Consider the following 72,089-nt stretch of genomic DNA (forward strand, 5'->3'; position numbering starts at 1 on the left):
ATGAGATGATGAATGGAGGCGTAATAAAAGTTAAGTGGATGACATTGGCGTAATAAGGGTATACGTGGCACATAAACCTTCCTAGAAACGCTTTGTAATAGATTAGTATAAGCTTCATTTAAAATTTTGTCATTCTTATCCTAGTACTATCATTTTTTTTTAAGTGATAAAGTTTTTTTTTCTTTTTTAATTAATAGTTTTTTTATAGCAACCAATAAGACATTGGCATCATTTCTATAAGTCGTTTAAATAATATTTTTTCTTAATTTTTCAATCAATCATTTGTACAATGATGAAATAGAAGAATATATTCATTGGTAAGAGTACTTTCATATATATATATATATATATATATATATATATATATATATAGAAATGGGATCATGTGAGAACCCATGGCTTAGGTGAGAACCAATCTAAGACCATTCATTTTTATTAGATGAATGGTTCAGATTTATTGGTAACTATAGTGGGAATTCACGTGGGCCAACTTGAAAAGGTAATGATTGTTTGTAATTTTTTTTTTTTTTTGTGCATTGGAAGACGTTGTATTCCATTGGAATACATTCCGGGTATGTCATTGGAAGACGTTATCTCAGCTATTGGAATACATTCAGCCATTGGAATACATTATCAAAGGTTAGAGCTCAAATTTTTTTTTTTTTCTGTAGTTATATTAAGCATGGATTTGTCTGTTGAATGTGGTACGTCTAATGTTCTTCATGCTTGTACCCCTGGTGGAACGAAGATATGGATTCCATGTTGTGATAGTGAAATTAGACCAACTATAGGTATGAAATTTTCAAAACTTGATGAAGGTTTGCGTTTTTATGAGTCCTACGCAGCTGTTGTAGGATTTATTACTAGAAAGTCGACGGTCAAAAAAAGAAAAAATGGTATTATTTCTTTTCAAATTATTGTATGTAATAAAGCTGGGTTTAAAGAAAAACGAAATAATGTGGTGACAGAGAAAGTTGATAGTATCGGGGAAGAAGATGATAATTTTGTAGATGATATGAATGTTGAAGAAGTGGTTGTTGGTCAAGATAAAGAAGACTATGATTGTCAATAAGCGAATACTCCTATGGTTAAAAGAAGATTGTCTACTCGAGTTGGTTGTAAGGAAAAGATGATTTTAAAGTATTGCGAAGATAGAGGTTACATTGTTTCTAATTTTGTAGAAGGGCATACTCATCATATGTATTCATCCGAGAACTCTCATTTTCAGAAGTCCAAAAGAAAGCTGACAATGTTTCATAAGAAAATGATAATTGATAATTCAAAGGTATTTGAATATGGTTTTGTTTAAAATGATTAAATTTTAAATGTGAAGTAACAATTGTGTACATATATGAAACATTAGTACTGTAATATGAAATATATATTGTTTTGGATGGAACAATCGTATTTGAATATGGTTTTGTTTAAATTATTAAATTTTAAATGTGAAGTAACAATTGTGTACATATATGAAACATTAGTACTGTAATATGAAATATATATTGTTTTTGATGGAACAATTGTTTGTAATGTATGTACTCAAGTAGGTGTAAGTACAATTGTATGGAACAATGGTTTTGATAAATGGAACAATATAACGTATAATTGAAACATAGTTGGAGCAATTGGTTGTAAAGGTTTAATATTAACAGTTATTATAACAAATGTAACAATAGGGTAATGCGGAGGAACATTAGGTCAGATATATGGAACAATAAAGTGCATTTTTGTTTCATATAATATTTCATCATCGAATTTCGCACTATCCATCAAGAATAACGTGTACCGTTATTTGTAATTAAATGTGTGCCTTTTTGTTTTTTGTTCACATCTATATTTAGAATCTTTGAAATCTTTTTTGCCTTTTTTTCATAAAATTAAATATGCACTGTTAGATCTGTTTCCATATATAGCATGGTCCTCAAACAGTCTAGTCTTTTTACATTCTGTCTCCACAGGTGAATATTGGTCCTGTCAAGACATACAGAATGGTGAAGGAATATGTTGGTGGGTATGAGAATATAGGTGCTAGTAGGAATGACTTCAAAAATTTTCATAGAGATTTGAAGGCGTATATTGAAGGATCGGACGCCCAGATGTTTGTTGATAATTTTAAGAGGAAAAAGTTGATGTGGTCGGCTTATTTTTTTTATTACGAAATGGATGAAGACGACTGTCTATGTAGAGCTTTATGGGCAGATCCTATTTGCCGGAGAAATTATGCCGTATTTGGTGATATGCTCTCGTTTGATACAACCTACCAAAGCAACATGTATCATAGTGTTATTTTTAAAGTTTTTTGAATTTTTTTTTTTTGGTGTTACAATTTGATGTAACATTTGTTTTAATTTTCGGAACATTGGAATAATATTACGAAACAGTAGACATAAATATCGGAATCGTAATTTCAGCGTATGTTTCATGTTTTCCAGATATAATATGGTGTTTGGTCCATTCACGGGAGTCGATCACCACAAGAAATGTGTCACTTTTGTTGCTGGTTTTATTGCAAAGGAAGATGTTGCTTCATTCCAATGACTATTTAGAACATTTGTTAAGGCAATGGGCGGTAGGGAGCCCAATTGTTTAATTACGGATCAAGATCCAGCTATGAAAATTGCTGTAAATTCTGTTTTCCAGCAATGTGAGCACATATATTTATTTTATTGTACTGTAACTAGAATGATTCATTTGTGAATACTATTGTTTCAAAATATGTGTTTGATGTTTCATATTAGTTTATTGATGTTTCCAGCTGTTGTTATGATGTTAAATATTATTATTCTGAATTTGAAAAAAAAAAAAAAAATTCTTGTTCCTAAATAGTGTTTTATTGTTTCAAATTTATGTTATGATGTTCCATTAGGTTAATCAATTGTTACGAGAATTTGCCTAATTATTCCAATTATTTATTTTATTATTTCAAATCTTCAAGATAATGTTCCGGAATTTTACTACAATGTTACAGTATTAAAAGCTAATGTTCCTAAATAGTGGTCTAATGTCCCATAATTAATGTCCTTCAGATTTTGTAAGTGGCACATAATGATTCATTTGTGAATACTATTGTTTCAAAATACGTGTCTGATGTTTCATATTAGTTGATTGATGTTTCCAGCTGTTGTGATGATGTTAAATATTATTATTCTGAATTTTTTTTTTTAAAAAAACATTGTTCCTATATAGTGTATTATTGTTTCAAATTTATGTTTTGACGTTCCATTAGGTTAATCAATTGTTACGAGAATTCGCCTAGTTATTCCAATTATTTATTTTATTATTTCAAATCTTCAAGATGATGTTCCGGAATTTTACTATAATGTTACAGTTTTAAAAGCTAATGTTTCTAAATAGTTGTCTAATGTCCCATAATTAATGTCCTTCAGATTTTGTATGTGGCACATAATGAAAAAGCTGCCTGATAAAGTTGGAAGGAATATCATTCAGGATACTGAATTTTTGAAGGAACTCAGTAAGTGTGTTTGGAATTTAGAAATTGAGGCACCTGAATTTGAAGAGAAATGGAACAATGTTCTTGTTGAGTTTAAATTACAAGACCATGATTGGTTGAATTTGATGTTTGAGATGAGATCTATGTGGATTCCAGCGTATTTTAGAGATGTCTTTATGGGTGGTATTATGAGAACTACCTCAAGGTCAGAGAGTGAGAATAATTTTTTTACATCCGTTGTAAATCCTCACGTGTCTCTTGTGGAGTTTTTCATGAGGTATGAAACTGCGTTGGATGCACAGAGACATTGTCAGGCAGAGAATGACAATGAATCACAGGAGAAATTCCCTCAATGTAAGACAGAATTGTTGATTGAGAGGCATGGTTCTGAGGTGTACACCGTTTCTGTATTTTATGAATTTCAAGATGAAGTTCATAGTTCTTTTTATTGTTGTGGTGTAGATGAATTGAGGAAGGAAGATGGTATTGATGTAGAAATTGTTACTGAGGCAAATAGGAGAAGGAAATTTAAAGTTTTGTTTGAGTGCTTTAGTCATGACACTACCTGCTCTTGTAAGAAGTTTTATAGGATAGGAATCCCATGCAGACATATGATATGGATGTGGAAGGCAAAGAATTTAAAAAGCATTCCAAAGCAATATATCTTAGATCGTTGGACAATAATTTCTACTCAGAAACCAATGTTAGATATAAGTTGTTTAGACACCGAAGATGATAGGCGGGTGGTTATAAATGAAATGTGGTCGGAGATATTTTCTTGTGTGAGTTGGGTTAAAGGTCATGAGGAGGACTTTATTAAGAATATTCGAGAGTTCAAGAATAAAATTGAAGCGACAAAAAATGTTACTTTGGAAGATACTCAAAATGTAAGATCTAGTGAACATGATATTGAGATGTTAATAGGATGTAGCATTCCTGATGAAATACTTGTTCAACCTCCTAAAGTGTCAAAGAATAAAGGTACAGGTGTTCACGATGGCTCTAGAACTAGTGGGTCTAAAAGATTAAAGGGTGCCAAAGAAATAGCGGTTGAACAATCTAAAAAGAAAACGAAGAGGAAATGCAGTGGCTGTGGCGAGCTAGCATATCATGATATTCGGAATTGTCCTCACAAAGCATGATGATTTGTGCAGCTGTTGTTCCTTCTTATGGGAATGTTTTACTCATTTTTATGTTTGTTGTAATGGAACAATTAGTTACATTTGAGAAACATCAGTTTTAATATATGTTATATCAGTTTTGAGAAGCATCAGTGCTAAGAAACACTAGTTCTAATATATGTAACAATTGTTTCATTTATGGGAACAGTAGGAACATTACCTGAAACATTAAGATTCATTTTAGCATGTTTTTATAATATTTTTCAGAAAGTGTGCAAATTCATTTTATGTGGCAGCGTGTATTGATTTGACTAGTCATCTTTTTTTAAAAGTACTGGTGTGGTATTGTTGCTTTGGGAACATATTTATTGTAAAGTTTAAAAGCAACCTTACACTTGTCAGTTTCATGTGGAAACGTGTTCAGTTGTAACAGTGCATGGTTTAAATTTATTTCTTACCGTTGACAATGCATGTTGTGACATTGTTTCATATTGTTTCATATTACCTTACCGTTTTTTCATTTTATCTATTTATAGTTTCATTTAATAATTCTAATTATGGGAAAATGATCCAGAACATGTTTAGCTAAACCTATAATGACATTGTTTCATATTACCTAACTGTTGTTTCATTTTATATATTTAAAGTTTCATTTAATACTTCTAATGTTTCATATTAATAGTTCACAATTGACAATAATGTATGCACATCTTTACATACGAAGAAGGAAATGTTCAGATATTAATAGAAAATCATCAGACGAAACATAAAAAGATGTTTAGCTAAATTATCCAGAACATGCATAAAAATTATGTATCTTACAACTAATGTGGAAACATTCATAAACATTGTTTACTGATTAACATGACGAAGCTGCTCTAATGCCCAGGTCTTTGATTTGGCTATAACTTCATCTTGTAGTACGTTTGCAGGGCTTGTCAATATTTTCCCACAATACTCAATCCTCAGCTTCTTCATTATATCAGGCTGAAATATATTAACAATTCAAAATAAATACCGGAACAATGAACCATAAATTATGTATAAATTAATATAAGAATTACACAAAAACTTACATCTTTTGGGTCGAATCCAATATCCCAACATTCATCTAGCTTCCCCATGTAAGTTTCCATGCGGTTGAGAGCGTATACACCGCAGTCATTATAATTGTCATTATTCTTCCATCTCATTTCCTTCATAGTGGTATTGAATCTAGACACTCCCCGTCCATTTCTAACTTTCTTTTCATTTAGAAATTTAGCAAATGCCTTGATCTGTGTAATATGAAACAATTAGATGTACCAAGGAACAATGGCACAACAAATATATACAATGAAACAATTGATATATAATATGAAACAGACTAAATGAAACATCAGATGTATGAATATGAAATAACATATTATATGTACAATGAAACATATCAAATGTATTATTTGAAACCATATATACATATATTGAAACAAATTCTATATAATAAGAAACAACAAATATATACAATGAAACAATTGATATATAATATGAAACAGCGTAAATGAAAAATGAAACATCAGATGTATGAATATGAAATAACATATTCTATGTACAATGAAACCTATTTAATTTAATATGAATCAGCAGTAATGAAAAAATGGAACGTCAAATGTATTATTTGAAACCATACATATATATATATATATATATATATATATATATATATATATATATATATATATTGAAACAAATTCTATATAATCAGAAACATCAGAAATCAACAATGAAACACCAGATATACTAATTAAAACATCAAAAAATAAAAAATGGAATACCAGTGATGTTTAGTGAAACAGTGTTATATTTTTACCATGGTAGTTGGGAAATTGTCGTACTTTGCATCCATTTCAACACCTTCTTCTAGAAATCTGTTGTCTATAATTTGCAGTTGCTTGCGTGAAAAATTGAAACAGAACAGATAATAGTGTTCAAATGCAGGGACGAGAAAGAAAACCTATAATGAAACAATAAGTAAGTTATATGTAACATTAAGTATGTCTTTTTAAGCAAATATATATGCTAAGAATCAGTACTAGTTTAGTATCTAACCAAATCTACTTTGTCAAAAGAAGTTATTTTAGAATGATTCATCTCGTCCACCATCCTGCTCTTGAAACAATTGTACCTCTCTGCAAACTTGGTATTTGGCGTAAAGTACTTGTTACCGCACAGCATATTCTGTTTGTTTCCAAGTAATTAATCATTGTTAAAGTTGTTAGTGTATCAGAAATATTATAATGTATCAATATTATAAACTGAAGTATTTTATACGGAGCATAATATATTAAAAATGAAACATTGGCACTATATAGCGGAACATTGGCACTATATAGTGAAACATTGGCACTATATACAATGAAACAATTGATATATAATATGAAACAGCGTAAATGAAAAATGAAACATCAAATGTATGAAACATTGGCACTATATAGTCAAACATTGGCACTGCATACAATGAAACAATTGATATATAATATGAAACAGCGTAAATGAAAAATGAAACATCAGATGTATGAAACATTGGCACTATATAGTGAAACATTGGCACTGTATACAATGAAACATATTGTATGTACAATGAAACATATTTTATTTAATATGAAACATAAGTAATGAAAAAATGGAACAATATGTTAATGAAACAAATTATATGATAAATGAAATATTAGAGCTTAAAAGTGAAACTGTAAAATAATTTTAGACATAATTACCCAACATTCAGAGGAGCAGAAAAAACGGTTGATAGCGCCTGGTTGCCTTCTTTTGTTTGCCATGTTAAGGATGTGGCCCCAGGAGTCTATTATATTGTTGACCACATAGTTGTCACCTTGTAGTCCTAAAATGTCTTCCCTACTGATGAAGTTAAGCCCGTCATTGTACAGCTGCTCACTGAAATTGATGGGACAGCAAAACAATTTAATGAAACAATATATATATATATAATATGAAACAATATAATATTGTATATACTATGAAACAATATGTATATAATATGATACAAAGCATTCCAGAAAATTCTCACGATTTTGGGCCTACATAAAAGGCATATTCGGTGGCTGTTCTTTGTAGGGCATCAATTTTTGCTGAAATTTTTTCATTCTGCACCATGAATGGGGATCGAAGGTGCACAGGAAGATTTTGTGTGATTCTTTTTTCTCTTTGCATACCAGTCACTGGCTCCTCACAATGTTCCATTGTTATCTTATGAACGATGAATTCAGTGAGTGACTCCAAGTGCTGCTCCGTTGGAGATTTTTCCTGCTCTGGTGACTTTCCTTTTGCTGAGGGTGTTGGAGGCAACGCCTGTGAACCTACAAACAGATTATAGTTTGACTGGAATTCAGATAATGGAACAATGTCATGAACGGATTCATTGTGGGGTGTAGCTTGTGGGGGTACAACATTATCGGGGGGGGGGGGGTTCATCTTGTTGTTCATTTAGTGGGGCCTGAAAATTTGCCCATGCTTTGTTCATCACATCACTGAGCTCAGATAAAAACGCTGGCTCATGAAATAAGTTCTCATCTTGAGATAGAAAACCCGGGGTCTTGATTCCTTGGGAACTCATGGTGGGTTGTACTGATGTGTACTTGCCCCATACATTTCTTATGAGCTCCTTCATCTCATCTGGGATCTCCACCTCCTCAATCAATTTGTATGCCTTGTCAATCAGTGCATACATTGACTACATTGACTGGACATGGCCAGCAAGTTCCTTGGAAATGTTGTTGAATTCATCAAGTATAAATCCCTATAACAAACCAACAACGTTTCAAATTCCAGTATTATAAACAATTAAACAATAGCATGTGGCCAATATGAAACATCAGATTTATTATATGAAACAGCGTAGACAAAACATTAAACACCCAAAATGTATGAAGCAATAGGTATATAAAATGAAACGATAGGCATATAAAATGAACCAACATACATCTAAATCATATACATTATTTTGAACCAACAATAATATGTAATGAAACAAATAATATTTGATATGAAACAATGAAACATTAGGTATATTAATTGTTATGTTTTTCTGTTTTTTTTTTTACCTTAACATCTTCGGGAGCAGAGGACGACGAAGGCCCTTGATTTTCTTCACCAGAATTCTTGTTTATAGCAGTTAACCTGTCGAGGACTTTACCTTGTCCAAATCCTCTCTTCATCTCGACCTTCATTCGTTCTTGTATCATCTGCTTGTTCCAAACGGATATTAGGGGTATTGTCCTTCGTGGTTGAGCTGTGCCACGCTTCAGACTATCAAAGTACATAACCTGTTTGAGCCAGTATGGAAAACTGTTGGTTTAAATTTTGAAACAACAGGCATATAAAATGAAACAACATACATCTTAAATATATTGTGAAACAGAACATACATTTGATATCACATATTTTGAATATATGTTGTTACATATTTAACAGATGGTGTTTCATTTTATAATAAATGTGATTTCAAATGTATGTTCTGTTTCACAATAAAATGAAACACCATCTGTTAAATATGTAACAACATATATTCAAAATGAAACAACAATTAATGAGATAAAAGATTTATTACATGAAATAGCAGGCGTCCAATATGAAACATCAGATTTACTATACAGCATGCATATAAAATGAAACAACGTACATGTGATATCAAATGTTTTGTTCGTATTATTATTTGGATAATGGACTATAAATTATATATAATGTACTATATGAAACAACAGTAATATGTAATGAAACAAATGACATATAATGTGAAACAGCATAAATAACAATGAAACATCAGGTATATATATGTTGTTCCATTTTATATGCCAATTGTTTCATATTTTAAACCAACATTTTTCCATATTTTAAACAGGTTATGTACTTTGACAGAAGATATCAAAGTACAAATACTACCAGTTCGTTTAACATATGTAACAACAAATAAACAATATGAAACAGTTGATTTTAAATATGAATATGTAACAATAGACGTTTATTATGAAACTGCTTATTTATTATATGAAACATTATATATTTATCATGAAACAACTTACATAAAATATGAAACAGCTAATACTAAAGCAAGTACTCAAATTAACAGTGTAACAGTAAGGATTATTTTAAAAACATTGTAATTATTCAGTGAAACAGTTTATTTAGATTTTAAAACAATATCTGAATTCCAGATCTGAATTCCAGCATTTGAACAACTTACATAAGCAACTTACATTGTGTTGCTAATACTGAAACATTATATATTTAACATGAAACACTTACATAAAATATGAAACAGCTAATACTAAAGCAAGTACTCAAATTAACAGTGTAACAGTAAGGATTATTTTAGTAACATTGTAATTATTCAGTGAAACAGTTTATTAAGATTCTGAAACAATATATTTACCATCAAGAATGGCAGAGGTCCTGTGAAGTATGCAGCTCCTTCCTTCCATTCTGCTACGGAGTTTATCAGATTCTCAAATGTGTATGTACACCAGTCGTAAGTCTTAATTTGTGAGACATTCTCACAGCAATACAAAAATTTAAAATTTAATGTTGAACGCGATGTAGATCGTACACAACAATTTATGGCAGCCACAATGAAATTCCAGATGAATTCATTGGTTGCATCTTCATCTTTTTGGGTCTCAATCAGCTGTATTAATGAGGTATTGGTTGGACTTCCATCATCAAATTGATCTCTCCATTTTTGCAGGAAAACCTGCGATTCTTCATCCTCTTCAATCCACTTATTGTCTTTAATTTCTCTCCCTCCAATTGGAAGACCAAATACAGCATGGACGTCTTCCGGGAGGACTTCTATCTCCTCTCTATTTGGCAATTGAATAGAGTCTCTGTCGGGGTTGAAGCTTGCCACAAGCTCGTGACAAAAACTGTTTTTGTTAGAATCCAGGTCCAATAGTAGGAAGGACCCAAAGCCTACATCCCTTACAGCTTGCTTGTGAGCTTCCGGAAGTCCTACAATAACCTGTTTCATGAATTTGGCTGGTGGAATACGTTGTCTAAATGCCACTTGTTCCTCCTCATCGCTGTCTACTTGCACATGTCTGATTTTTTCCCCCTTCGCAGACTGTACATTTGCTGGAGGTTCCTTCCTTTTTTTTGGCACGGGTACCACTTTTTCCTTATCAGCGACCCTAATATAAAATATGAAACAAAATAGATTTAATGCATGAAACAATATAATTAGTATATGAAACAATACATGTATTTTATGGAACATAATTAGTATAAAATGAAACAGAATTGTTATTATTCCGGAAAATGGAAAACTGAAATAATTTATATATTATATGAAATATTTATATGAAAAACTGAAACAATTTACATATTTTATGAATCATCATTAAAAAACAATTCAACTACATTTTAACATAACGTTGACAACACAATTCCAAAAACAGTTTTCCAACCACAGATATGACTATGTAACATTAGATTTTTTAATTGAATCAGTGACAAGTCTTTTTGTAACAATAACAACACCTTATGGTACAAGTCAAAATTATTGTTATCATACAATAAAATTTGAAACATTACTTTGTAGATTTTGTTTCTGTTGTTGGAGGTTGTATGTTTTCCGTCGCTTGTTTGGCTACGGCGGGAACGGCGGCCTTATCAACAGGGTTTTCCGCCACTTCTTCCTCCAAATCTCTTTGCACTTTTTCGCTGTTCAAAAGAAAAAGTATTTAAAATTTCCAACAAATATTATGGTTTATATGATAACATTGAAACATCTACCAAACAAAACGGAACCATAGATAAGACTATGTGACAATAAATATGAGAAATGAAATAGTATATGATTAGTATATGAAACAATGCACATATTATATGGAAAATAAATATAATAATATGAAAAATAAGGTATGTTTTTGTGAAACATAATGATAAGATATCACTACACCTAGTTCATAAAGAACCCAACTATATGAAACAAGTAATATAATATATGAAACATTAATATAAAAAATCGAAACACCGTACAAACAAAACGAAACCACAGTTGTGACTATGAAAAAAAACATTGACATATCTAACAAACCAAACGAAACCACAATTATGACTATGTAACAATAACTATGAGAAATGAAACAGCAGTCATTGATATAAGGTATGTAAGAAATGAAATAGTATACCATTAGTATATGAAACAATGCACATATTGTTTGGAACATATATATAAATAAATGAAACATAGGGTGTGATTTTTTGAAACATAATGTATAACATATCACTACACCTAGTTCATAGGGAACCCAACTATATGAAACAAGCAATATAATATATGAAACATTAATATAAAAAATCGAAACACCGTACAAACAAAACGAAACCACAGTTATGACTATGAAAAAAAACTATGATATAAATAATGGATTTAATTTCTTAATATTGAATTAGATGCATTCTTAAATTTATGAATGCATACGTCACGTGCCGTCTCTAAAAGATTGTATAATCCAGCAAAGTATGTGAGGGATATACAAAGAAATCAGATGAAATTCATCTTCTTGGATACAAAGAATCATTAGGCCGTCTCTCTGAAAGATTTCTATATTCCAGCGAAATGTGCGAGGGATAAACCACATTGCAAGATCCATTAAATAATCGTGACTTCAATGAAGAAAACTTTTATTTGATGTATTTTTATGTAGTTGAAAATTTAAGATTTCATTTAATTTGTAGATTCGTATGGCTTTTTATTAATTTTTTTAAAAAAATAGCTTCTAACGACTAACGTTTATTTTGCAAATGTAATATTCCATTTGTTCTTTTTTTTTTTTTCACCGGCAAACCGCACCAATGATCATAAAAATAATTTCTCTACAAAATGAGCCTACCATTCTCTTTTTTCTCCTCAATCACTGATTTATCCAAAGTAATATATTCTTACTTATACACAAAAATGTTTTTCCAATTTCCATTCATTTTCAATTAGCCTTCAATATGAACAATTATAATCAAATTATTTAAATAACATGAATTTTGAGAGTGAGGGATAGCTCAAGTGATTAGAGCTCTCCTCTCAGTTCCAAGAAATCTTGGAATCGATTATTATAATCTGCCTATGTGGCTTACTAAACACCGAAAAAAAAAATAGTATGAATTTTTAAAATAATCCAATTTTTTAATATAATCCAAATACCCCCCTTCAAACTGCTTTACAATGATACGCAATCAACCAAAAGCAATAAATCTCAATTATATGCTCCCAGTTCATCAATTCATTATTTAAAATAGCTCATCATTTCCCTATGCTCCCAGTTCATCAATTCATTATTTAAAATAGCTCATCATTTCCCTTCACAAGATATCCCATTATTTTTCATGTCTTGCATAGTTTATCAATGTAGTGATTGCCTATTTTTCAAATGACTACCTTCATAACCCAACAGTGGAAGACCCCTAGCATATGCCTAAAGAAGGAGAGGGTAGAGGTTTCCTTGGCATGTTGGGAAACATCAATTCTATGTATTAGGTATGAAAAAATTGTCCAGTTCAATGGAAAGGTCAGAATGGGTCATGAAATATCTAAATGGCTACTATCATATTAGAAGCAGTTGTTTCTAGAGATTTGTGGAGTTGTATGCATTATTTTAGGACACTAGGATCTTACAACTACATTTATACACTTCAATGTTCTCCGGTCTTTGGCGATATAATAAAAAACTATGCTCCATAAGTTTAGATTTCAAAGAATGGAAATGCTTATAACAAGGGGTACTATATATCTCACAAATGGGAGTTCTCCAAAATGTTCTACATTTATCGATGCCATCATAGCTCCACAACCTTGTAAATAAAAATTGTTTGCTGAAAGCCCAGAGAGTGCTAGAAAAGATGTTGAGCATGAATTTGATGTGCTACTAGCTCGGTTTACAATAATTAGGAAACCGATATAAAGTGTAGACATGTCGTGGAAAATCATGTGTATCATTATCCACAACATGATACATATCTGGATTATAAAGATTCACGTGAAGAACCGAAAAAGCTACAACAATTATTCACCATTACACCTCGGTCATTATGATCCAAAAAAATTTAGTGAATTTATGGCTACAAGCCTACTACAAGTCTACAACCCTTATCGTTACACATCAAATTGGTCCCTTTTGGATCAAAATGACCCCTCAAACCTTAATTGAGCAATTTTTTCGACTTATAAATAATGGCATGTAAATCGAAGCACAACTTAGCAAGTAAAACAAGACATTTATAATAATTTTGTACCAATTTTGACCTCAAATTGAATCCTCAAGAGTCAAAATGATCCCCCAAAACCTTAACTGTTTAAAACATTATTTTTCGCAATTGACTTCAAAGGTTCTTATTCACAAAGTCTGCCACTTAAAAAGTCGTGTTTGACAAATTATCCTTTATCAAAAGATTTTCTTTGATGTTGCGAAAGGAAAGATGATGAATACATTGGAAAGTGAAGAGTAAAAAGAATGTACATAATATGTCAAATTGGTAAAAGGAGATAAAAATAAAGGGACGATATGTAATGTCCTCATTTTTTTATTTTTATTTTTTTTATTTTTATTTTATTTTTATTTTATTTTTTGGAAATGTCCTCATTGTTGTTCATGCTCAGCTCCTTTAAATCCAAACTTAGGCCCTAGTGAAAAGTGAGGTGGAGAAAAGAGAAAATGAGGCGAATGAACAAGACAAGAAGAGAGAGAAAGAATGGGTGTAATCTCCCGTATTTTTAAATATTTTATAAATGAAATTTTATTTTATTTATAATATTTATTTGTATTTTTTCATAATTTAATTTTTAAATTATTAATTTGGGTCAAAAATTATTTTAGGCTAAATTATTTTATGTACTTATATCCTACAATCCATTACTATAAAAACAAAGCCTAACCCAGTTGTTTTTTAATTGGCCCATTATTTTCATGAGGCCCAATTCTATGCTACAATTCTCTCCTATAAATACCCTATGAATCCCCAAATTTTCCCCCACACAAAAAGGAGAGGGCTTTGTAGAAGGCGATTTTTAGTTCCGTAAGTGGCCAACCAACTCGTGTACTCAAGGTACGTACAAGGATACGAAAACCTTGACTTTAGAAGCATGTTTAAGGACTTGGAAAACCTTAGAATCATGTTAGGAAACTTGTAGATTAGTTGGAATTGTATGGTAGTAAGTTTGATTGGTGATTAATGTAGTGATTGGCATTGTTTCATGTATGAGAATTGTGTATTAATTTATCTTGTAAGTATTATTTATGCATTAACATGCAAGATGAGCTTAGAGGCAAAGGTACGTGAATATGTGGAATGAATTATTGTATTACTCGTTCATGATTAATGAAATGGAATGAGTAAAGGGAGATTTAAAGTCTTATAAGACGAGGTTGAGGATTGAGGTGCCTTATGCACTTAAGGTGTTTATACACCGAGCTAGTTGAAGGATTCAATACTAAATATTGTTTGTCACTAATAAATCAAGAATTGAATTGGAAATTTGAATTGTTTGAATGATGGATGTATGATTGGTTGTATTGTTTTGCATTTGAGTCATCACCAAGTTTAAACTGGTAAATCACGTAAAGTGCAAGATGGATGAGCAATAAAACTCTGGATTTGTGCACATCTGGAGTATTGACAAACAGGGGTTGGGGTACACGGGGTATTAGCCGTGTACTTTTCAGAGGCCGTCTGATCTACAAGTCTCTTGTTTTCAAATACTTTTAAAATTATAATGAGTTAGATGAGATCTCATACTAGCTATGGCCACAGAGTCGCGCCCGTCTGCCATTGGATGTTTATTAATGTTTCCGAAAGGAGGCATAGGGTTTTCTTTTATTAATGTTCCGAAATGGAGCATAGGTGGACAACCTGGTCTATTGCTTAATCCAATCAATGAATGAAATGGATTATTTATTATTAATTAGTGAAGTCTTAGTAATGTTAACCATTGAGTCATGTGTTCGAGTCAATGATTATATTGTGTGTGTGCAGATTGATTTTTAGTAACATGCTAGGGCTCTTTGCTATATTTCGTAGCTTGTATATACTCAGCGTTACTGATTGCGTGCTTTTGTGTGTCGTTTCTTGGTCATGGCCTTCGCCTTTTAATGACCCTGTAATGATCCAATTTTTACACTTGTAATATTGGGGAGCAGACTAATAACAGGTCTTACCTAATCAGAACTTGCATCAAGGTGATGGGATTTTGAGTGGAGTGTTGGTTAATCTCACGGTTTATTACGTTTCATAAGTTTGGATTTAATTAAACTTTGGTTTGATTTATTTACTATTTTTAACGGGTTTTGAATAAGGGCCATAATGGTTCCAGCTTGTAAGACTAAATTTGGTTTTGATTATTGGTTTTGAAACTTATTTATAACTGAGTTAGTTTTTCCGCTGCTAATTTCTGAACTAGCCGTAACGTTTGAACACGTGGCGGTAGCACGTCAGTAATTCTCTTGCAAATTGTTAAAGGTATTTACAGGTTTTTAAAGAAAGAATTATTGGGGTGTTACAATAGGCATTCCAATTATTGACCATGCTCTAATTGCAATCGTACTTTTAATTGAGGGATTATCTGCCTCTAATAATTTGAGTCCTGAATGGCTCTAATAACACAGGCGTTGGTATTACATTGTGTTTAGATGATATCATCTAAATACCATCAAGGAATAATATCGATACCAACAAAACATTTTTGCATTCATTGCTACCATTGAATAAGTATTTTGGTATCATAATAATACCATCTATAGTATAAATTAATACCAACGCATGTTATTAGAGTCATTCATGACTAAAATTATTCCTCTGATTGAGGAAGATTCATGAGCTAATTAACGAATCTTCAACCCAGACTAGGGTAGACGTGAAATGACACAACAAAAGATTAAACGAGAGAAGTGGCGAAGTGCACACCACCAAATAAGGATTATAAATTAACTAAAGACATTGAAAAAACAAAATTTTGAGCATGATCATCGTGAAGTAGTGCACAAAGGTAAGCATGAACAGGTTAATTACAATCAAAGAAGAAAACCCCATTCACTCAAATATGCACCAACAAAATCAGCCTTAGTTAAGATTAGGACTATGAATGTAACTATAATGCAGATAAAGTGGTATTCCTCTGAGATGAATGCAGCATCCGTTTCGGCCATTTGACAAACCTGCTTCACAGAAACTGATGTCATAATTGTTTTGTTATCACAACTTGCAAAGTCCGACAAAACTATACGTCAAAGCTTGAAAAAGAAAATGGAGATGTAGATATTTGGGAGGGAACTGAAGAGAAATGTAAACTGATGAAGAGACCTCTAATTATTCAATATGCTGCAATGCGCCCTCTGCTGCTCAATCAAGATTATGGGAAAGAACAAATGCACGCTATACATCACGCTTTTGCCACTTCTTGAATATGTTGTAAATGACTTTTACCAGGTGGAATAAATATAAGATCATCCCAGCCAGAATTCTTCTCACTTATCTGTATCCAATATCCAAAAAAAAAACTAAGGTCAACTGAATAAAGATGAATAAATTGACAGGTTGAATTTCCCCATCGTTAAAATGTTAGGAAAATTTTTGGGCATGAATTCTACATATACATTAAGCACTACATTAATAAAATGAAAATTTCATCTAATTTGATGATAGAGAGAGAACGGTCAGAATTCTAATAAAACTAATTTAAATCAGAAAAGAAGAACTATGCAAAAAAATATAGTAGTAGTAGAATAAGAAAAGCCATATAATGATAAAGCACAATACTTACTATTGAAATAATAAATAGGGATATAAGAGAGGGGAAAGAATAATTTAAACTTGTATTTGTATCCGATTTATTGAAAAAGAAATACATAGCAGCATATATATACAGTGCAAAACTAAGCTTAAAATAAGGGACACGAACCCATGATCTTCAATCTATCATGCCTAACATTAACCCAATAAACCCACTACTATAACGAATCCACTTACACAAACTAATTAGTAAGGGTTGACTAACCACTAACAATTTGAAGCAAATATTCCAAAACTTACCTCCATTTTCTTCAAAACATCTTCTAAACTGCCCACCTGTTGACACCCACAGCAACACAAAAAAAAAAAAAAAAAAAAAAAAAAAAAAAAAAAAAAAAGAAGTCTTTGAGCATATAATAACACAGATGATTACAATACTAAAGATAGAGCTATAAGTATTACATATTAAGGAATGAAACACATGGATTATGACTTATTCAACAAAAGGAATACACAAAAAAAGAGATGGAGTAAATAGAACACTAGAATTTCAAAAAACCAGAAGAATCTATTGTTTATTCAGCATTATTGAGAAATCATGTTTCAAAAGTACTTTTAGAAAATATGGAATTTAACTAACAGCATCAGCAGACAATGAACACACAACTGTTGTTTCATCCTCCTGTGAATTATGCATCAATTCTTAAGTTTGGAAATTCATTGATTTTTTAATTAAGGCAATTGATATAATTTCTCATGGTAGATGGAGGTTTGCATCAAAATTATTGGTGGTATGCTTGAAGATCCCATCTTCTGTAAGCAACTTCGTGAATGACCTTATGAGTTTTGCCAAAAATGAAATGCCGATCATGTAGAGCCCAAATGTCGGTTTCAAAACCAAAAGAAGCAAGGCTCCTTTCTTAGAGCATCTCCAGTGGCAAGCTACAAGCCCTCGTAGCTTGCTTTGCCACGTCAACTTTTAGAGCTACAACCTTTTTTTAGCTACACAATACTCCATTGGCAAAACGAGATTGGAGTACCTCAAATGCTCGCTCAACATCTTTCCTTGCACTCTCTTGTTTTTTCTTAAACAAAAGCCTCTTCTAAGGATGCAAAAAGATTTTAACAAATGCATCCCACTCAGGATATATACCATCAACAAGATAACTTAGTTTTAAAAAGCCCGCCTCACAGTGAGGCTCGAGAGTTGGCGCCTTAGCTCTTCGAGGCTCAAAGACCTACAAAAGGCGCGCGCCTTTGCACTTTTTTCTAGGCTGCAACTTGTGCCTTTGCGCTTTATGTTTTAAAGCATCAATAGCTATTGCGTAAGTTTATTTTTCCTAAAGTATACCATGAGACTTTGTTATGTTCAGGTTTTCTTCAATTCTAGTGGAGAAGGAAATCCCATATCCTATAATTCGATTTGAAGAACTCTTGTTATTGAGCACATGGCCCTTTCACCTTTTTTCATAATTTCATTTTAAAACTTATTTAATAGAAATTATTATTTCTTTTCTATATGAATAAAGTGCGCCTCACCTACAAAAGGCGTGCGCCTGTGCCTTGCGCCTAGGCTTCAAGGACTTTTTGCGCCTTGGTGCGCCTTGCGCCCTTTAATACTCAGTGCCATTAATAAACCTCCAGTGCTCGTCCTTGCAATTTCTCTTGATACAAATTTGATCTGCTTACCACATTAAGGTCGCTGTTTGATCCAGCTACACCGAAATATGCGTGCTAAATCCATAGATCTATTGACACAAGCATCATTGTTAGATATCCATAAATCACCTCGAGTGCATTGTCCTTAGCTGGGAAATTTTTCCATGTCCAATGCATACAATCCTGGTATTCCTCATGCATTTTAAGCAATCTTTGGACATCATTAGCATTGGGACTTCTCATGTACACCTCTCTAAATATTTCAATAACACCACGACAAAATTTAAATACACTCCATAACCTTGCTTTCACCAATCTTGATTATCTCGTCATCAGCATTAGCTGGAGTTCCATAAGCTAATATGCAAATAGCATCCGTGCATTTTTTAAGAGGGGACAAAGCCGTTCTTTTTGCAGCATCAATCCTTTGTTGATAACATTCGGAATGATTTTTTAAGGCTTCTACTATTCGATTGAAGAGCTCTCTCATATGAAACCGCCTTCCAAAAAAAATATACAGAAAAATAATCTTTGTATAGGCGTTCTGCACCACCTTCACGATCATGAGGAACAACCTCTCTCGAGGAGGTTTCATATTATGAGATTATTTATCGCCTAATTTCTTCATGTGATTCATCAAATAATTGCTCTTCCCAAAATGTATCCCAATCAAAGTTATTACTTGTAGAATTTGGACTTCTAGACATTTTAAATTAATAATATATGTTAGTGGAGTAATAAAGGATAAATTGAAGGTTTACATGATAAAATTATATGCAAGAAAATATAAAGGTGATCACACGTTAATACAATTATATATATTATACTACTTACTATTGTTTACATACATTTCATTTTAGTTGATTCCCTTCAAAAGTTAGTACTAATTTAACTCTCAAGATCCAGAAGATAAAAGGGTAACGAGGAATTAGTACTATTCTTTAAATGTAAATTCCTTCTCTAAATATACTCTTACTCTTGTATGCCCCGATAGTTAGTTTTCTTTTGCATAACTAACACGTGAAATGTATACTTCTAAAAAAAAATTACAAAATAATTAAAGACCATGTATTCTACTTTGTATTGGATAAGCTAGCATAGTTAAGTACCTTCTCCGTTCTTTTTTACTTTGCTTTATCATGACTATAAATTACAAAAGTTAGTCAAAGTAATTAAAGTTGTTGTATACATATACACTCTCGTGAAAACATAAACGTGTCAACCAAAAAAAATGTCAGTGTATACATATAGCATACCCTCGTAAAAATATAAATAATGTCAAAAATATAAACGCGTCGACTATAAAACGGAAAAAGTTTATAATACTCTTAACCATACATAAGAAAAATTCTATATATATGAGTTAGTTACTTAATCGATCAAAGTTATTGTATACATATAACAAACTTCGATAAAATGGATAAGTTAAAGTTAGTTCTATATTCTCTCCCATCACATTTTTAGCTTAAGCCGAGTTTTTTACTTAACTCTTCAAATGATTTGATGAAAAATGCAACTTCTTTCTCCAAATATTGTGTTTTTCATTGTTAGCCGTGAGTGTTTTTGAGTTTATGGGCAATATAACAAAGAGAAGTAGCAAATTAAAAACAAAGCTATAACTATTAATGGTAGAAAAATAACAAAGAGAGCAATGATGCTACGAACCTTAATACATAACATTAATAATACTTTAAATGTTACAAAAAAAAAAAAAAAAAAAAAAAAAAAAAAAAAAAAAAGAGGAAAAATTTAATAACTTGCTTGTTGAGTTTAACATAAAAGCACCTAAATTATTCCCCTCTAATAAAAACCACTTAAAATACTTTACTCATTAGTCATCATATTTATTTGATTTGTGATCATGACATTCCATACTTGGCCTTAATGATTTCGCATACTTGCTCATGAACTTTTCTAGCTTATTCATCCATATTAAGCGTGTCCTTGCAAGATATCACGAAATCTTGTTGTCGAATATGTTCTTCACACAATGTAAGTCTTTTTTAATGTATATCTTGATAATTACCCCATTTCTCGTAACTTTGCTTTCATTCCTCGCAACCAGTGTATTAAAAAGCGCGCCTAGGCACCAAGGCACAAGGCGATAAGGGGTATGCGCTTAACTTGTCCAGACGAGGTTTTTTTGGTTAGGCGCACTTGAATCAAACTTTAGCCAAATTTTTTTTAATTGGCCATAGCGCACTAAGGCGCTGAGACCTTTTTTATACAATACCCGCAACTGCTTTAGCCGCTTTTTATCCCGTTGGTCGTTTATCTCCCATTTCCACGTTATCAATTTCACTACTATCAGGATTAGAGGAAGAGGTAGTGTAATCTTCGGGAATAGAAATCTTTGTTCTTTTTCAAGAACTACTTTGTGAAGAAACATAATCCTTCCACTTCGGGGCATTTCGAAGAATTTTCCAAGAATGAAGATATGGAAATTTTCTTGTTACGAATTTTGCTGATAAAAAGTTTTTAGGCATTACTAATTATTTGGTCATCGTCATTGCCACCTAGATGAGCACTTTTAACCTGTATATAACACCCGTTAAACTTGCTAACCTTTTATACCGATGATTTGAAGCTTACTCAATGGATATTGGAGGGCCTTCTTTTTTCCACTCGTTATAATACTCTAACGGTATTTATCCAATAATCCACCTTACTTTGATTGGTGCCTTTGATTGAATCAGTTGTGAAATCTTACCAAACCATGCATAAAACTTCGTCCATGTATTTGGTCCATAAAAACTTATGTGTAACTTACAAGTAGCTTGTGCATTTACCTCTTGTAGGTTATCACTTAGAGGAGTGTCATACTCCATTTGAGAATTTTGAAGTGAAGATTCATGGTGCATGCTAGAGGCCCCTACACTTTCTCTTCTTGAAGCATCATGAACCACATTAGATTCACTTGAAAGTGGAGGTTGAGGATAGTAGCTTGACATAGTGTCATGCAAATTAGGCATTGTACTATTGGGGTAATAGTAGCCAGGGTGGTAGTGCATTTAAGGGTAGGAATTTTCGGAGGTGTAATTTTCGGTGTTTGATGAACTTCCCAAAGAACCAAAATATAAAACAAAATAGATTATCCGTATCATCCATCTAATTTTTTTACGAGGAATTAATCGTAGATATGAAAGCATTTATAGATTATATTGCTATGAAACAATATGCTGGCTATGTTTTTAATTTTTAAAATGTTAATTACTTATTTATAGATGCATTAGCTCGTAAAGTTAAGTCAAACATAATATGGTTACAAAATACTAAACATTGGCTAAAATTTTGGCAAAATCCTTTGTTGAAAAAGTCTAGTTTGTTGTTATATGAAGTAATCAAATAATTTTAAATTTAAATATTGTCAAAAAAAATTCAAAAAAAAAAACACACACACGTACAACACCTCCGGGTTCTCTACTATGTCATAAGTCAGTCAAGTCTACCTAGAAAAGAATAAAGATGCTCTTGGATTAAGATGACAGTCAACATCTACCTACATGTCATTTGATAAGGGTGATTTTTTTTTTTTTTTTTTTTTTGGAAAAAGTTAAAAATGATGTTGTATTATCTTTTACAGCAATTGTAAATCACATTTTATGCAAAAGCAACCGTGTACCCCACTCTCCAATTTATTAAAATAATTTTTATTTGCTTAAATTTTCCAAGCAGTGAACCCCACTCACGTTTGAGAGCAGGTATTTCAATAGTGCTCCAATGGTCAAGCAACAAATTTTATATTTTTCAGATTTGCTAGCAGATCCTTAAAATACACCATTGGAGATCCTCTTATGATCTCCAAAAATTATTATCATTTGATGGCTAATAATTAAGCTCTCAAATATTTTGATTCAAGGTCGGGATCTATGTTTGAGTTATGATTCCAAAAGAGATATTAGCCAAAAAAAATGTTAATTAGAAAGTCTGGGTTTCCATGTTTAAGTTCTACATAGCAAGAAGAGAGGCATGATACAACTGAATGAGGAGGTTCTTCCGGAAGCAACTTCAGGTCGGGAGATATGGCAGTGACTCTTCTACCCACAACACTATTATGTCCAGCTTTCTCTTTCACGACACTACAAAGAGCAATACGAGGAAGAGTGCTCCAACAAATTAAGAGAACCAAAAGAAGAAAGATGACCTTGAGCAATGATGTCTTCGATCCCCCCTTACATGTTGATTATTTTGAAAGTCTCAAATGAGCATGAAGAGGATGTATGCTAATCCTCCCCCCACCCCCCAACCCCCCCCCCCCCCCCCGCGCAGCAATGGATTCCCCTAGCTATCCAAGGAAGCTTACATCTAATGTTTGTAATATTTGTTTTATTACGAATTATATTTGTTATTGTTCTCTTGGCTATGCTAGAATGTAGGAATTTTGTAAAGTAGTTGTGTTTGTCAGCCATGAAAAGGACAATGGCTGCAACAGTGGGTAGTCTATTGTATCCTATTTTGTTGTTTGTATTTAAAAGGGCAAAAACATAAGTACAAAAAACAAGAGATCAACCAATCAAAGCCTTAATCCCATAAGTGCGGTCGGCTACATGAACCAAAAGTGATTATTCCGTATAGTCATCCACAAAAAACCTCCTCCATCCCTTACAATCAAATACCTCATTGTCATGCAAATTCATATGCTTCATATCCTTCCTAACTCCTTCCAACCAAATCATTTTCGGTCTCCCTCTACCTCGTTTAACCTCTCCATGATCCCACTTTTCCACTCTTCAAACCATTGCATCCTGGCTCCATCTTACATGCCCAAACCAACGCGAGTGATTTTCCCTTAGTTTGTCTGCAATGCCTGCAATACCCACGTTCTTGCAAATAACTTCATTTTTTATTCTATCTCTTAGAATGTTCCTCACATCCATCTTAACATGCGCATTTCCATAACCTCCATCTTTGGGAGGAAGATCAGTTACCAAAATAAAAGTACTGAAACATCCTAGGATTTTTCCATTGGATTAAGCTAGACAACAAAGGAATGCAATGAAAGTGCCCTTATCATGAAATCAAAGAGCGGATGTTGTTGAGAACTATCTACAATGGTCTCAAAAAAGGTGATGCTGCTTTGGGAAGAAGCTTCATGGGCAAGAAAAATGCTTAAAGGAGGAAGATATAAAGGATAAAACTTCCAACTACCAACAATATGGTGGAGATAGAGAAATGCCTAAAAAAGAAGTAAAGGTAGGAGGTACTCTCTATATGCTCACCAACACCGTTCAAGCTTTGGTAAACAAAATCAAGAAGTTGCAATCCCCATCTTCCTCGCCTCAAGCAGCTATGTTTGAAATTTGATCCATCCATGGTCATTCCACATATGATTTCCCTCACAATGTCAATGTGGAACAAGTTAACTTTCTAGGTTCCAATAGCTAATTCTACTTGCTAGGTAGAGAGGAAGAAAAGAGGTGGGGGGTTGGGGGGGGGGGTGTTGGAAGGAAACATATAGTTTATCATTCCTTATCTTTCAAGGACAGAAATTGAATACTATCAATTTACTAGAAAAAGGATTTTTCCATGTGTGTGAGTATTCCTTTTTGTGGTCATGGGGGGAGATAGGGGACCGCTATGACTTTGCAAAACAGAATCAAAGTCAAACTTTGTATTTTTAAATATATTATACATAATAGAGGCATTTTAAAAAATACATACCAATATGTTCTGAGGTCCCCGTCCTCGCGATGCCCTCAAAGATAATTCTTTCTCTATATCTTCCTGCAACAAAGAAGCATTATCATTGATGAGGATGAACATCATGATAGATTTTTTATTAAAATTAAAAAACACACGCTAGTGAGATGACTGACCTTTCGAAAATATATAGGACAATACCGCTTATTTTTCTTCTTCACAACCAGGAGGTCTGACTGCATTGGCCATTTACGGAAAAGAAAAAAAAACAAGGATTACATAAACGACATAAGTAACAATCACATGCACATTTATACAAGTAATAAAAATTAGGTACAACCAGAAGTATTAAGAGAAATCTAGTCCTGATTCTTAAGTAATCATAATCACTGATTGCAGATCTAAGAGGCCAAGTTTAAGCAGCCTTGATTTTGACGACGAGCAATTCTCCATTACTATACATAAAAAGCTGCTTCAACAATAAACATTCTCGGTTCGAAATCCAAACTGCTAATAAAAGAACGAAACAACCAAGTTTGCAGCAAACTTATTTTAAAGGGAATTGGGTTAATATAAAAATTGAAATATGAAAAGGATTGATATAGGTGGTGAAAGAGATGGCACATAACAAGCAAGTCTGATTCAGTTTGGCGCCTATATAGAAAAGAACCTAATAATCTGCCTTCAACTAATCAAGATCTTCCCTAGTTTAAGCAGAGATCAGAGAAATCTTCACAACAGAAGGTGCAAGAGTAAGACTAAACAGGCCAGTTCAAAAGGCTGGATGAGAAATTAGCCATTTCTCCAGAATAAAAGGGACAAAGAGAACTGTATAAACCCGTACCTATTACGGAACAAACAATAGTGTTCGAGTAAGGTATGTGAGAAGCTAATAATTTATGTGGCCTTGCCACCCACACCGTCACCCAAGAAAACTAAACCTATGTAACTATGTTAAAATAAAGATATTCAAATGAAGATAATTCGATGAACATGTAGCCCCAACAAGAATTGTAAAAGAAAAAGGTCCACATGCCAGAAAACCAACTTAAATTTTGAGATGTGTGTTCTTATGGCTGTCGACCAATAATTAAAATTGAATACATAAATATTCAAAGTGCCAGCAGGTTAGCAGGTGTAATGAACAGTATTTGCCCCTATAGATAGTCTATAGATAGTAGAGGTTAGGAAGAGAGTGGGTTAAGAGAAGAATTGAGAAATCTATTTTAGCTTTACTTAGCTTTGTAAGAGCATCCAGTCTCTTGAATACTGACATCTATTTTACTTTCTGTATTTGTGATTTTTATAAACATCACTATTTTCATACATAAAAATCATTACTTTCAGTTTTTCACATTGTCTTCAATATGCAGATTCATCAGGTACCTAACATGTACAACCAATGACTAAGCAATATCTTGATTCTAAAACTACAACAATTATCATCTTCTAAACTCTAAACATCATTGTTTGACAATTTGAAAGCAGCTTTCATCTCAGTCAGTTTTAATATATAGTACAATAGGGAACACTAGTCAATGTACATCTACAAAAATGCCTAAACCCAAGAGTGGGAGCTTTTTTCAAACATTTTAGCAATAGTATTGCTCAGTACATCTGATGCGGATCAATCATCAAGAATTTAGGAGTAGATTTATATTCTTTAGGATTTATTTTATCGTATTCATATGATTTATTTAGGATAAAGATTAGGAAAAAATATCTTTTTATAAGATATTATTAGAGTTTTTAGGATTTAATTTATCTTTAAGGTTTGTTTATCCTATCAGGCATGGAATTGTATGCCTGTAAATATTTATTTTCATTAATGAGATTATAAAATGTCTTTGAGTTTATGAAAACATGAAAATTGTGAGTTAGTTCGAGTAAATCGAATTGATTTCAAAACGTTCGCTTTTCTTTCGAAACGATCAAAATTTACATTGCTTTTCTTCTTGATTGTGTCGAAAAGATCAAAACTTATTGAATTAGGTTTAACCCTATTTGCTAGTATCCCTTTACGTGGTTTAATCCACATCAACATCATTAAAATTAGATGCAATATTCCAATCTCCCGACTCGTGAAATTTTTAAGGTGGAGGAGGATGTACCATATCCAGCCTTTCATTCTTAAAAAAATAATAAAATAAAGCAGAAAGAACATAACCCAACTTGTTAAAGAACATCCAACTTTTGAGTATTTAAACTAAATTATTTGCTCGTAATTGAATGAGTTTGGTAATTATTTTCCATATTAATAGGATTTCAATTTAGATTTTGCATATTTTCAATTTTTTTAATTCTTTAGAGAGAGAAATAGAAAAATTAAAGAGAGAATTAAAAAATTCGAGAGAGAAATTCTAGAGATTAAAGACGATGAATGCTCACATTCTAAATTTTGTCATGATTTTGATCGCCATTTTGTTAGTGGTGTAATTGATGAATCTGCATGTTGAATTTGAGATCAATGTGACAAATGTTGAAGATGATGTTCTTTATGAAATATTGTTATGTTCATTGTTATTAATAACTCTTAAATCAATGTTGAATCTTAATTTAATTCACTTGATTTGCTTTAATATTACTTATGTCCTTTTTGTATATCTTTTATGTTCTTCTGTTACACCTCTTATGTTCTTTTGTTTTATCCCTTATGTAGTTCTTCCAAGTTTTTGTTCCTTTTGTTAATCTTGTATGTGCTTCAGCGTCGATATTCTTTGAATTTAACCCTTATGTTATTTAAATGTAGCCCTTATGTTCTTTGAATTCAACTATTATGTTCTTTGATGTATTGAGTGATACATAATTTATGTTTTAGCATATGTTATTCTTAAATTGGTTTTTAACGCCATTTTTAATTATTATAATGTTAATTTTGAATATTATTTATTAATTCTATGTTTTTTAAAATATTAATTATCATTTAATAACATGATATAATAATGGACATATGAAAAGAACATAGTGTTAATAATTAATTGTACATTACAAACAAAAATAAAGTACATCATGTTTTCTGATAAAGAACATTATTTTAACAGAATGTTCTTTCTATCTAGGTATATATTCATTACATTTTAACAGTATGTTCTTTTCACTATAACTATATGTTCATTACATTTCTATAATATGTTCATTCTGTTTTTTTTCCTGGAACGGATGCACCATGCACATTGTGGAGGCACCTCTAAGAACCACCTATTGCCCGACTCCTGCTTTTCTTAACAAATTAAGTCAATGTTCAAGATTAAAATAAATAAATAAATAAATCCAAAAGAAGCTTGATAATACAAAAATTCATATCCTATGAAGGCAACAGAGAACATTTCCAAAGAGAACAGGATCAGAAAGTAAACTTGTACAGAAAGTGAGTTAGAGTCCTACTACTACTAGATGAAATGGAGGCTGTTAATCACTCCTTTGATGGCTTCTAAAACTATCTATCCAATTTGTTACTAGACTAACATTCCTAAAATAGAAATGTCATATACTATACTTGGTAAGCTTTTAGTAGAGAAATTCCTAAATTACCCTCAGAAAGTGCATGTAGGGACAACAATTATGAGGTAAACCATGTGCACCAGCTACAATTTCCCTCTCCTCTCCTTAAACATTGAACCAAAGGCTATGGGTCAAGAAAATAGAAACAGAGGAAGTATTAATTATTACGCGACTACCATTTGTGAGAGCTACGAAAACAAAGTATACATGACAAGAGAAAAGGATGAATGGACATTCACATCCTACAACAAGAACAGCTGAAAGCATGCAGAGCTTATAATTATAATCAGACAAGAATGAACTTTAGCTTGTAACCTTAAAGTGACAGAAGCAAACATAGAGAAATTTAGCATACCTGGAATACTGGAACACCATCAAATCCACTTTTTGTCTCCGATGCTTTCAACTGCAGCAAGAAAGTAAACTACTGTAAATAAAGTAGATATATAGCAGCTTAAGATAGTTATCAGAAATTTACAGTCTTTCAAATACCGTGGTTGAGTAGTCAATTCTTATAACTTCCCATATATTTGTAAGCTAACATGGTAAGCTTTCTTCATATATTAAAGAGCAATTACTTTCTCACAGACTTGGTGCCTTAATACTTAAAAAGTTTGTACCTAATGTCAAAGATCCTTAAGATCCACAACAAGTGTCCACCACTATTAAGAGCCACAAGCCCACAACCATCAGAGGAAAATTTAGTTAGAATCACCAGACACGAATGTGAGTGTCCAACACTTCTTCCTAACATACTTGAGGGAGGGCATATAAAATAGTTATGCATCACAGAAAGTGAAATAACCATTGGCAATTGCCTAGCAATATTGAAGAAAATTCCAGACATAAAACACCTAAATCTCATACTAATGAAAATAACTAAAGGTAGGCAGCAGCTAATTAAAAGCAAATATCCTTGTAGTTTTAGGAGTTTTACTTTTGATATAATAGGAATCCTATATTCCTATGTAAGGCAACAATAGGTATTGAAAATTTTTATTGTTAATTTTGAGTTTATATATATAAACGGAAATCAATATGGGCATGCTTGGATTGAGAGTAATGTATTACTAGGGTAATAAAAGCCAAACTAAACAAAATGAATGTAAATATAGGGGAGGAGGTGATGATGATGGAGTGATTGGAAGGAGTTTTATGTAATGGTGATGAGGTGATAGGTAAAGATAGGTGATAGGTTTTACTTATCAAATTGTTATAGACTGAGCTAGGCCACCAGTGGTCCATACATATCACAGAAGAAGACAAGGACAGGGGCCCATTCAAGGGTGTGACACTCACAACAATGCCTGGCAGCAAATGATCACCCAAGAAGGAGAAGAAAGGACAGTTGGAGAAAATGACAAAACCAACAGCCAATTAGAGCAGCAGCCAATTAGGGAATCTTTTTGTTAATGATGTATATGTAAGAAACGGGAAAAAAAAGGAAAAGGCAGGGAAGGATTGAGATTTTGAGAGTAATCTTGGAGAGTTGTGAGCTTAGGCTAAACCTATCATTGTAAAATTCCTTTTTCTTGAATGAAAGCTGCCATATTTTCTCCTCTAAATTTATTCTTCCATACACTTGCTGTGTGTGTGTATTTGCTTGAGTCCATTACACAATTATAGGATAGCATTCTAGCAGCATATCTTGCCTTTGCATCCATGTCTTGTGAAACCATAAAGCAGGACATTAAGACAAGCAATGGGCAAATAGTGCAAATCAAAAGACCCAATAAGTTTGGCCGTGAATAAGGCACCATTCAATTCTCTCCGGCAAAATACTGTTTTTTTCTTTTTTTTTTGGACGAAGCAAGGGGCTGACTTCAAAGGCTGGTAAATCCCTTGTGATTATGAGCTAGCACTCTAACAGCTTAGTATTAGATTAGTTTTTTTATCTTACGTGGACCTTACCTTCAAACTCCAAATTATATTTGGAGAGCATTTTTATCATCTTGACTTCTTGGTGACGAAGAACCTTATCCTTTCGAAGGAGTAGAATTTTTGGCTAAATTTGGCACTTTAAACCTAGATCTCTGTTAGGAAACAATTTAAGCAATTCTTTTAGATAATGTGATGCTCAGTCCAAACTCAAAGGAGTATATGGCTCAAATTTTCTAGAGTTTTGACTCTTTAGTTTTGTTTCTCTAGTATGGTAGACATTTGTAATATATACTAGAAGATTACTCCATGATATAGAGATAGTTTTGACTCTTCTGAGTGAAATAAAATATCGAGAGTCCTCATTGACTATTGTCTTTATTATTCTCTTTTTGACTTTAAACTAGTGAGTGTCCAACAAAGTTTTTGGGCTTCTGCATAAGACACAAACATATCTATAAATGCATGTGTTTTCTCTTGAAAGCCATGGCATGAAGCAGAAACCTTCAATTACCCTTGACTTTATTAATTAAAGTTGGATCAAGCTCCCCTTATCTTGATTTGAGTGAACACTCGGTCAAGAGTAATGCATTTAGGGGGATAAATTAAGGAGAATGCAGCTGAGTGGAAGATGTGATACGAGAAGATATGTAGTGGTGGTGTGAGGAGGGAGGGATGAGAAAACATCACCCTCTAATGCCACCTATGTCAACCTTCCTCTACCTTATTAGTCGCTTATTACCCCTGTTATGCATTATAGCCCCAACCCAACCATCCCCTAAATATTGGTAAGCGGATTTAAATATAGGAAAGTAAGAGCCATACAAATATTCTAACCCAGGTATTTATAATTCTAAATTTCTACCAAGACTGTAGTTTAGGATGAAAGGAGCATAAAATACGGAACCAGCTAAATTGTGACACTAAACTAAAGGATAACAATCTAGGCTTTTTACAAAATTGTAATACAGCTCAGTAGTCAACACAACCAAGTTCAACAAACTAATAGTTAAAACAAAGAGCTTACTTCTAATGCGTTCTTTATTTGAACAGGATCAGGCAAAAAGCGGAATGAAATTCCTTCAACCTTTAACATGTATACCTGCACAATGCACATTGTAGATTGTGGAGTATAAGGAAAATTAGATACTGGGCCCAAGAAGCCAAGAGGAAAAAATGGTGGGGTAGATCAAGGGGAAGAGGAAAATAGAGGGAACAATAATGTACAATCAAGAGACACAACTTACAGCTTTTACAAACTAAAATCACCTCTTAAATATGCTAGTTTGTCACAAACACCCTTAAATTTGACTTAAATCCCGTACATAATTCATAGTATACTTCCTCCAATTTTTTGTCCTTTTCATTTGGAATCATGACACTATACATAAGATGAGAGAATCTTTGAAATTACTCAATATATAAAAAAAAGAACATAGTCATGTTGGGTTTATTTGATTCGTCTAATTAAGCAATTTATTAATGTTCAATTGCAGGTCACACATGCACAGTCAAAATGGAAGAACATTTAGGATCGAAGGGAATATCAGCTAAAGTTCTACCATACATTTCTCAAGAAAATGAACTGCCAAATTTTTCTCATTTAAGGTGGAAAGTCCTCGTCAATAACCAGCTAAGATGTGAAAGCAAAGAATTAATTTGGCTTTTAATTTTTATACAGCAGAGGACATGGATTTCATAAAAAAATAAGTGCTAATATACCTGGATATCCAAATATCAAATACCTAATTGACCATATTGGTAGCGGCAAAGTCACCACTCATCTAACCCCTTATAGAAAGGACATCATTATAGCACTGGCAATTTAGATGTCTTCTACCCAAAACAATTCCTGACCCCCAAAAATAATATTCCGTAAAATAACTAATATTGTAAGCAACTAAACCAAGGGACTACCTGCATTGTGGACTTGTGGCCGAGTACCAAGTTTCTTCAAGAAAATACAAAAATAGACCTAATGATCATAACTCTTTCTACCTATCAGGCTACATGCAAAGAAAATGTTGTAACAATATATTCAAATTTCTCTCTTCTACCTAGACAACAAGTTTGCACCTTATTATGGCATCTCATAGGTCACATAAGTGACATACAACAAACATACCTACAACCATCTCCATATCACAGCTCCCAATTTGCGCTTAACATGTAATTATCTCTTTAAACAATCGCACGAAAATAAAGTTACTCTACCAATAACTATCAACCAACCTTGTCCACATGTTCCCAACTTTCAATGAAGGAAACATAATCAACGAAATTGATTGAGTTCACTTCAACTCACTAGACAGACACATGAAAATGTAAATCAATGAAAAGTTTTCCGCCTAAAGAACAAAGCTTAATACACAACATTTTAGCATATGGTAAGCCAAACTCCCTCAGTCCATAAAAAATCATTGTGTCAATAACATAATTTAAACAACTAACGCGACAATTAAGTCCCGATAAAGGTAGTAACAAATAATTAATATCATAAATTACCTGGTCAAGGCTAATTGGAACAATCTTAGCCTGACTCCGCAACTCCCTCCTCCTTGCCTGAACCTAAAATTCCAACACCAAAAACAAAAACGAAATTCAAATCCCAAAATTCAACAAATAATTCCAAAAATCCTATATAGAAACACAGAATTAAAGATTCAAAACCTGAGCAAGAAAAGCCTCAGCATCCTCTTTACGAAAGCAAAGCAAACCAATAGACTTGGTACCATTATTAGGGTCAGAAATCAGCACAAACTCATTGTTAGTATTGCTAACAGTGAAAACGGAGGTTCCGACGAGAGACTTGGCAACATTGTCAGAGCTCAAAGCGGCATTTTGCAGGGGTTTAGCTTGTCCGACGGAGGCGAATGGAAGAGAGAGCGAAGGAAGAGAGGTGGTGCGCGCACGAGGTGTCGGCGGAGAGAGGGTGGAGAGTAAGGTGCCGGCGAGTCGGCGGGTGTCGTCGAGGCGAGTGGTGAGGTCGGCGCCGAGGCGGTGGATGAATGTGGAGAGTGATAGTAGTGGATTGGTGGTATGGCCACCGGTTGTTGGTGTCGGAGAGTCCATTGCTATTGCTGAAGTATTCAACGTTGTCTTTCTTTAAAGGCTTTTAGTATAAGAATTTTTTTTAATTATTATTATTAGGAAATTTTCATTTTTACCACCTTCAAATAATGACTTTGTCGAATTTACCACCTCCAAAAAAAAAAACATTTACTTTACCACCTCATAAAAAAATTAAACATCAGTTTTACCACCTCATCTGAGCTCAGGTGACGGAAAACGCTTGTGGGGCCCAGCATAACGGCTAGTTTTTGATTTTTTCCCAAATTTCTCTCGATTTCCCTTTTATTTAAACCTATTTCTTCATTTGTACACCAAATTCTTACAGATTGGAGATTAATTTTTGCGATTTTCTTCACAAATCAGTATTTTTGGGCAACCTTAACAATCCCAAACCCTCTAATTATCAAACAATCAATTGAACTCCTCGACAACAAGCATCAAAAAGGTAAGCCATTGTCGTTAATTCTCTAGCAATTTTCGTGATTTCTGTTGTAATTTTTTGGCAATTCGTTGCGTGATTATGTTGCATTTGCTAAGAGTAATTGAAATTGGGCGTTTTGTGAGGTCAATTAAACCCCAATTTCAATTAAAATACTTAGGGTTCATGTAAGATTAAATTAGATTGGGGGTTTTTGTTATGTGAATTGGCTACTGAAATTAGGGTTATATTATGGTGATTGTGTTCAAATACAATTAATTTCATTCTTGTTCTTACTGAATTTCAGAAGGGAATGTCTTCAGTTAGCATGTCACCCTCAAAGGAGAAAAAATGCCAATGTGGAGTTCCAATGTCTAGGCTGACTGCTTGGACTAGGGAGAACCCTGGACGCAAGTTTAGGACCTGCAAATTCTATGATCCTGTGACTGAGTCAAGGGGGTGTAAAGCTTTTGAGTGGGTGGATCAACCAGATGGAACACCTTGGCAAACAGAGGTGATTAACAACTTGCTGCTGGACAAGAAACTAATGAAGGGAGAGCTGAATGACATGAAGAGGGAAGTTGATGATGTTAGTGGACAAAGGAGGTGCTTGCTCAATGAGATTGACAGCTTGAAGATGAAATGCAAAGCTCTTAGCTCAGACAGGAAGAAGATGATCAAGGAAGTGCATGGCAGCAATGCAACAACAAAGAAAATGCTCACAGTACATGCTATTGTTGTGTTTTGTTGTTTTGGTTTGGTACTGGCTATGTATTTTAGATCTTAGGTTCATTTAGGAATGCTTAGAAACAAAAAAAATACCCACCTTATGTTGTGCTTTGTTGAATTATTATGTGTGGATGTTGGGATGACATTTCTTGTACTACTTTTAACTAAATCAATGAGAAATGGAACTTTTTGGTAGAAACATATCACATTTCGTATTAGTACTTGCAACACAATGTTTTTAATTGTTTTACATTGGCTGAGACAAAAGTTAAGGCACCTTTGTGCAAAATCATTGTTCAACTATCATTGTTCAACTACCAAATAAACTTGGCTGTCTATTACAAAATACTAATGAGTAGACCTAGGGTCACAGTTGATTGAGATCCTTGTCCTTCTTGCTTGTCATTACATGAAGCTTGGACCTGGTCTGTATTTTGACTTTGGGAGGAGTAGTTGTTGGCACTCTTGTGGGCTGACTCAGGCTCCTGTTGCTCCTGGTAACAGGCTAAGTTGGCAAAGGCTCTGTTCTTGTTGCAGGCTGGCTTGACACAGCAGTTGCAGGTGCAGCATTACTTGACCCAGCCTGTGCTGTTGTTGGAGGCTGATATTGTGGCAACTTCAGTGCAGCCTGCAATCACAGTATGACAAGACTTAGAAACAAAGCCACTAAATACACTCAAGTCACAAAATACACAAAATACATGTCTTGCTGCTTTCTCTTCACTTTTCTTTCTCTGTTCCTTAAGCCAAGGAGTCTGCATCTGTGGCCTCCCACCCTTTGGATTTGTTGCACGTGGGTTAGGCTGTTCTGGTGCTGCTTCAGCCTTGCATGTTTTGGCAAAGTGGCCAAACCCACCACAGTTCTTGCATTGTTTCTTCACCTTTGGCTTCTTGCCCTCAGGTGCTGCAGAAGTGCCCTCCCCTGGTTCAAGCTTTCTCTTTTTTGCCTTAGGTCTTCCTGGCTGCACTTTCAGCATAGGTGGCAAAGGCTGTCTGAGCTTGACCTTTTCCCAATTCTTAGGGTCAGGCATTGGTTGTATTGGGTTCTCATATGCAGCCAAGTATGTCACCCTATAGTAATGTGGGTGCACGTACAACTCAGGATCATCCCTTTTGTTCATTATGCAAGCAAATGCATGGACACAAGGTATTCCTGTCAACTCCCATCTATAACAAGTGCATTTTCTCTCTTGTAGATCCACAATGCACTAATCATCCTTGTATTTCACCTCATAAATTTCATCCCTTGAAGCTGTAACCTCACATGTCATGGCATACTTCTCCAACCCATCAAAGACTTTGTTGACAAATGGGGTTAGTAAACCTTCCCAAGACTTTGCTGCCTCCCATTTGTCATTACTCCTCTTCGTCATATATCTTCTAAGCCATTCCATTTGAGTTAGAATAGGCTTGTCTCTGGCATCTCTAATCACTGCATTAAATGTCTCACACATGTTGTTTAACAACATGTTAGACTTGCAGTTTGTAGAGAAAGCATGCCTTGACCAGTGCTGGGGGTCAATGTTTGACAGCCACTGGTATGCTTCTTCATCCAAAAAATTGATACTTTCCATAGCAACTTCAAACTCAAACTGATACAACCACACACATGACAACCATTCAACACAACATAGACACATGGCATACAGTTTTCACAAAATAGAAAGACATGCAAATATGTGCAAAACTAAATGTTCCTAGCATACATTATAGTTCACCATAAAACTGACATAAAAGAACCTAAATAGAAGCTTACCAGAGTGCTTGCCCTAGCAGCAGCCCAGAACAATTCCTTGAAAGTTGCACCATGAAATTTCAGTTTGAAATTTGACCAAATATGCCTCACACAAAATCTGAGCTCTGCTTTGGGGGCCACATCTGCAAATGCTTCTATGAGACCCTACACACAAGGCAAAACTAACAAGTTAGTGTACAGAAAATTCAAATAAAGCAAAGTAATTTAAACACAAACACAACCCACTTACTTTCTGTCTGTCAGACATAAAAGTCAAGCCATCTCCTTGGTCATACACACAAAGTGCCTTGAGCAAGCTCTCCAGAAACCAGCACCAGTTGTCCTTGTTCTCAATCTCTGCAGTTGCCCAAGCAATTGGGAAGATGGCATTATTGCCATCTTTTCCAACTGCAACCAAGATCTTCCCAGGGTATGCCCCTTTTAGATGGCACCCATCCACCCCAATTACTGGTCTGCAACCAGAAATGAATCCATCCCTAAGTGCAGCTAAGCACACAAACATCCTCATAAAAATTGGTCTTTCAATTTGATTAATATCATCCACCACCACATTACACTCACTCCCTGGGTTCCATTTCAGCAGTGCCTTCCCATAGTCCCAAACCTTTGAGTATTGCTCTGATGAAGAGCCATATATTATAAGCTTTACCCTACTTCTAGCCAACCAAGCCTTGGAGTATGTAATTTTGATCCCCAAGTCATTCAAGGCCCTGTCCTGAATCTGTTTAATCTTCCATCTGGGGTTGCCCCTGAACTCCTCCAAGTACCTGTCAGCAAGGAACTCTGCTGTCACCTTGTTGTTCATTTTACTCCTAACACACCTATGCTTCAGCCTTAGTGTCTTAATTTGCCAAGCCTCTGATTTCACAAGCCTTTTTTCATAAAACTTGAACCTACACCTAACACCCTTACTACATGTACACTTCACTATCCTACAACTGTTCTTGTTATACACACACTTGCATTTCCTTTTGCAATATGCTGTTAGCCTCTTTGAATCATTGTGAAGAAGGTAATACTCATACCTATTTTCAATTGCATGTTGTCTCAAAGCTTTTCTCATTGTTTGCACATAACTGAACCTTTTACCAACTACAAATTTGATAGCCCTTTCAAAGTCTGTCTCAGGGTTAAACCAAGTAACACTACCCTGATCATCATCTGAATCACCTTCCACACTCTTTAGCTCATCAGAATCACAAGCTGCCTCCTCTTCAACCCTCACTTCAATTTTCTGTAGATTTCTTTTTATGTCAAACCCTGTGTCCTCATCATCACTTTGATCCCCTCCTTCAGTAACTCCCCTCAAACTGCCTTTCACCTCACTGTTAATATGGTCTAAATTTTTCTTCAACCACTGTTCATCATCATCAGAGTATAAGTCCTCCTCTCCCTCATCAACTTCTAACTCAAAATTACTCAACTCAGAATCAGAAGACTCTGTATCACCATCCTCATCAGTAAACACATCACTGACATCACTTAAGCTCCTCACTCTTTCTTTTATTTTTCTCACTAAATTAGCAAAATTTCCAGTCTCATCCCCAACCTTAGCCTTACCCTTATCTGCAGCAGTGAGTTTACCCTTCCCTTTATGTGTATTAGCATTCACTTTCTCTGCCCTAGGAAGCCTCTCCTCAGCCTCTCTGTCATGTATAACAATGCCTTTTAACCTAGGGATTTTCCTAAATGGCTCTTCTTCAGTGGGCTTACTAAGTTCTGGGCTGGGTTTATATACTTTAGGCCCACCAAACCTCTTTTTCAGTTCCTTCCTTTGTGCAGGGGTTAGCTCATTCCCAGCTATACATTTGAAGGGCGTTTTGTTAGTCCCTTCAATTGGCTCATGACTGGTAACATACATCTCACATGCCCCTTCTTTGTTAACAGACTCTAGGAAACCATTCACCTCACCATCAACAAGCTCCCTTTTACCATTCACCCAAGACTTGCCCTTTTGTTTATACCAGCAACTAAACCCCCTAGGAACCTTCACATTCACATACACAAACCCATGTATAGCTGCTTGCCTCAAAAAGTGTACATCTATCTTATTTTTTTCCACTTTTCTCATCCAATAAACCCACCCACCATCCCAAGTTAACACCCTCCTATTTTTACCAGCTAAAGAAGGTATAAAGGCACCCCCTACTGTAATTTTTAAGTCCACTGTGTCCATTCTGTAACAACACCAACAAAAGCACACACAACAATAACCAATTTCAGTAATTACAGTAAACAACAACAACCAATTCACCAATTACAGCAAGTAAAAGCAATTCACATTGACTATGCACTAAATTAACAGTAAACAAGTAAATCTAATTAACTAATTATTTAACAAATGCACACTCTAATTCAGTCAAAGATTCGCATAATTAGGGTTTATAATACTTTAATTCACAGATTCCCAAAAAAGGCATACTTTACCCCAATTGACAACCATAAATCCAACGAAATGTACTAATAAAGGGTTTAAAGTACCTCTTGTAGTCAGGAATCTCGATTTCTGTCAGCAAATTACCAAGCTTTTGGTCCCCTCACCCTGTGGAAGATGACAAGAGAAGCTGATGTGTCGCAATTTTGTGGTTCCAGCTCGATTTCAACCACCCAAATTGATCTAGGGTTTCAGTTTTTACAGAGAGAAAGAAAAATCAAAGGAGAGAGAAGCAGTTACAGTGAGAATCAAGAAAAATCAAAGGAGAGAGAGACGAAAATTGATGAGGAAGTGAGAAAGTTGGTGAGACATTGATTATGGAAGGTGGAAGGTAAGAAAAGGAGGAGACAGAGGGAAATCGATTTTAAAAGAATTAAATTGGATGGAAGTGACAGTTAACTGGGCCCCACAAGCGTTTTCCGTCACCTGAGCTCAGATGAGGTGGTAAAACTGAGGTTTAATTTTTTTATGAGGTGGTAAAGTAAATGTTTTTTTTTTGGAGGTGGTAAATTCGACAAAGTCATTATTTGAAGGTGGTAAAAATGAAAATTTCCTTATTATTATTAGCGTTAAAAAAATTAATAATCTATTACATATTACTAAAGGTGAATAAGAGGAACACTTTGCAGCATTATGTTAAAGCCATAATGAACAATTATATCTAAATTAAATAATAACATTTGTTTTACATAAAATCTAACATTCAAAAAATATCAATTGTTCATTATAACTAATATATATGGTTATATATTTCATACTTGAATAATTGGTGTGTCGAGTCCTTATATTTTTTATACCGTTTTTATAATTTGGTTTTTTGTTATAATTATTTAATAACCGTGCATCTATTGCACGGTATTTAACCTAGTTACTGCATTAAAAGTGATTAGTACTCTTGAGAAGAAGGTTGATTGTTTAACCATATACGCCAATTATCATTCATGATATAAACTTAAATAAATGTATATTGTTTCGGGGTTTTTTTTATGTGTCTTGCGGGAGAGTTACGATTCCAAGACTGAGTTGCCGATGCCTATACCTGCAAGATCACGAAGACTCCGGTTGGTAGGAGTTTCGCCTCCGACGATCAAGTTAGTATACGTATAAGAGGAAATAATTCGGAATAGGTAAAGTTCTTCTCGCTGATTGGGAGAATTCCGTAATTAATATTACTCGGTAATAGTGTTTTGTATTTATGAATACCTCATTAATGAGATTTGTCCCACTATTTATAGTGGGACAGACAAGTCCCCCATGTAGGGTACCAAGGACACGTGTCAACAGGGGATTGGAGCCCTGTTGACTAATAGCGATGCGCCACGTGTCACCAGCCCATTGGGCCACGTGTCTAGGGTAATTTTCACCCTAAAAATTTGCCCCTCACAGGTGCTGACGTGGCCGGGCCACGTGGCACCTGTGAAGAACTCTTTTTTTTTTTTTTTTTTTCAAATCTCTTGGATTCTGGCTGTTCGGGTGAAAAGGCGGGAGAAGCAGAAGGTGAAGGGTCAGGACTCTTCGCCTTCTAAGGAGGAGCCTATAAATTGCCAAGTCCCCTCCCCGAGCCCTCATTTACAAACTTTGCAATTTTTCTGATTTTCGAGAGCAGCCGGTATTGAGAGTATTTCTGAGATAGTTTCCGCGTGATCATCCGGTTTATAACCGTCTGGGGGGGTTTGATAGCAAGCCAAATTTGCACCTGCACTTCAAACAACACAGCCGGCTCAAGAGACGCCTGTGTCTTCGCAAGCAATCCCAAGAAATTCTCAGCGACCAAGCGGTTTTCTCCTTCTTTCTTTTAGGTACCGCCTCTATTCTTTCAAGCTCTTCCATGTATTTACGCTTGAGTCTTTTGTTTATTTTCTCATTTATTTGTCCCATAGTTAGATGGACCCTTTATACCCCCATCCGGAACATAATAATGAGACTAGCCGGTCTAATAGTACGGCTGAGTCTAGAACTGGAAACACCGACTATAGACTCTAGGATTTGCCTTGTTTGTCTCCCAATCCGACCGTCTCCGTGTCTGTGCAGGACACAATGGCCAGAACCAGGAAGACGGCTGTGGACCCCAATTACGGAGGCGGTGGCTCTGACGAGTTGCCGCCTAATGAGAGGGCCCCTAATGAGGCGGTCGTGGGATCTCCCGGAGGTACTCCTAGTACGCCTAGTGATAGCATTCTAGGCTCTGATCAGGGAGGCGGTGAGGAAGCCGCCTCCGTAGAACGAAGAAACTCATCCCAAGAGGCCTCCTCCTCCGCTTCCGGCTCTGATCTCGGACCTGTAGAGAGCAGCTCTAGCTATCTAACAACATCCGTCGATTGTGAAGAGGAGGAGAGACCCTCCTGGAAAACTAAGGGTGATCCTTTGATGATCACCGTCTCTGCCAAAGATAGGGCCATGATGCAGACCAACTTGGCTGATTTCGTCCTCAAACGGCCCCTTGGAACGGGATATAAACTGGTGGTCCCGCCTGAGAAGGGGACAATTGCTTGAGAGGATGACCAGCGCAACGCAGACGGCTGGTTTGGCTGCTACGAGGCGGCATTCTTGGCAGGGCTCTACTTCCCTCTTCATGACACAATAAAGGCCATACTAAGGGGGTATGGCCTGGGCATCTGGCAACTCACCCCCAACTCTTGGGTGAATATTCTCGGGTACATCGCCGCCTACGAAATGCAGGATTTGAACCCCGAATGGGAGGCGTTTGCCCATATGCACTACTTGAGTAGGAGCCCAGGCGGCTGGAGAGCCTGGTACACCCTGACAACTTACCCCCAGTACCTCATGACACTTGACAAACCGTCTAAGTGGTCGGACTGGAAGAGCCGCTTCTACCTGGTCAAGGCTCCAACCAACGAGGAAAACAGAGAGTTCTGGACATACAACCGGAAACCTGAACTTTTGGGGCAGAAATGCCGGATGCCCCTAGTGCCGGAGAGGGAAAGGGAAGCAATACTGGACTCCCACTTTTTTGAGCTCGTCCCTTTCACCCTCTCAACCGGAGAGGTAATAAGGGTGCCCATAAACTGGGTGCCCAAACATGAGTTTCTAAGGGACAAGGCCTTTTTGTCCGCCTGCGGGCTTAGAAGCATGTTCGAAAAACGTACGTTAAAAGCCTCATCCTGCTTATTTACGCCGGATGACAATTTTCTTTTGATTACAATGCCTGTTTGCTATTGTCCTGACCTTGACCGGACGTATTTGATTTGTGTTTTGCAGAAGAAGCAAAGAGCATGTTGCCAACAAAGAAAACGCCTGCTAGAAAGGCTTCAGACATCCGTAAGGAAAATCTGGAGAAAAAACTTGCTGCTCAGGCGGCTAAGAAGGTTAGACCATCTGACTTATCTTTGATTTGTTTGCCTTACTCCCGTTTTGCTTGTTTTTCCCGCCTGACCGTTTGTTACTTCGTTTCAGGATGGGAGCAAAGCTCCTCGCTCCCTATAGAAGCAGATTCGGCCGAGGCCGACTGTAGTGGAGCCTGCATCTAAGGTGCAGAAGACCACATCCACCGCCTGGCCCTTTACTGGCGGTAAATCAATAAAGACCCTAGGCGGGTCTGCTGCTGAAGTGGCCTCAAGAGAGGTCACACCAATAAGGACCTCAACCAGTCCTTCTAATGACGGAGGCCAGAGAGGTCTCCAACAACAAGGTACAAATCCCTTCAACCTCGCGCTGCTTGACCTACCCATGCGGGTTAAGTCTTATTCTCAGTCTCAGCCGGAAGATTCTCCAATCAGCCGGCAATCAATAGGCGGAGCATATGCAGCTTTCTCACCGTCTGTTTCTGGTGCAGATAATCCCCCCCGCTGGCCGGATGCAGCTTAGTATGCCCGAACCATGCTGAAAGCCGTCCCCCGGGACGAGAAGGAGTCGATCCCTGGGATCAACACCTTCAACGCCGACCGTGTAATGGTCGAGCTAGCTGATGTAAGCTTGAAGTGTCCACCCGGCATTATATTTGATGTATGCACATCCGGTTTTTTTACTGACGCCGGTTGTATTGTTGCAGGCACTGCTGCGCGTGGAAGGGCTCAAAAAGGCCTACATACGCAAATAGGAGGAGGTAAGGAGAGCCAAACGTTGATGCGCATAACGTTGCTGAATATTCAATGATTGTGCATGACTTAGAAACTAAATCTATAATCATGCGGCACGCGGACCAGGTCAAGACCCTCTAGAAGGCCCTCAATGAGTCCAAGGTCAAATTGGACAATCTCAAGGTGGCGCTGGACAATGCCGAGAAGGAGCTCGAGGAACATGAGGAGCCCCTTAAACGGCTGGATCAGGCGGAGAAGGCCAGCACCCGCCTGCAACAAGAGAATGACCGCCTGATCAAAGAGGCGGCTGCTGCAAAGGGCAACTTCCAGGCCACCCTTAAAGCAGAACAGAGCCGACTCATTGAGGAGAATGAGCAAGACTGCGAGAACAGAATGAAGAGGGCGTTCTCCATTATCCATCCGGGTACAGACTACAACGTCTGGGAGCTCGCCTACAAATATGCAGATCTTGCCATTCTGGCTGAAGAGGAGGGTCAGCCGGGGCCTGAACCCTATGACAAGTGGGTTAAGGCGGAGTTCAAAAGGATGGAGGAGGAAGCGGGTGCTAACGAGGAGGCTATTCAAGATGAAGTTGCTCCTGGCTCCGTCCCCACCATTGACCTGTCACACCCGGAAGGGACTCAGGCTCTGGGTGACCGGGTGACCGTGCAGATAGAATAGCAATGACCTCCCAGCCTGCGCGCCGTGCATTATCTTGTAATCGCGCCGGATGATTTGGCTTATTCTGCCATTGTATTTCATTTTGAATATTAATATATATATATTTTCCCACCGGCTGTGCCGGTTTTGTTGAATGATTTCTCCTTATTTGCACTTCTTTAAATTTTGCTTAGAAATTTCTTCAAGTACTAGTAGAGACGGGGTGGGGTTAGGAATATTGCCCCCCCGGATAGGTGACTGGTAGAGCTGCACTCAGCCAGGCGGCTATCCGTATGCCCCCGGTTAGGGACCGTTAATACTTACACGTATAACCCGGGTGAAAACACGGCTTTTAAGCCCCGTGTAGATTTTGTTTTGCTTGATTGCCGGCTGCGTCTTTTCGTTAGGTGCCCAAAGTTTAGGGCCTTGCTAACATTGATAGCGAACCGTATGTGATGCTTTTGCGTAAAATTGGGTTAGTATTAACATATTTATCCTGCGCCTGCCTCTTCAGAAGGGGCAGACGGCGGACAAGATGTACTGGGAGTACCGGCTGCCTTTTTCGGGGCTAGCTTCTGTTGGTACTGCTTTTCAAAGAATGAGCCAGCTGTACTTTTGGGAGTGCTAGTTAGCTATTCTTTGATGCAATGGATCATTCAGGATAACCGACTTGATTTCCATTTATTATATCCGCCTGAGTTTTGACCACTGGAACAATTTACCACCCAGAAGGGAGATGCTCTCTTCAGTGAAGTCACTCGTATGGGCGTCACTGGATGTGTTTTTGTGATATATGTGCTGCTTGGGTAATGCCCAAGACATGGCACATGAAAATTAAATGATGAAAGCCACTTGTGTTAAGCACAAGACATGGCATAGGTATACAGAAATGTAATGAACCAAACTTTTTCCATTAATCATACGGTAATTACAAGAGATTTACAATTCTTAGAAGTAGTACTTTTTTAAGTTGTCTACATTCCAAGTTCTAGGAAACTTCCTACCGTCTGTGGTCTCCAGGCGGTATGTGCCATTTCTAACTTCTTCAAAAATCCGGTAGGGGCCCTCCCAGTTTGGGGTTAGCTTGCCCTGCTCGTTTGCCCTACCGGTTGCCTCCATTTTGCGGAGTACAAAGTCCCCTACTTTCAAGGGCCGCTTGTGTACCCGTTTGTTATAGGCTCTAGTCATTCTCAGACGATAGACCTCTTGTCGTAAGGCGGCGTTTCCACTTCGCTCTGGAAGTGCATCCAGGGCAAGAAGCATGGCCTCCCAATTGGCCTCCTCATCATACAGCATGATACGGAGAGTTGGTTCATAGTGCTCGATAGGAAGAATAGCCTATGTGACGTATGTCATAAGGAACGGGGTTTCACCGGTTGCCCTTTTCTCAGTTGTTCTGATAGCCCAAAGAACATGAGGCAACTCCTCTGCCCATAGACCACCAGCCCTTTCAACTTTCCTCTTAATGTCGTCTGAGATAATCTTATTGAAGGCCTCAACTTGCCCGTTTGCATGGGGCCTGCCTACAGACGCAAAGCAATGGGAGATTCCCTGATCCCCCAACCAGCCCTTGAGCACATGCGTTTCAAATTGAGGACCATTGTCGAAGACCATAGACATAGGGACCCCAAACCGGGTGATGATGTTTCTCCAAATGAAGGAGATCACATCCTTTGTTTTTATGCCTTTGACCGCCTCTGCTTCAACCCATTTGGTGAAGTAGTCTATGGCTACCAAGATGTAGCGCCGACCGCCTGAAGCAGGCGTGTAAGGTCCCAAGATATCCATCCCCCATTTTGCAAACGGGACCGGACTGTGTATAGCTGTAAGGTATGTTGCCGGACGATGTATCGACCGGCCAAACCGTTGGCACTTATCACACCTCTTTACCAGATCCATGGCGTCTGCCTCAAGAGTGGGCCAAAAATATCCTTGTCGCCTGGTTCTTTTAGCCAGGGATCTGCCGCCTATATGCGAGGCACAAAAACCCGCGTGTAGATCTTCCAAGACTTCCTTTTCCCTTTCTGGGGTCACACACTTCAGAAACGGCTGTAAGTATCCCTTCCGGAGAAGTTATCCTTAGTGCATAACAAAGCTCAAAGCTCGCTTCTTGAGCGCAACTGCTTCTGAAGGGACATCCGACAAAGAGTCGTCTGTCAGATAAGCCCGGATGGGGTCCATCCAGGTGGTGCTTCGGTCCAAAATTCCAATGGGATCATGCTCTATGCTTCTTTTATCCATGACTTCCCAAAAAACTGTCCTCGGCGCATCGTAGGAGGCGGATGATGCCAATTTGGAGAGCGCATCCGCCTGATTGTTTTCAGACCGTGGCACTTGACTCAGATGGAATTCATTAAGTGACGCAGCCTCTTCCCTGACCGCCTGCAGATATTTGATCATAGCCGGATGGGTGGCCTCATAGTCACCGTGGTATTGGCTAACGATCAATTGAGAGTCTGAGCAGGCGTCAACTTTCCTTTCTCCAGCTGCCTTACACATACGCATGCCGGCTAGCAGGGCCTCATATTCTGCCTCGTTATTTGAGGCTTGGAACTTAAACCGTAGTGCATATTCAAACTTATCCCCTTCCGGAGAATGGCAAATAACGCCTGCACCACAGCCGTTTGCTGTAGAACTACCATCTACAAACAGCTTCCAAACCTGATCAGGATTTTCCGGTTGCACCGGCCTAGTCATCTCAACAATGAAGTCGGCAAACGCCTGACCTTTCACTGCCTGCATGGGTTCGAAAGTTATCTCCAGGCTTTGCATTTCAACATTCCATTTAATCATTCTACCGGATGACTCTATGGTGGTCATTGGGCGCTTGATTGGCTGATTAGTGTATACAGTTACCGGATGAGCCAGGAAGTAGGGCTTCAGCCGCTTGACTGCTTTGTAGAGGGCCAACCCAAATTTTTCGATCATAGGGTACCGGAGCTCAGCATTTCTAAGGACATGACTGATGAAATACACCGGGAGTTAATTGTCGTCTCTTTCTGCAAGGAAAACAGCACTAAGGGAGTGATCTGAGACGGCTAGATACATGTAGAGAGCCTCCAGGGGCAGAGGGCTCACTAGCCTTGGTAAAGAATGCAGATGCTGCTTGAGCTTCTGAAATGCCGCCTCAGCCTCTTCTCCCCATTCAAACCTTGACCTCTTCCTAATTGCTTGGAAGAAATAGAGGCATTTGTCGCCAGACCGGCTGAGGAATCTCCCCAATGCCGCCAGGCAACCGGTGAGTTTTTGGACTTCTCTTACAGTGCGGGGTGACTGCATGTCAATTACCGCCTGTACCTTTTCCGGATTAGCCTCAATTCCCCTTTGATCAATCAAAAATCCGAGGAACTTCCCAGACTCAACACCAAAGACACACTTCTCAGGGTTAAGCATGACCTTGTGCCGCCTGAGTGTGGTGAACGTTTCTCGGAGGTTAGCTAGGTGATCCGTCTGTAGCTTGGATTTGACTATCATGTCATCGATATACGCCTTTACATTCCTGCCTATCTGATGGCGGAAAATTGTGTTTATCATTCGCTGGAATGTAGCAAGCGCATTCTTCAACCCAAACGGCATCACTGTGTAACAGAATAACCCCTGATCAGTGACGAATGCCGTCTTTTCTTGATCTTTTTTCCAGAGGGGTATCTGATGGAAGCCTGAGTAGGCGTCCATGAAACTCATCAAAGCATGACCGGTTGTGGAGTCGACCAGGCTGTCGATATGTGGGAGCGGGTAATTGTCCTTTGGACATGCTCTGTTCAGATCTGTGTAGTCTACACACATCCGCCAAGTTCCATTCGACTTTTTAACCAGGACAATGTTTGCTACCCAATCCGGGTAGTAGCATTGCCGAATGAACCCAGCATCTAACAGTTTCTTGACCTCGGCGGCTGCCGCCTGAGATCTCTCCTCGCCATGATTTCTCTTTTTCTGCCTAACCGGCTTCTTTTTTGGATCCACAGTGAGTTTGTGGACAGCTAGATCCGGGCTTACGCCTGGCATCTCTTCCACTTCAAAGGCAAAAATGTCTTTGAATTCTTTCAGCAGTTGGAGCAAATCTGCCCCCAACACCTTAAAAGCAACCGTCCCAACCTTGACGGTTCTGTTGGGCCGGCTGTCGTCCAGAACGACATCAACGCTCTCTTCTGCCGGTTGGGGTCGAAAGTCATCCGACCTTTCTCCGGCAAGTGATTGCTATTGCTTTTCTTTTTTGACGGGTGCCAGCTGGTCCGCCTTTCTTTTCTTACCGACTGCCCATGGAGACGGGATTGCTGGATCGCAGTTATCAACGTCTATGGGCTCACCTTTACCAGCTGTACCCATAGTTGGTTTGACGTCAGAGAGATAGCACTCCCTAGCCGTCTTCTGGTCCCCGTTTAAGGAACCGACTGTACCATCATCCTTCTCAAATTTGACCAGCATGAGAGACGGGATGATGACCGCCTTAGATTCGTTGAGGGTCGGACGGCCAAATATCATGTTGTAGGCAGTCAGTTCCTCCACAACTAAGAACTTGACGACCATGTGGCGTCCTTGCCCCTTTTCACCCAATCGGATAGGTAGGTCAATGCTTCCTACCGGATGCACCACTCCTCCCCCAAAACCGACTAAGGGGTGAGGCGCCTATTGCATGCTGGTGGGCTTGTACTTGAGCTTTGTCAAGCACTGATAGCTGATTAGGTCAAACGAGCTCCCGGTATCTATTAAGATCCGGCCAACCTTCTGGTTGGCAACCTTGCATTAGATGACGATGGGGTCATCGTGAGGCCGTCTGACCTTGCCCCGGTCCCTTTCAGAAATAAGGACCTCAGGAAAGGTGTCTTTCGACGCCTGGCCCTCATCCACTGAGTTGACCAGCTTCCTGATGTTGTCTTTTGTACCCCGGATGGTTGGGCCTCTACCAGCAAAACCGCCTGCTATTGTGAAGACTGTCTCTTCATCCGTTTCGGAGTTAGCAGGGCCGGGTTTTTCCGCCTGCCCCTTGCTTGTTTTGGGTTTGCCTTTGGGCTTTGGCAGGTAGGACTTTAGAGCTCCCTCGTCAGCTAGACGGTCTAACAGTCGCCTGAGGCTGTAGCAGCCATTTGTGTCATGGCCAACATCCTCATGGTATTGGTAGTACTTGCGCTTATCCCGGCTGCTAGCAGGGCTTTTCATGGCGGCCAGTTTCTGGAGGGACAACCGATCCTTGATTTCCATGAGAATGGAGGAGCAGTCCTTTGTGAACTCGTACTTGGGGACGTACGGTTCAGATTTTCTTCTTGCCTTCTGGGCCGGCTGACCAGACCGGTCTGCCGCCCAGATTCCTTTTCTCTTGTCTTCCTTTTTTGCTTGCGGATGTTGATTAGGGGATTTTGCTCCCACCAATCGGAATGCGCCACGTGGGCCAATCAGGTCCTGCAAAGTGTCCCCCAGTTGGACCTCTCAGGGCTTGCCACGTGGCACACGCTTATTCGTCCACCCTGGACCTATTATGTCATGACACGTGGCATACTCCATGCCTAATGGAGAAGTCGGCCACCTAGGCCCAACTTCCGAGGGAAGCCCAATCAGCCCAAGGTTAACCTAAACCTAGGATTGGCACGTTTCCCGAGGTTATAAATACCTCCCTTAATCCGAGATTAAGGGGGATTACGCAGATTACACACATTAAACACTCTCACCTATAGAGACCCAATCACTTTAATTTCCGCATTAATTACTCCTTAATCAAGTACTAACTTGATCGTCGAAGGCGGATCTCCAATCATCCGGAGCATCCGTTTGTTTTGCAGGTACAGGCGTCCGGTTCCAGTCTCGGAATTGTAACTCTCCCGCAGGACATCAGAAAACCCCGAAACATTTTTGGCGCCGTCTGTGGGAAGAGTACTTCTGAGATGGCATCCACGTTTGTACCGGCTCCTGAAGAGAGACGTCCCCTGGACGACCCTCTAGTTCAGTCGGACCACGATACTGAGAATGAATTTGAAGTTGAAGCTCACACAGATTCAGACGGGACCCTAAGGGCCCGACGTACCCGTCATACCGAAAGGAGGGAACGGGAACATCTTCAAACTGGAAATGAGCCAGCAGGCGCACCGCCTGTTCGGCAGCAGCCGACTGATGGGTCTGCTCCCATCAGAAGGAACGAGCTCATGACCTTCATGAGGGACTTCAAGGGAGAAATTCAAGAGTTGATCACCAAGAAGCCGCCTGCTCTGGACAAGGAGCAGTCGGCTAAGAAACCCTCCACTTCACGGAAGAGGAAGCCAGTTCAAGGGCGTGAGGCGACCCCTCATCCTAAATCTAGGAAGTGGGAGCCGCCTGCCCTTGATTTCACAAAATACCGTTTTCCTACTCCAGGAAAGAGGAAACCTGTTCGTCATATTCAGGCGGACGGGTCGAGGAAAACATACACAGATGCTCGGCTACTGCTAGAGCAGAAGAAGAGTGACCGATTGTCAGAGTCGGCCTCTACTTCAAACTTCCAAGACAGTCTGCGCAATACCTCGATGAGGCATACTCAGTCGTATCATGAGAGTCAGTCAGGCGGAACCTCCTGTCAGTCCGGCTTTCATAGCGACCAGGCGGTACCAAACTTACCGTTTGTACCGCAACAACAGTATTTTTTGCAGCCACCTCCGTTTGGTGGACATGCAGCAAAAAATGTCCAACCTATGGACTGGCAGCTACGGTTGCTTAGACTTGGCGAACAGCCGTCAGCCTTCTCCAAGGAAATTACTGAAGCCGCTCAGCCAGCCAAAGTGAAAAATGTATTAGTAGGCGCCTATGACGGCACTACTAACCCAGAAGACCATCTGATGGCATTCACCAACCTGATGTACCTTCAAGGGTTGGATGATCCCACTTGGTGCAAGTGTTTCCCAGCGACTCTCAAAGGAATCGCACAACAATGGTTCGGCAACCTGCCGACTGGTTGTGTAAATAACTTCAGGACGCTTTCTTACTTATTCACCTCCAACTTCGCCATGAACATCCCTGCGAAGAAGACGACCCTTGATTTAGGAACGATTCAGCAGGGCGAGAAGGAGGGGCTTCGTTCTTACATCAGGCGGTTTAACCTGATGAGAATACAGATTTAAGGGTTACCGGATGAAGTAGCCTATACTGACTTTTTTAGAGGTCTCAAAGACGGGTCGACCTTCAAATTTGATTTGGTCCGAAAGAGGGTGGCGACTCTTCAAGAGGCCTTGATTGAAGCGGAAGCCTATATACAGGCGACTGATCTTTGTAGTACGGTAAAACAGTCAGACGGGAAAAGGTCCGACAAAAGAGAAGGACGACAGAAACAGTCGTCAAACAAAGATGAGAAGAGAAAAGAGGTCTGGGCGGCTGATTCCTCTAAACAGTCGGCCCAGAAGAAGAAAAAAGAATTCAAACCATACTCCCCAAAGTATGCGTTTAACAAGGATAGCCAATTTATCCTAAAGGAAATCAAGGGACGGATCTCAATTGAGAAGCCGGTCCCCATGAAGGGTTCTGCAAACAACCGGAACCAAGAAAAATTCTGTGATTATCATGAAGATGTTGGTCATCACACCAATGAATGCATCAGTCTCATGCGATATCTGGACCGCCTGGCTGAGCAAGGTGATCTTGACACTTATGTCAAGAAATCTACGGGGAACACTTCCTCGAAAAAGCAGTCGGCCAAAAAGAATCAACAGGCCGACAGCTCCGATACAGATGATGCAGTCGTCTACACCATTGCAGGCGGCTTCTCAGGAGGCGGCCCCACTATTAGGGGCAACAAAGACAATATCAAACGGCTAGATGTAAATTCCGTTCACCAAGAACGACCCTCCAAATATTCATTTCCTGAGATTGTCATCACTGAAGAAGATCTAGGAGGGGTAAGAGGGCCGCATGACGACCCTATCGTTATTGAATGTAAAGTGGCCAACCAGAGAGTTGGCCGAATCCTCATAGATACCGGAAGCTCCTCATATCTCATCAGTAGCAAATATCTGTCGAAACTAAAATATCAGACTGATTGCATACATCCGGCACCCCACCCTTTAGTAGGGTTTGGAGGAGGAGTCGTCCACCCAGTGGGACGAGTGGATTTACCCATCCGCCTGGGTGAAAAGGGGAAGGACGACACATGGTAGTCCGGTTCCTGGTAGTAGAAGAACTCTCGGCCTACAACATGATTCTGGGACGACCAACCCTGAATCAAATGGGCCATAGAAATGCAGAGCCTCGAAGTTACTTTCGAGCCTAGAAAAGCAGTGAAGGGGCAAGCCTTTGCTGACTTTATTGTTGAGATGACTCGTCCCCCTGATTCTCGAGATCCAGACCAAGTCTGGAAGGTATATGTGGATGGAAGCTCTACATCAAATGGTTGTGGAGCAGGCGTCATATGTCAGTCGCCAGAGGGCGACAGGTACGAGTATGCTCTACGCTTCAGTTTTCAGGCCTCAAACAATGAGGCAGAATATGAAGCTTTACTAGCTGGAATCCGCATGTGCAAGGCGGCAGGGGTACGAAAGATAGACGCCTGTTCCGATTCACAATTGATAGTGAGTCAGTATAATAGCGAATACGAAGCAACCCATCCGACCATGATCAAGTATTTACAGGCGGTACGACAGGCGGTCGGATCCCTTGAAGATTTTCGTCTGACTCAAGTGCCGAGATCAGAAAACAACCAGGCGGATGCACTTTCAAAATTAGCATCATCCGCTTCTTGTGATACTCCTCGAACTGTTTTTTGGGAAGTAATGGAGAAGAGAAGCATCGAGGAAGACCCTATTGGAATCCTAGACAGAAGCTCAACCTGGATGGATCCAATCAGGGCATATCTGACAACCGATACCCTGCCGGATGATCATCAACAGGCGGCAGCACTAAAAAAACGAGCAACCAGTTTTGAAATGATAAAGGGAGAACTTCACAAAAGGGGGTACCTTCAACCTTTCTTGAAGTGTGTTAATCCAGAAAAGGGGCGAGAGATAATAGACGATCTTCACTCTGGTTACTGTGCTTCCCATATAGGCGGTAGGACGCTTGCTCAACGGGCAAGGCGGCAGGGCTACTTTTGGCCTACTTTAGAAGCAGATGCAATGGAGATGGTGAAAAAATGTGACAAGTGCCAAAGGTTTGGCAAGCTAATTCACCGTCCGGCTACTGACCTCACTACCATTCATAGCCCACTACCGTTTGCTAAGTGGGGCATGGATATTCTGGGTCCATATACGCCTGCTACAGGCGGAAGGAGGTACATACTTGTTGCAGTCGACTACTTCACTAAATGGGTAGAGGCGGAGGCTGTAAAGGGAATCAAGACGAAGGATGTAATTTCATTCATTTGGAAAAATGTCATCACTCGGTTCGGGGTTCCCATGTCTATGGTTTTTGATAATGGTCCCCAATTTGAGACGCCTGTTCTCAAAAGCTGGTTGGGTGACCAAGGAATTGCACACTACTTTGCATCTGTCAGCCGTCCACAAGCAAACGGCCAGGTAGAAGCCTTTAATAAAATCATCTCAGACGGTCTCAAGAAAAAGATTGAACGAGTAGGCGGCCTATGGGCGGATGAATTACCACATGTTCTCTGGGCCATTAGGACGACTGAAAAAGGGGCGACTGGAGAAACTTCATTCCTCCTAACTTATGGTGCGGAAGTTGTTCTTCCAATAGAACACTACGAGCCGACTCTTCGAGTAATGCTATATGACGAAGAGGCAAACTGGGAAGCCATGCGCCTGGCATTAGACTCACTCCCTGAAAGGAGGGGCAATGCTGTCTTGCGCCATGAAATTTACCGCCTGAGAATGACTAGATCATACAACCAAAAAGTACACAGGCGTCCACTCAAAGTGGGGGACTTTGTACTTAGAAAAATGGAAGCATTTGGTAGGGCTAATGAGTCTGGCAAACTAACTCCCAACTGGGAAGGACCCTACCGAATCTGTGAAGAGGTCAGGGACGGTACCTACCGTCTGGAAACACCAGACGGCCAACCGTTGCCTCGAACTTGGAATGTAGATAATCTTAAGAAATATTTCTTTTGAATGATGTAAATAGTCAAGGGCTACTTAATAAAAGTTTGCTGTTTCATTCAATTTTGTACTAAGAGGGGCACACCTACTAACAAACAGTCGGCTACTCTCCATATTTAATTTTCATTTTTACCTAAGAGGGGCATGCCTACTGACAAACAGTCGGCTACTCTCCATGTTTAATTTTTATTCTTACTTAAGAGGGGCACGCCGCTTGTTTCACTCAACCGGCTACTCTCCCATAATACAGTTCACCAAGAACTATCAAAGGCTCATGGCTAAAATGATCAGACCAGGCGTCAAGCCAACTGATCAAAATATAAAAATTCAATTCGACCTGTCCCAACGTTATAGCAGGCGTCCGACGGCATCCATCCGGATGAAATTCGTCGCAGAGAGAACCTCCCTTTTGGGTGGAACATTGTTCTATAAAATCATTACACGACACCTATACGACTGTCTAAACAAGACAACCACGTAGCTGTTTCCCGGACAAGGATACCTCTCACTTAACTGACTAATCAGGTCAAACAAGTGTTCGCAGTAACCATCCGTGTCAACCAACCGACTGGACTACTTGGGATAAGAACAGTTGGTATCTTATGAGTTGATAGCCAACAAACATTGGCGAATAAAGGGGAGCAACCGGTACCCACCGCTTGAAACCTCTACTACTCAGTCACTCGGCGACTAGGTAACAATCATGTTTACTTGGTCACTCCTTAAAAATTTAGTATGAAACTAAAAAGGTGTTCATACAGCACCTGTTCACACTAGATTAAATGTGGCGGGGAACAGTCGGCCTAGATTGCCTAAAGTCTCTAGCCTAAAAACATGACAGGTAGGAAACCACTTTCCTACTTGGTTAATTTAACAAATGACAGGACCGCCTGCCTAAAGGGGATCCAGTCTTTAAAATGGGTCGAATACCGATTGGATAAATGGCCGACTGATCGCCTAGCCTGGAAACAGACAACCAGTCGTCCAGGGGCATAGGCAGCGTGACTAACTATCCGTACCTGTCTGCAACTATCGGCCATGTAAAACAGTCGGTATAGTGTGCAATTGGATATCAGAATATTCAATACTTAAACAAATTTGAAGAAAAACAAAAATATTCATTAAAAGGAAGCCGGTCATTAAAGACCGGCCAAATATTCAGAGCCCCGGCCCCTAGCCGGGTAAATACAAACAAACGGCACGCAGGCCGTGGAAAGAAGACATAAAGCTTAAGAAGGGGGCAGATCTTCAATATTAGCAGCTGCCGCCTGGTCAGCACTCTTTTTGCTGGACTCGGCTTCAGCTGCATCCTTCTTCGATGCATTACCCCCAAGCGGCACAAGCGCCACTACCGGCTGCTCCTCCTCCTCCAACGCCTCGTCCTCAGCAGCCGCCAGGATCTCTTGATTATATCTATCAGAACACTAGCGGTACGTTTTTTCCCAAGAGGCAAAGTCGGCATTGGGGAAGAGGCGGCCCCAAGTCATGCGCTGGATTTGAGCAGAGTCTTCCATCATCTCCCGGACCAGCTCTTTATTTTCTTGCTCGGCCTTTTCCGAGAGCTCCTGAGTAAGACTCTTCTCCCGGGTCACCAGGCGTTCCTTAACAGCCGCCAAGGATTTCTCCAAGGTGTCGTATGAGGACATCTTTTGGCGAAGAGTCTCAGCTCGGCCTTGAGATTGTTGATGGTCGCCTCCAGCTCGCTATTCCTCTTCTGGGCCGCCTCTAACTGAGCCCGGATAGCGGCGGTAGCCTGCGCCTGATAATAAAGAATATCAATTGTCAGAACCTCATTTTGGGCAATTTGAAACATTGCCTTATCACAGTCAGAGGCGGCCATAGCTTTTTCAGCCTTTACCTCTTTGTTCTTCCTGTCAAGCGGCTTACGGAGGCCGTTTACTCGGAGCAGGGCCTAAGTAAAAAGGGGAACAGACGTCAAATTTCAAAAAAAAAAAAAAAAAAAAAAAGAGGCGTCTTGGAATTCAATTACTCAAAAATATGTTAAGTATACCTCAGCAAGGACTCCTGCAATCCCGTCTAGGTCAAGGGTGCCGACACCCCTGACCGCCTCCCTTTCAGCTGGAGGAACGGCCTTGATCATAGACTTGGCCACCTCGACCAAGTCAGGCTCCTGAGGGCCGGCTGCATTAAGCATAGACAAACGGATTAGACCTAGTAAAGAAGGGAGCAAGTCTAAAATTTACAAGGACAACTTCATACTTCTAGGCGGCCCAATTGGAGTTTTAGAAGGAATGGCCGGCTGCTTCTCAGCCGCCGCATGTTTCCTGGCAGAACCAGGAGAACTCGCAACAGTCGTCCTCCGGGCCTTGGAGTCCGGCTGTTGGGAAGAAGAAGCTCTTGGAGCGCCCGTCTAAAAAAGAAGAAAAGAGTCAGTATATGCATAAACACAACTCCAAAAAGAGAGTGAAAGGTTCGAAGCCCACCAAGGGTGCCCCCTTGTTGGGGGAGTCGGTTGAAGACTGTTGCATGATGGAGGCCCGCAACGGAGGCGGTAATTTTGCTCATGGCGTCCGCTGCAAAAACAAATAGCAAAGTTAATAAAAGTCATAACAGAAATGCATGGAACAACAGAGTATTCGACAGGCCGACTACCTCTTGAGCACCGACTGCTGAGGCCACAGGCGGCCAAAAAGTACTCGTCGTAGAGCCATTTGAAGCTCGGGACGCAGTGCAGGGGTACTTGCTCTCGTACCCCTGAAGTAGAGTTCACCTTCGACTCTACTTTGAAGAGTCCTTTATCTAGGATCTCTTTCTTAGCCTTGGGGGGAACAGGCGGCATGATGCGGCCGCCTGCAAGAAGGGGCGGATTCCTGTTCCACCTGTTGAAGCGCTTGTTCAGCTCTGTGTCTGAACTCTCAATGATAAGGAAGGTGCTCTGCCAGTCCTTCCATTTGTTTGCTTTACCTCTTGTCATGAGGTAGCCCCTGTGGCTCGTCAATTGATACCAGCCGGTACCACCTGCCTTAGGGGTCCGGCTGAGGTAGTTCATGTGGGCGAAAGCCTCGAAGTTCGGCTCCACCCCGTGCAGTTCGCACCCGGCCACATAGCCGAGTACGTTGACCCAGGAGTTCGGGGCTAACTGCCATAACCCCAACTCATACCCATCCAAGATCCGCAGCCCAGCCTTGATGGCCGCCTCGTAGCAGCCAAAGCAGGCGCCATCATAACTAGTACCAGCCGGCCAGACGACTGTATCTTCTGGATCCGGCACGAACACTAAAAAGGCGGGGCCCATTGTGTGGTTTGCGATAAAGCTCCCCACTTTTTCTTGCATGGCCGTGATCCGGCCCCGAGGTACCGTGCAGTAGTAGGGGGTATTTTGCTCTCGGTGAGAGGCGGATGGCTCCGCCCAATTGTCCCCCTTCTCAACTGCGTGAGAAAGCCTCGCCTCTTGTAGGCGACTGTTTTTCTCTTCTGTGTCCAGAGAAGTATGGCCAGAAGAGCTAGACTCGGATTCGTCCTCTGACGAGTCCGAAGAGGACGACTCCTCCCCTCTCCCAGAGGGGCCCGCCTCCTCTCCTTTAAAAGGAGCAGGAGAGAATGTAGAATTGTCAACTGTAAAATGGGAAGGGGTCACTTTGACTCCTCCCTCAGAACTGCCGGCTTTCAAGCCGCTTTGTTTCACTTCCACATCTGGCGCCTGGTCAGATGTTTCACTAATCGGCACCCGGTGGGAGGAGCCGTCTGAGTTCGAGATCCTAGCCGTCTTTTTTGTTCTGGCCATCATGTTCTGCATAGACACAGATACAGTTGGACTTTGTATAAAGGGCAAATATGGGTCCAGAAAAGGGCAGGCGGCACTCCTAGTCCTAGATTCAACCGTCCCCGGTGACCGGCTGATCGCTAACCTAGGCCGTGTCGTGTGCTTCCGTGGTGCCATTTCAAAAAAGAATAAAGTAAAGAGAAAATTAAGAGTAAGAGAACCGACGGTTACCTGAACGAGTGACGATTGATGAAGTTCTGAAAATCCTTTGCAGTCGGCTTGTCAGAGCAGGTGGTAGGCAGAAAGGGTCCAAAATGTCATAGCAAGTTCAGGGGTCCGAATGTTCTCTCACAAAGTTCTCAAGTGTGAAAATGACCGAAGGCAACACTCCCTTATATAGGCGAAGTGAGAAGGCGAAGGGTCACTTCCGGAATTCAAAATTCGGGCGGGAGAATCTCTCGGTCTTTCGCCGAGTGACACCTGTAGCAGGCCGTCGCCTGTTACAGGGCGACACCTGTCACAGGTAACACGTGACCAGTCACGTGCCACCTGTGAGGGGCAAATGATTAGGGGATTTTGCTCCCACCAATCGGAATGCGCCACGTGGGCCAATCAGGTCCTGCAAAGTGTCCCCCAGTTGGACCTCTCAGGGCTTGCCACGTGGCACATGCTTATTCGTCCACCCTGGACCTATTATGTCATGACACGTGGCATACTCCATGCCTAATGGAGAAGTCGGCCACCTAGGCCCAACTTCCGAGGGAAGCCCAATCAGCCCAAGGTTAACCTAAACCTAGGATTGGCACGTTTCCCGAGGTTATAAATACCTCCCTTAATCCGAGATTAAGGGGGATTACGCAGATTACACACATTAAACACTCTCACCTAGAGAGACCCAATCACTTTAATTTCCGCATTAATTACTCCTTAATCAAGTACTAACTTGATCGTCGGAGGCGGATCTCCAATCATCCGGAGCATCCGTTTGTTTTGCAGGTACAGACGTCCGGTTCCAGTCTCGGAATTGTAACTCTCTCGCAGGACACCAGAAAACCCCGAAATAGCTGTGGCCGGTTATCTTTTCTGTCAGATTTTTGGAAATCTGATAGTTGCTTTACAGCATAAAGCTCCGTCGCCTGTATATAGGCTTCTGCTTCCATTAATGCCTCTTGGAGGGTGGCTACCCTTTTCCGGACGAGGTCAAACTTGAAGGTCGACCCATCCTTCAGACCCTTGAAGAAGTCTGTGTAAGCAACTTCGTCAGACAGCCCTTAAATCTGAATTCTCATCAGATTGAACCGCCTGACATAGGACCGGTGTCCTTCCTTTTCACCCTGCTGTATTGCCCCAAGATCAAGGCTGGTCTTTTTAGCAGGGATGTTCATTGAAAAGTTTGACGTGAATAAATATGCCAGAGTTCTGAAGTTGTTTATGCATCCGGCTAGTAAGTTACCAAACCACTGTTGGGCAATGCCCTTCAGGGTCGCCGGGAAGCATCGACACCATGCGGCGTCATCCAACCCCTGTAGATACATGAGGTTGGAGTATGGCATTAGGTGGTCTTCCGGATTGGAGGTACCATCATAGGCACCTACCAACACGTTCTTAACCTTAGGCGGTTGTGCCACCTGGGTTATGTCTGGCGAGAACGCCGTAGGCTGTTCTCCCAAATTAAGCAGACGCAGCTGCCAATCCGTGGGTTGGAACGGCTGCTGCCCATGAGCCCCGAAAAGACCTGGTGCAGAAAAAGGGGATCCACCCGGTACATATGGCGAACCATATAGTTCCGGCTGGATCACTTTGGGACCAGATCGCGCGGAGGGTTCGCGAGACTGACCCCCTTGGTCGGTTTCCGAGTGTCTGACGGAGACACTGCAGAGGCTGTCAGGGAAGGTCGACGTTGAGGCCGACGCAGACAGCTGCTGATTTCTCTTCTCCTGGAGAAACGTCCGGGTATCAGAGAAGGTTTTCTTGGATCCATCCGGATGTAAGTGCCGGATGGCTTTTCTGTGCTCCACCTGAGGGAAGCGGAGCTTGTTTAAGTCGATCTGGGGCCCCTCCCCCACCTTGGGCTTGGGATGAGGAGTGGGCACACGATCCTTCAGAGCCTTCTTCCCAGAGGATGAAGGCTTCTTGGCCGGCTGACCCTTCTAGGGGGTGGCTGACCGGATGAGATTGTTTATCTCGCCTTTGAAACTATTCATGAAAGTCATGAGTTCGTTTCTCGTGACGGGAGCAGATCCCGTTGCTGCCTGGGCATCCCCAACCGGCATACCGGTTGTGTTGTTGGGAGCAGCTTGATTCTCACCTCGTTCCTTCATTTCTTTGGAGCGGGTGCGTTTTGTTCTAAAGGACCCGTCTGGGACCACATAGGTGTCGATTTCATAGTCGTCACCACTTTCATGGTCCGTCTGGACCTCAGGCTCGGCCAAGGGCCGTTTGTCCAGATTTGATGGTACAGTATCAGAAGTCATCTTGGAAGTACCCTCCCCACATACGGCGCCAATGTTTCGGGGTTTTTTGATGTGTCCTGCGGGAGAGTTACGATTCCAAGACTGAGCTACCGATGCCTGTACCTGCAAGATCACGAAGACTCTGGTTAGTAGGAGCTTCGCCTCCAACGATCAAGTTAGTATACGTATAGGAGGAAAGAATTCGGAATAGGTAAAGTTTTTCTCGCTGATTGGGAGAATTCCGCAATTAATATTGCTCGGTAATAGTGTTTTGTATTTATGAATACCCCATTAATGAGATTTGTCCCACTATTTATAGTGGGACAGACAAGTCCCCCATGTAGGGTACCAAGGACACGTGTCAACAGGGGATTGGAGCCCTGTTGACTAATGGCGATGCGCCACGTGTCACCAGCCCATTAGGCCACGTGTCTAAGGTAATTTTTACCCTAAACATATATAATTGCAAATTAATAATGGCGTTAATGGTATTGAAAAAACATAATTGGAAAGCAAACAAATAAATTACAATGTTTGGTTTGACAATGTCTATTTAAGTTTTAAAAGCCTTTAAAACGTACTAGTTGCACAACTACACCACTAGTAGAAAAATGCTCATTAGTAACGCCCTATTAGTTACTGACATAAATCAGGTTAGTTACTACAAGAGTATTAGTAACCGACGTAACTAATGTGTGTTACAAATAAGTTAGCACTAGTAACTGGCGCTTTTAAGGTCAGTTACAAATACTTGGTCAAAGATATTAGTAACCGACATAACTAAGGCTCGTTACAAATGTATAGTCAAACCTTGTTGACTTTATTTAGCTGTAACTGGCTTTATAAAGCCTGTTACAACTAATAATTTTTATTTTATTTTCTATTTTTTTTTGAAAGAATTATTATTTTTTATTATTTATTTATTTCCTTTTTCTTTAATATAACAAATGGCGTGAGTTTCTTCCATTTTTAGGTACAGTTTCATTTCCAAATTCTTCTTGCTTTCTCTCTCCTTTCATTTACCAAATTTCATCACTATTTTTTTGTTTGACTCTTAAGATTAATTTGCTGAGTTTTCTCTTTTTAAGTTTTCATGTCACTCCATGGGTGCCTTCGAAGCTTTGATCAAAGGTATACTCGGTTTTTTTTTAATTGCTTAAACTCGAATAAAGGCTAATGCTAAAATTCATACTTTCATATTGCAAGTAGTCCAAAGATAAGGGATTTTGAAATACTAGGTATAAAAATTTCGAATGTCAATGGGTAATTAGGGTTTGGTTAGTTTTTGTTCATTAATTTTGTATAAAGATATTATGTCTTAAATGAGTTATACTCTAGCAGAATCATTATTTTAATGATTCACGAAGGTTATTTTGACAGGTTTATACTACAGCAAGCCGTTAATTTATTTGTGTTGGGTATAATACATGTGGCCTAAACCTTTGAAAAGCCCAACTAATTAAGTCTCAAAATCTAGAAAAATCTTCTAAATCAAGAAACGGATGGAGAATTGTTAAAGTCTCTAGAAATATTAAATGCCCATGAAAATTCTAGATTTAACCAAAAAATATCTACATATGTGGAAGTTTCCACACAAATCTGCCACCTTTATATCCCATCTATAAATATAGGTGTTGTCATCCACTAGGGTCAATTAAGAAAAAATCCACACATACAAATAGTCCTAATCCTCCACCACACTAAAAAATTGTTTCATCTCATAAGTCTACTTAAAACTTTCTCCTTGTAATTTTATTCACTATTCTTCTAATACTCTTTTGTGAGTACTTATTATTTTGAGAGTTATTTTGTAATCTTACACCCTAACTATTAGGGTCTTTTCTCTTTTGTACTCTCATATATTTTAATATAGTGGAATTACTATAAAGTGCTCGTTGGGTGTTATTTTCTTGCCGTTTATACTTTATCAATTTCTCGATCAATCACGCTTCCGCAAGCATCCTTAACCTTACAAGTGGTATCATAGCTAAAGGTTTATAATGTCGAGCGTTACAAAGTTCGACATCGAGAAATTCGATGGCATGATAAGCTTTAGTATATGGAAAATCCAGATGCAAGTCGTTCTTATTCAGAACGGATTAAAAAAGGCTCTCGATAGAAAGCCTTCAACCATGTCTGACGAGCAATGGCAAGAGTTGGATGAAAAAGCCATGTCGGCAATCCAACTATGCTTAACAAAGGAGGTGTTACGTGAGGTGGTACACGAGGAAACTACCGCTGCCCTATGGATGAAGCTTGAGTCTCCCTATATGACTAAAAGTCTTGCCAACAAACTTTGTCTCAAGGAAAGGCTTTATACAATTTGTATGGCTGAAGGTACGTCCATCCAATCTCACCTTAATGAATTTAATTCCATTATCATGGATCTGGAGAATTTGGATGTTAAAATTGATGATGAGGATAAAGCTGTATTATTAATTGTCTCCTTACCTCCCTCTTACAAACACTTCAAGGAAATTATGTTATATGGTTCCGGTGAAACTATTTCTTTTGAGGATGTAAAATCACACTTACTCTCAAAAGAAAAATTTGACCTTGTAGTGAACAATGAAGATAAAGCTGAAGGACTAAATGTAAAAGGGAGATCTCATGAAAGACACAATACACATAAAAAGAAATTTTGATCTAAATCCAGGGGACGTAAACCGGGTGTTACCTGTCGCTATTGTAAGAAACCAGGGCACTACGTTTCTGAATGCTTCAAATTGAAAAATATAAAGGAGAAAGAAGAAAAATCTAAACAGCCTCAAAAATCCGCCGAAGCTAGTCTTATTGAAACTGACTCAGAAGGTGACTCAGTGTTACTTGGAACTTTTAAAAAAAGGGGCTTTGTTGAATGGATTCTTGATTCTGGCTACACCTATCATATGTGTCCGCATAGGGACTGGTTCACCACATATGAATCTGTTGATTGTGGTACTGTGTTAATGGGAAACAATCTTTCCTGTAAGGCTATTGGAATAGGTTCAATCAAAATCAAGAGTCATGATGGCGTTGTCAGGACATTAACTAAGGTCCGTCATATTCTTGACTTAAAACGCAATCTGATCTCACTAGGTACTCTTGAGTCTCTCGGATACAGATTCTCGGCTGAAGGTGGAGTACTGAAGGTCACTAAAGGTGCCCTCGTTGTCATGAAGGCCATGAGAAGTGGTAGTTTGTATGTCTTACAGGGACATATAGTGACAGGTTCAACAGCTGTTTCATCATCATTTCCTAATTCTGATCTAACTTAGTTATGGCATAAACGCCTTGGTCATATGAGTGAAAAAGGAATGGACATCTTGAGCAAACGTGGACTTCTCGGCTCACCCGGCATGGGTAAGCTAGAATTCTGTGAGCACTGTGTCTGCGGGAAGCAAAAGAAAGTAGGTTTCTCTACTGCTACTCACATAACTAAAGGTATTCTTGATTATGTCCACTCTGATTTATGGGGACCTTCTAGGGTTGCCTCTTATTTTGGAAAACGCTACTTTATGTCCATCATTGATGATTTCACTCGAAAAGTCTGGATTTATTTCTTAAGACATAAAAATGAGGCTTTTCTTACCTTCAAGAAGTCGAAAGCTCTTGTTGAAAACCAGACTAGGAGAAAAATCAAGAAGCTCAGGACTGATCGTGGCTTGGAATTTTGTGATGGAGAATTTGAAAAATTCTGTGCTCAAGCCGACATTGCCAGACATAAGACATTACTAGGCAAGCCTCAACAAAATGGCGTAGCTGAGTGTATGAACCGAACTCTTCTAGAAAGAGCTCGGTGCATGATCTCTAATGCTGGACTATGGAGTCGTCGTTACCTTTGGACGGAAGCCATATCTACAGCCGCATTTATAGTCAACCGTTCTCCACACTCTTCTATTGACTACTCTTTCCTAAAAGTTATTGGTTGTATCGCTTATGCTCATATTAATGATGGCAAAATAGCTCCTAGAGCTATCAAATGCATTTTCATTGGCTATTCCTTATAATCTAAAGGCTATAGATTATGGTGTCTTGAGTCTAAGAAAGTGATTCTTACTCGAGATTTTACTTTCAATGAAAATGCTACTATCAAATCCTCTGGTACGGAGTCTTCTGTTTCATCTTCTGAAACAGATAATCAGGATGATAGTAAAAAGGTGGAGTACGAAACAACTACTCAGTCTCCTACGGTTGAAATTGATGCTTCATCAGGCTCTCGTTCCAGCAATGATGATGACAATCCTCCAATTGCTACCGAGTCAAGCTAGCCACAAAGCCCTTATCAACAGTCAGATTACAATCTGATAAGGGATCGTTCAAAATGGCCTATTATAAGGTCATCAAAATATTCTGGAGATGAATATCTGCTTTCTTACGCACTATTAGTTGGCGAAGAAACTCCAGTTGAAAAAGAGCCATCCTCTTATTCAGAAGCCATCTCCGGTCCTAATTCCTCTAATTGGCTTGTGGCAATGAATGAGGAGATGGAGAGTCTCCACAAGAATGGCACATGGGACTTGGTCGAGCTGCCAAAAGGCCGAAAAGCAATTACTTGCAAATGGATCTACATACAAAAGGAAGGCATTCCAGGAGTTGAACCTGCAAGATGGAAGGCACGCCTTGTTGTCAAAGGATGTCATCAAAAAGAAGGTATTAACTTCAATGAGATTTTCTCTCCTGTTGTTCGTCATACTTCTATTCGCGTCCTTCTTGCAATAGTTGTTATGTTTGACAGGGAGTTAGAACAACTTGATGTCAAAACTGCTTTTTTACATGGTGATCTTGATGAAGAGATCTATATGAAGCAACCCAAAGGATTTGTTGTTCCTGGAAAAGAAAATCATGTTTATAGATTGAAGAAATCCTTATACGGTCTCAAGCAGGCTCCACAACAGTGGTACAAGAGCTTTGACTCATTTATGAGAAAACAAGGCTACACACGTAGTCAGTACGACCAATGTGTCTATTTTCGACAGTATGGAGGAGTCTAGATCTATTTTCTTCTATATGTGGATGATATGCTTATAGCATCTCGAGACAAGTCATTGATTAACAACCTGAAGTCTCAGCTCAACAAGGAGTTCGAGATGAAAGATTTAGGTGCAGCTAAGAAAATCCTTGGCATGGAGATACACCGAGATTGATAGGCTGGTAAGTTACTCCTTCTCAGAAAAATTACGTTAAGAAAATTCTAGATAGGTTTAATATGAGTAATTCTAACCCTTTCTTTACCCCACTTGCTGCACATTTTAAGTTGTCATTTGCATCTTGTCCACAAACGGAGGAAGAAAAGGAGAAAATGGCTAGCATTCCTTATGCTAGTGCAGTTGGCAATCTTATGTATGCCATGGTCTGTACAAGACCTGATCTAGCATATGCTGTGAGCATGGTAAGCAGGTATATACACAACCCTGGCAAAGAGCATTGGAATGCTACAAAATGGATATTTTGGTACCTAAAAGGTACTATAGATATGGGGTTGGTATTTGATAAGAACCTAACCAATTCTACTGATGTTGTTGGGTTCGTTGACTCTGACTATGGTGGTGATCTTGACCGCCGAAGATCTCTCTCCGGTTATATCTTCACTCTTTGTTCAGGAGCAATAAGTTGGAAGGCTCAATTACAACCAATAGCTGCTCTTTCCACTACTGAGGCAGAGTATGTCGCAGCAACCGAAGGTATAAAGGAGGCTACATGGTTGCGAGGTCTTGTTATGGATCTTGGTATATCACAAGGTGTCACCGTGGTATACTCCGATAGCCAAAGTGTTATCTTTCTCACCAAGAATGATGCTTATCACTTCAAGACAAGCACATCGACGTAAAATACCACTATGTCAGAGACACTATTGAACAAGGTGAAATTATGATTAATAAGGTTCATACTACAGAAAATCCGGTGAATATGCTCACAAAGCCACTTCCCATTGCTAAGTTCGATCATTGCTTGGACTTAGTCGGAGTTAATCCTTGCTAGATCTTCTGGCTCCTACTACAAGTAATCTACATATTTGGTCCAAGGTGGAGATTGTTGGGTATAATACATGTGGCCCAACAATCTTTGAAAAGCCCAACTAATTAAGTCTCAAAATCTAGAAAAATCTTCTAAATCAAGAAATGGATGGAGAATTGTTGAAGTCTCTAGAAATATTAAATGCCCATGAAAATTATAGATTTAACCAAAAAATATCTACAGTGAAAGTTTTCACACAAATCTTCCACCTAAAATATCTACATATGTGGAAGTTTCCACACATATCTTCCACCTCTATATCCCATCTATAAATATAGGTGTTGTCATCCACTAGGGTCAATTAAGAAAAAATCCACACATACAAATAGTCCTAATGCTCCACCATACTAAAAAAATTGTTTCATCTCATAAGGTTACTTAAAATTTCCTCCTTGTAATTTTATCCACTATTCTTCTAATATTCTTTTGTGAGTACTTATTATTTTGAGAGTTATTTTGTAATCTTACACCCTAACCATTAGGATCTTTTCTCTTTTGTACTCTCATATATTTTAATATAGTAGAATTATTATAAAGTGTTCGTTGGGTGTTATTTTCTTGCCGTTTATACTTTATCAATTTCTCGATCAATCACGCTTCCACGAGCATTTTAACCTTACAATTTGCACACCATGTGTTCGATAAAATGTCTAAGTGAGTTTTTGTCCGACAGTACCAAACCAAACAAGGTGATGATTGGGGGTTAGATTTGAATATTGTGATATATTTTTCGACAGTAACAAGAATGAATTTTGTTCTGAAGCTGTTTAAGTTGCAAAATTGTAGGAAGACAAGGCCTGCTGAACCTGCTTAGATTGCATGAAGGTGAGGAAAAATCAGACGGTTTTCGGAATAATTATATAGAACGAAGCTTGCTGGTTGGTCAAAGAACGTACTAAGCTGCCACCGTAGGTGCTGGAATTGAGGCAAATACAGCTCTGGATTTACCTTGTCATAAGTAAGTCCAAAATCAGTAAATGTGATGAAAATTGTAGGGGGACACAAAATATGTAGTCTTCTGAGTTTCTATTTTTTGATTGTTTCTTGAGTTATGCTTTGCTTTGTTATAAATGAAATGAATGGTATTGGAATGATATACTTCATCAATCTGGACCTTACTTAGATAGTATGCTACATCGGATCGGAGTTAATTTTACAATAATTGAGTGAGAATTCTATGACTTTTCTTCATTATTGTTGAACTTGAACTGTAGCTTACTAAATTTAAAAAGTGGACTATTGTTTGGAGACTTTCCTAATAAAAGTGGTTGATTGTGTTTAAGAGAGAGAGAGAGTAATTATGAAATAGACAGGTTCTTGAGGCATTCATAATTGCTTCTATTGGGACATGTTTGTTGGGACTCTGGGTATGTGCTTGGTGGATTCTGCTTGTGCAATATATTACTTCGTTACATGTTTGTGCATCTACCCTTCGAGTTTTATTTCAGTTGCTTCTTGAAGGTCACAATATTTATTTGAGCTTAGAAATAAGTATATTCATTATACTGTACTTGTCTATCATGTTGTATATGTTTTGTAAATGTTTTGAGAAAATTATGAACTGATGATGACCAATAATGTTCCGGTTCATGTTTATAGTTAAAAAATCGATCCATGACTGCTTTAGTAGGTTTATTGTCGCGCATTAAGTGTCACCTAGATCACTGATCTTATTGAGATACTCAAAATTTTCAGTTTTTACTGGTGGGTATGGGTATCTATACATGTATATGATTTTTGATCTTTTTTCCAGTCCCTTTTAAATGGATTGTGGGTAGAGCACAATTGGTTATATAGTTGTGTCCATTACAATGCTTTGCGTAGTTGATATCTTTTGCAGCACTCTCATCTTCCATTCTTATGTGACTGACTTTAGATATTATGATATAGTTGGCTGCATTGTGTACTTAAACCTTGGCTGCATTTTCTAAATTACTCACCCACTGAATTTGGTGCGGTGTCAGGTCAGCCTGGGTTTCTTCAGGCTAGTCAGTGGATATGTATCACACTGAATTTTTGGTTTGCGTTGAGTCCAATTCAGGCCGTGTAAAGTTTGGATAAATTAGTAAAGACTTATAGTGCTAGGTTTATTGCCTTGTATACAATGTACCTTTCGTATGGATGAGAAAGAACAACTTGATGAAAATGAGTTGTCTCACATCTGATTTCATTTTTTTTTTTTTTTTCACTTGAAATCCATTTCAGTTTGTAATTAACAACCTAATATTAATTGTGAGGTTGTAAGGCAATACTCATGTGTATCTGTATGATAAATTGTGAATTGCTGGTAGAGTGTGAAATTTTTAGAACATTTAAGTTGACAAAATTTCAGTAATGAACTTTACTATAAGTCAAAAGCTTATATTACCTGTTTGGGAAGCACCCTATTATTTTGGGATGGCCCACATTGATTCATACCCTTTTATTTGGGGCTGGAGGTAATCATAATCATATTTACCAAGAGTGAAGGTTTTTATTATTATATGCTGTCACTAGGCAGTTATTCATGCATGTCATTTAATCAATTCTTTGTTTTCGATCAATATCTCTTTATGTAAGAGATTGTGGCCATACAAGCACCATCTTCCATCACTACTGGTTTTTGTTGTGAGAGCATTAGTTCTTCTTAACCCTTATTCAATCGCTCAATCTATTGTAGTTTTATTAGATAATAGGTTTGGAGATCCTTATTAGTCAGTTATACAGCTCTTACTGAATAATCTTTATTTGCTTGGAATATTACCTGATAATGATAGTAAGTGTCATTAGTCAGGGTCTAGCTGTCTTGCCATTGCTGTTTTTGTAGTTGGACTTTACTACTGATTATCTTTATTTCATTGGTACCTTTATAGATTTATTATTGGGTGAGTTTTTTCTTAAATTGTATTTTATCGAAATTAAAAGGTGAATTTCTTTTATTCTGCTATATATTCTGTCTCAAAGTTATTGAAGATATCTGGTTTCAGACTGGATGAAAGCTAAGGGAAGGGATTATTATCCTGTAAGCACATTTTTTTTTTGATTTAATGGATATATTGCTGACCCTTTTTTTCCTGACATTGGTTAAAGAATAACTTTTCTCTAGTTTGGAGATCAATAGAAGGAAGCATCCTGCAAAAATTTATTTACTCTTCAGTTATTCTCTCTGTAGTCCAAAGAGTGAAATAAATATTATCTTTGATTAATGACTTAGTGATATCTTTTTTCTTCTCAGGGTTTCTTTTGGGCCTTCTCAGTTCTCCCCGAAACATCAAGTGGCAGCCATCCTGGAGGAACAAACTAAAATGGGCAACACCAAGAACTTTTGTAGCAGCGGGAACAACTTTTGCTAGCTATTGCTCTGTTAATTAATTGCTAGTGAGCTTTGTATTGTTTTCCAGGAAGCATTTGAGTCGAAACACATGTTTGCTGTTATCGACAATGCTTGATGCTGGGGTTTATCCAAAACAAGTACTATATTTTTCTTTTGGGTTAAACTTGTAATATTACAATAATTCTTAATGAAAATGTCTATGTTTATAATAATTAAGAAGTATTTTTATTTGTGAATCAATTTAATAGGAAAAAAATATTATTTTTTTTAGCATATGTAATGCTATTAGTACTGGCCTAAAGTTGTGCCAGTTACTAATAAGGCATAACCTAATGCTAGTTACTAATAGTATGCTTTATAACATGGAAAATAGACTAGTAGTAACTGGCGTTAGGTTAGGCCGGTTACGAATAGTATAATATTAGTAACTAACATTTGCCAGTTACGAATAATTGCCACTAGTTGCAACGGTGGCAATAGCAACCAATAATGCCAGTTACTAAAAGTCAATTTCGCCAGTTACAAATAGCATTTTTTCTACTAGTGTACAAAAGTAGCAACCTGGGGGCAATGCCTGGGCTACTCACTAGTTACTACATTAAAAGTGACTACCATCTCTACGAATTAGCTCAATTATGATGTCATTTATCATCTTACATCTAATTTATACTTAGGATAATAACAAATAATAAGGGAAAATCATTGATGAATAAAATGGGATTAAAATGACATATTACATTTTCTGGTTGAAAAGTGACGTCATAAATTACATTTTCCGATTGATAAAGCCACTTGTTTCGGGGTTTTCTGATGTCCTGCGGGAGAGTTACAATTCCGAGACTGGAACCGGACGCCTGTACCTGCAAAATAACGGAGACTCCTCAGAGCTCCGCCTCCAACGGTCAAGTTAGTACCTGATTAAGGAGTAATTAATACGGAAATTAAAGTAATAAGGTCTCTCTAGGTGAGAGTGTTTAATGTTGGTAATCTGCTTTGTTAGCGAGATCAGCCGGTTATTAGTGTGTTCCGTAACGTTTCTGTTCTTCCTTTTTTTTTCTCTTAATGAGGATTAATTAAGTATTTATAGTCTTGAGAAGCGTGCCACTCTCTAGGTTTAGGGTAAACCTAGGGCTGACCGGGCCTCTAAACAGGATTGGGCCTTGTTGGCCGGTTTCCCATTTGGCATGGGTGGACACGTGGCGTGTCTCAATTGGTCCGTAGAGGACGTATCTGTGATTCACACGTGGCAGGCTTCTATTGGCCTACGTGAAGGACACGTGGCGGAACCTGGTTGGTCCACTTGTCAGACGGTGATTGGTGGATAAAAATCCCCTAATCATTTGCCCCTCACAGGTGGCACGTGACTGGTCACGTGTCACCTGTGACAGGTGCCGCACGGTGACAGGCGACGGCCTGCTACAGGTGTCACCTTGCAAATGGCCGAGAGATTTTCCCGCCCAAATTTTGAATTTGGAAGCGACCCTTCGCCTTCTCACTTTGCCTATATAAGGAAGTGCTGACTTCGGTCATTTTCACATTTGAGAACTTTGCGAGAACATTCGGACCCCTGAACTTGCTCTGACATTTCGGACCTTTTCTGCCTACCGCCTGTTCTGACAAGCCGACTGCACCGAATTTCCAGAACTTCATCAACCGTCACTCGTTCAGGTAACTCAGTTCTCTTACTCTTAATTTTCTTTTTATTTTTTGAAATGGCACCACGGAAGCACACGACACGACCTAAGTTAGTGATCAGCCGGTCACCGGGGACGGCTGAATCTAGGACTAGGAGTGCCGCCTGCCCTTTTCTGGACCCATCTTTGCCCTTTATACAAAGTCCGACTGTATCTGTGTCTATGCAGAACGTGATGGCCAGAACAAAAAAGACTGCTATGATCTCAAACTCGGACGGCTCCTCCCAAAGGGTGCTCATTAGTGAAACATCTGACCAGGCGCCAGATGTAGAAGTGAAACGAGGCGGCTGCCAAGCCGACAGTTCTGAGGGAGGGGTCAAGGTGGTCCCTTCCCATTTCACCGTTGATATGTCTAATTTTCCTCCTGCTCCTTCTAAGGGAGAGGAGGCGGGCCCCTCTGGGAGAGGGGAGGAGTCGTCCTCTTCGGACTCGTCAGAGGACGAGTCCGAGTCCAGCTCTTCTGGCCACGCTTCTCCAGGCTCAGAAGAAAGAAACAGCCGCCTACAAGAGGCGAGGCTTTCTCATGCAGTTGAGAAGGGGGACAATCGGGCGGAGCTGTCCGCCTCTTACAGAGAGGAAAACACCCCCTACTACTGCACGGTACCCCGGGGCCGGATCGCAGCCATGCAAGACAAAGTGGAGAGCTTTATAGCTAACCACAGAATGGGCCCCGAATTTTTACTGTTCGTGCCGGATCCAGAAGACACTGTCGTCTGGCCGGCTGGTACCAACTATGATGACGGCTGCTTTGGCTGCTATGTGGCGGCCATCAAAGCTGGACTGCGCTTCCCATTACATCCGGCTGTTCAGCGGATTTTAGATGGGTATGATTTGGGGTTATGGCAGTTAGCCCCCAACTCTTGGGTAAACGTACTCGGCTATGTGGCCGGGTGCGAAATGTACGGGGTGGAGCCAAGCTTTGAGGCTTTCGCCCACATGAACTATCTCAGCCGGACCCCTAAGTCGGGAGGTACCGGCTGGTATCAATTAACAAGCCATAGGGGCTACCTCATGACGAGAGGTAAGGCGAACAAATGGAAGGATTGGCGGAACACCTTCCTTATCATCGAGGGTTCAGACACGGAGCTGAACAAACGCTTAAACAAGTGGAATAGGGATCCGCCTCTTCTCTCAGGCGGCCGCAGCATGCCGCCTGTTCCCCCAAAGGCTAAAAAAGAGATCCTAGACAAAGGACTCTTCAAAGTAGAGACTAGGGTGAACTCTTCTTCAGGGGTACGAGAGCAAGTACCCCTAAACTGCGTCCCGAGCTTCAAGTGGCTCTATGACGAGTACTTTTTGGCCGCCTGTGGTCTCAGCAGTCGGTGCTCTAGAGGTAGCCGGCCTGACAAATACTCTGTTTTTTCACGCCTTGTTTACTTGGGATCTTTACTAACTTTGCTGTTTATTTTTTGCAGCTGACGCCATGAGTAAAATAACAGCATCCAAGACTGCGGCGGCCATGTTGCGGGCCTCTCTCATGCAACAGTCTTGTACCGACTCCCCCAACAAGGGGGCACCCTTGGTAGGCTTCGAAACTCTTCCTCTTTTAGGAGTTGTCTTATGTATATACTAACTCCAAGAGCTTTTTCAGTCGGGCACTCCAAGAGCTTCTTCCTCGCAACAGCCGGACCCCAAGGCCCGGAGGACGACTGTTGCAAGCTCTCCTGGGTGTTCCAGGAAAACAGTGGCGGCTGAGAAGCAGCCGGCCACTTCTTCTAAAACCCCGGCGGGGCCGCCTAGAAGTATGGACAATTACTTGTAAAAACTTTTACACTTGCTTCCT

General features: G+C 39.0%; 4 protein-coding genes and 1 long non-coding RNA gene across 8 annotated transcripts; 3 read left to right on the plus strand and 2 right to left on the minus strand.

Moving 5' to 3' along the window:
• The first annotated feature begins 3,405 nt into the window (after window positions 1-3,405).
• Window positions 3,406-4,593, plus strand: LOC110695022 (protein FAR1-RELATED SEQUENCE 5-like). Its single transcript, XM_021872215.1, has one exon. It carries the CDS (start codon window positions 3,406-3,408, stop codon window positions 4,591-4,593), a length of 1,188 nt encoding a protein of 395 aa, XP_021727907.1.
• Window positions 4,594-16,483: 11,890 nt separating this feature from the next.
• LOC110694974 (protein TIC 22, chloroplastic-like) lies at window positions 16,484-33,200 on the minus strand. 4 transcript variants are annotated; one of them, XR_002506005.1, is made up of 9 exons: window positions 32,686-33,196; window positions 32,521-32,583; window positions 31,043-31,117; window positions 28,493-28,543; window positions 24,813-24,872; window positions 24,658-24,720; window positions 17,638-17,673; window positions 16,909-17,080; window positions 16,484-16,777 (listed from the first exon to the last, which is right to left on the minus strand). XR_002506005.1 is itself a non-coding variant. In XM_021872161.1 (8 exons), exons 1-8 carry the CDS (start codon window positions 33,085-33,087, stop codon window positions 16,988-16,990), a joined length of 843 nt encoding a protein of 280 aa, XP_021727853.1. In that variant the 5' UTR covers window positions 33,088-33,196; the 3' UTR covers window positions 16,484-16,987. The 4 variants fall into 4 exon arrangements, 2 of the variants coding, with proteins under 2 accessions (XP_021727853.1, XP_021727854.1); XR_002506004.1 differs by having other exon boundaries at window positions 16,484-16,763; window positions 32,686-33,195; XM_021872161.1 differs by having other exon boundaries at window positions 16,484-17,080.
• Window positions 33,201-34,319, plus strand: LOC110694975. The gene is made up of 2 exons (XM_021872163.1): window positions 33,201-33,532; window positions 33,813-34,319. Exon 2 carries the CDS (start codon window positions 33,819-33,821, stop codon window positions 34,290-34,292), a length of 474 nt encoding a protein of 157 aa, XP_021727855.1. The 5' UTR covers window positions 33,201-33,532; window positions 33,813-33,818; the 3' UTR covers window positions 34,293-34,319.
• A 1,056-nt stretch (window positions 34,320-35,375) lies between these two features.
• Window positions 35,376-38,640, minus strand: LOC110695023. The gene is made up of 4 exons (XM_021872216.1): window positions 38,472-38,640; window positions 36,220-38,167; window positions 35,991-36,134; window positions 35,376-35,826 (listed from the first exon to the last, which is right to left on the minus strand). Exons 2-4 carry the CDS (start codon window positions 38,164-38,166, stop codon window positions 35,443-35,445), a joined length of 2,475 nt encoding a protein of 824 aa, XP_021727908.1. The 5' UTR covers window position 38,167; window positions 38,472-38,640; the 3' UTR covers window positions 35,376-35,442.
• A 26,822-nt stretch (window positions 38,641-65,462) lies between these two features.
• Window positions 65,463-68,811, plus strand: LOC110694976. Its single transcript, XR_002506006.1, has 3 exons — window positions 65,463-65,988; window positions 66,086-66,257; window positions 68,514-68,811. It is a non-coding gene; the product is annotated as an uncharacterized LOC110694976 (long non-coding RNA).
• Window positions 68,812-72,089: the final 3,278 nt, after the last annotated feature.

The sequence above is a fragment of the Chenopodium quinoa genome, unplaced genomic scaffold, assembly GCF_001683475.1.
Source record: "Chenopodium quinoa cultivar QQ74 unplaced genomic scaffold, ASM168347v1, whole genome shotgun sequence".
NCBI lineage: Eukaryota > Viridiplantae > Streptophyta > Magnoliopsida > Caryophyllales > Amaranthaceae > Chenopodium > Chenopodium quinoa.

Excerpts from the sequence above, each read along its gene's own strand:
- LOC110694975 (XM_021872163.1), top strand. The coding sequence starts at position 33,819 with ATGTCTTCAGTTAGCATGTCACCCTCAAAGGAGAAAAAATGCCAATGT.
- LOC110695023 (XM_021872216.1), bottom strand. The coding sequence starts at position 38,166 with ATGGACACAGTGGACTTAAAAATTACAGTAGGGGGTGCCTTTATACCT. Across the intron at positions 36,135-36,219 it reads TTATGTCTGACAGACAGAAA|GGTCTCATAGAAGCATTTGC; the intron begins GTAAGTGGGTTG and ends CCTTGTGTGTAG. Across the intron at positions 35,827-35,990 it reads CTGCTAGGGCAAGCACTCTG|TTTGAGTTTGAAGTTGCTAT; the intron begins GTAAGCTTCTAT and ends TGGTTGTATCAG.
- LOC110694974 (XM_021872161.1), bottom strand. The coding sequence starts at position 33,087 with ATGGACTCTCCGACACCAACAACCGGTGGCCATACCACCAATCCACTA. Across the intron at positions 24,721-24,812 it reads GTCCTATATATTTTCGAAAG|GAAGATATAGAGAAAGAATT; the intron begins GTCAGTCATCTC and ends TCTTTGTTGCAG. Across the intron at positions 17,674-24,657 it reads GGGGACCTCAGAACATATTG|GTGGGCAGTTTAGAAGATGT; the intron begins GTATGTATTTTT and ends GGGTGTCAACAG.
- LOC110695022 (XM_021872215.1), top strand. The coding sequence starts at position 3,406 with ATGAAAAAGCTGCCTGATAAAGTTGGAAGGAATATCATTCAGGATACT.